Consider the following 72089-nt stretch of genomic DNA (forward strand, 5'->3'; position numbering starts at 1 on the left):
TATTGTTATGTGTTTACCCTATAGTTTTCCTTCTAACCCTCATTTTATGCATTATATTAGAAGATTTTTTAATCCTACTTATAAAGAATGGCCTCGCGCAACCATAAAAAGCGATATTTATAAATATAAACATGAATATGAATAATATTTGTGCTATTTATTTACTCATATAGATTGTCGCATTGCTACTACTGATATTGGTTGAAGTGGTAATGACTGTAATTATCTAACTGTTACAAGTCATTTGATAAATAAGGACTGAGTAATGCAAAAGTGCATTATTGTTTATAGAATAATTAATTCACGCCACACAGGTAAGTTTATTGCTAACACAGTTGCAGATATTTGTAGATATTTTTGCATTAGAGATAAAATTATGTCGGTTTCAATGGATAATGCTTCAAGTAACACTAACGCTATAGGCTTGCTTACAACTACACTAAATCCTGCATTTAGTAATATTCTTCATGTTAGATGTATTTGTCATATTTACCATTTAATCGCCGATGATGGTATGAAAGTTTTAATGTAGAAATTGAAAAGGTTAAAATGGTTCTTAATTGGCTTTTTTATTCAAACCGTAGAAGAGACTTAGAGACTATTTTAAAAAATGTGATGAATTTGGCCTTAAAGAAAGAAAGGTTCCTAAAGCTTGTCCGACTAGATGGAATTACATGTATGAAAGTTTAGTTGTTGCATATGAATATAAGAACTCAATAAGCGCAACGTATAATGCTCGTGTAGGTGATGGTGATGATGATGATGATGAGCATCTTACAAATCAAGATTGGACTAATGTTAAAATGCTTGTAGAATTTTTAGAACAATTTGATGTTGCTACAAATGAATTATCTAGCCAATATTATCCTACTATTTCTAACTGTTTAGTTTATATTGCAGCACTTGCAGATTTGTTTACACAATTTTCAGAGGGTGGGGTAATTTATCAACCTGCTATTGATTATATGAAAGCTAAGTTTAAAAAATATTTTTTTCCTTTCCTCCCTATTTTTGGTGTTGCTGCAATGTTAAATCCTACAATGAAATTAGGAGGTCCTCACTTTTGGTATTCAAAAATTTATAACGCTTTATTACTTTCAGCTGAGAAATTTTCTACACTTGGAGATGCAAAAGCCTCCATTAAAATAAATGCTCAAACAATTTATAATGCTTATCAACTTGCCTTAGATCATGCTAAGCCAAATGTTTCAACTCCTACTTTGTCTAGTTCGCAATCATCTAAAAGAACTGCGGGCCTAAAAGCCCTTAATTCTTGGACGGAGTTCAGGAGTTCTCAAGGTGATAATATTGGTGATAGTTTACAGCTAAATGAGCTTCAAGTTTATTTGTCGCAGGGACTTGAATCAGAGAATCCTGACGGCTCCTTCGATGTTTTGGAATGGTGGAAGGACAAACAAAAACCCCATCCCATTCTTTCAAGGATGGCTCGAGATATTTTAAGTGTTCAAGCTTCAACAGTGGTATCGGAGAGCGCTTTCAGTCAAACGAGACTTCAAATCGGTGATCATAGAGCGTCTATGAGGGAGAGCTAGGAAAAATCAGTACTCTTCAGAGATTGGATCCGTTCGGAAAGAAGAAATTTTGGACTTGCAGAATCACAACCGGAGATAGACGAAGCTTATGAAGAAATGCTAACGGAACTTGCGCAAGATGCTGCTTTGCCCGGAAGTGGTGATGAACAAGCTTCTTTTCCACCACCACCAACAGAAATTCTTCCGGACCTTGAAGGAATTATGAGATTTGTTAGAGATAATACATAGACTAATATGTAACTTGTATTTTGGCATATCTTCCTTAGTTTTTTTCCTTTTAATGGTAGTATTAGTATCTTGTTGTGCTCATTCCATTGGGAGGAGGAAGACTAAGAAAGATATTGTCATTTTTTGTTAATGTCGTAATAATAAAAATTATAAGACATTCCCTTGAATATTTCTTTGCAATTTATTTTGTGTTTAAATTTGATATAATATATATATATATATATATATATATATATATATATATATATATATATATATATATATATATATATATATATATAAGTCAATATACTATTTATATATATATAAGCAATTTATATTAGTATATACATATATAGTTTACAAGAAATTGCTTTGGATAAAAAAAATTAAAATAAAATAGCCCGGAACGAAAAAGCCCGTTTAGGCCCGTGAGCCCCGCCCATTTAGTCCGGGACCATGTGGGCTTAGGACCACAGTGGGCCGGTTCCACCTATGGGACTAACGCCCGGCCCGTTTAGGGCCGGGCCCGGACCACAATAATGCCTTGTAAAAAGGTGGAAGAAGGATATCAAAAATCAAAATCGGAGAAGAAATGAGAGGGGGGAGGAAGAATTTGAAGAGAGCTGTTGAAGAATTTTTCACTCTTCAACAGGGCCAAAATATTATGCAGGTTGTGGATCTTCGAGGTTCCAACCTTATTCAAGTATGAAAAATCCTACTAATTTCTTCCTTTTTTTTTGCGTAGTAGTTTTGGTATTTGTATGAATTGATAACGAATTTTTAGTTTTTCTTTTTTAATTTTGAAGGTGATGGATGCGAAAGGTGAAACATCAATAGCAATATTTCCAGCTAAATTCCAGAAAAGCATGTGGATTAAAAGAGGTTTGCTTTGGTATTTCCTATCCTAATTTTTTTTGGGGATTTATTATGATTGTTGATTTCATGGCTTTATTTTTGGCATTGAAAGAATAATGTGAGTGTTTTCCTTTGCGTTTTGTATCTTTTTTACTCAATGAATAGGCAATTTTGTTGTGGTTGATGAGAGAGGAAGGAGGAAGCTGTTGAGTCAGGTAGAAAAGTGGGATGTGTTGTTACGCAGGTACTCTATTACGAACAAGTCCGTGTGCTTCAAAAGTCACCTGTATGGTGAGACTATAATTCAAGCACCTATTTTTTCGCCCCTTTTTTAGTTTAATGAAAGAGGGAATATATTATTCCTTATAAATCTGTTCTTGACTGGGAAAGGAAAAGAGGGTCTTTCTGCTCGATGAGCCTATCGATGGAAATGGATAAAGTACCTCTAGCTTGTGAATTTGTAGCTCATATATTTACTTAGGTTACGGAGATTGAAGATTGATCTCTGATGTCTGGAAACATGAAGATAATCTCCTTATTATGATTGAAGGAGTATTCTTGTTTCTTTCTTCCATGACATTGACTTAGTGTGTAGGCTGTTTAGAGGTCTTCACCATCTTGAATTTTTCTTCTTTTACGTCCACACTAGTAGTAGATTTTGACCTTTTTCAAGTTAGTCTCTTGGATGTTCGGTTACAATTTACAATATATGTTAATGAGCTTACAAGATTAAGCCTCTCAGTTACTACTCTGCTGAGTGTGTGTTTTACTGGGCATTTCGCATAGTTGGACATTTATATTTGAGTCTGTATGCTCCCCAGGTAATATATGCAAAATAGCTGCTAAATATTTGTGGACGCCGCCCCTAATAGGAACTGTTTCATCATACTGCCTCCCGACACCTCTCCAACCAGAAGATAAACCCTCTCTGTCTAAAAAAAACTCTTGCTCCAATCCTCTACATATGCTGTCTGATTGTTGGTGGGAGGCTGTCACTGGATATCACATCCCCTCTACCTGAATTGTTTCCATTCAGAAATTTTCTTATGATCTGGGTACCCTCTGTGCAGGCCAGAGATCTTCAAATCTACAGCAGTAGAGAGTTCAAAACAAGATACGCAATCAGATAATACCCAGATAGATGAGAATGAAGACTCAAGCGATGATGATGGACTCCCTCCATTAGAAGCCAATACTAACAGATTAAATCCATTTCAACAGGAGTCCGAGACAAAATCTGATTCAGATACTGATTCCTGATCCATGCTTTCGGACATTCATGGCACCATGAATGATACCTTCATTTTTGCAAATGAAGTTGGTTGTAAAGACATTGCTGTCTTTGAATGCTACTGATTGTAAATCTGCTTGCTATTGAATCAATGTCTCTGGTAAACTAGTTAATATGTCAAAGCCATGTCTGAGTGAGTAAACTGATGATATTCCACATTCAAATTTTCTAAAATCTATCTACTGGTATGATTTTACTAATGCTATGTTTGATGGGATATTTTTTCTATATTGAAAAAATATGCATAGCGTACTTAGTTTGGAATTAACTCGTGATTTAAGGCAAATGAGCACATAGCAAGGTCAATTAGCTTTTATGCCTTGTGTTGATAGTAATTTTGTGATGCGAGGGTTTCTAACATGTAGCAATTGCTACTTCAGATTGTAGAAACTTTCTACTATATTTAAGTGATTCACAAAAGTTGGTGAGGAGTATCATAGGCCAACACCCTAACGAACCAACTCTTTATTTTGTCTTATTTTCTTCATGACTGGTGTTTTACGTGCTTTTAGCCTGGATCTTACAGTGTTGTTTTACACTTTACTGTCACATTAGTATATATGGAGGAAAAATGTTTTTAGGAAAGAAAACAAAAAAATAGTAACTATTTTCTTCCATAAATTAGGGCTTTAAGCAGTTCTTTTTAAATTTTTTGAGTAATTACAAGCTGGCTTTTGAGGATTTGGTATTATATGAAGGACTTATTCAACAAATTTTGTTTTAATTTAAAAAAGTTAGGGCTTACGCCTCACTACAAAAACGTGCTTCAAACGCCCAGGCGTATGCCTCGAACGCCCGGGCGTACGCCTCTTGAGGCTTTCGCCCCACCATTGCCTCGGGACGTTTTTGGTGCTCCTCGCCCCGAAAATGCCTTTTAAAACACTGATGGTAAGCGTCATAGCTAGACCAAGAAACATTGGTTATTATAGGAATCATCGTTGATGATGTCCATCTCATTGAAGAAGTATTAGGCATGTGCCTAATAAAAGTTTCTTTGGTTTGGTAATCAACCTTGTTGACTTGTTTTGGTTAGGTAGCCAACCTTGTTGAATTAGTTTGGTTTGCTAGCCAACCTTGTTGAATTTCTTTGGTTTGGTAGCCAACTTTGTTGAATTGTGAAAAGTGTGTGTAAATTGTCAAATATTGTAGGCTTTAGAGGGTGAAACTTTGGCTATAAAAGGAGAGCTTCAACTCTCATTTCTTCACACCAACAAAGAGAGAAAGAAAGAGTGAGGTTTCACAGACAAGGTATAAGAAAATAGTCTGTGAAGAAAATAGAGAGTGTGAGCGATATTGTAGTGAGGTGAAATATCAAAAGAGGGTTATTTCTTTTGAGTATTGTAGTAGTCTTTGTAGTATTTTACTCGGGCCTACAAAGTGTAAATTCCTTACTATAGTGATATCAGTTGCTCCTCTCGGGGTCGTGGTTTTTTCCCTTATTCAGAAGGGTTTTCCACGTAAAAATCTTGGTGTCATTGTTCCTCTTTTATTCTTGTTAATTACCGTATCTTGGTGCTACATTATTATTCCGCTTTATTACCGTGAATATTATTTCTGAAGGGGCTTTATTCCCAACAACTGGTCTCAGAGCACAGGTTCTGCTCGTTCACTGAAATACTATTCACTATCGGTACTACTATACTCGGTGGAAAATAAATGTACGGAGTAAAGTACGAGGTAGAAAAATTCAACGGAGATAACAGTTTCTCAACATGACAAAGAAGAATGAGAGATCTGCTCATCCAACAAGGATTACACAAGGTTCTAGATGTTGATTCCAAAAAGCCTGATACCATGAAAGCTGAGGATTGGGTTGACTTGGATGAAAGAGTTGCTAGTGCAATCAGGTTGCACTTATCAGATGATGTGGTAAATAACATCATTGATGAAGACACTGCACGTGGAATTTGGACAAGGTTGGAAAGCCTATACATGTCCAAAACGCTGACAAATAAATTGTACCTGAAGAAGCAGTTATACGCCCTACACATGAGTGAAGGTACGAATTTTTTGTCACATTTAAATGTGTTTAACGGACTAATCACACAGCTTGCCAACCTCGGAGTGAAAATCGAGGAAGAAGATAAAGCCATCTTGCTATTGAACTCGTTGCCATCTTCGTACGATAATTTGGCAACAACCATCCTGCACGGTAAGACTACTATTGAGTTGAAAGATGTCACATCGGCTCTTCTACTCAATGAGAAGATGAGAAAGAAGCCTGAAAATCAAGGACAGGCTCTCATCACAGAAGGTAGAGGCAGGAGTTATCAAAGGAGTTCGAACAACTATGGTAGATCCGGAGCTCGTGGGAAGTCAAAGAACCGATCCAAATCAAGAGTCAGAAATTGCTACAACTGTAATCAACCAGGTCACTTCAAAAGAGATTGCCCAAATCCAAGGAAGGGCAAAGGTGAAACCAGTGGCCAGAAGAATGACGACAACACAGCCGCCATGGTGCAAAATAATGATAATGTTGTCCTCTTTATAAATGAGGAAGAGGAATGCATGCACCTGTCAGGTCCAGAGTCGGAATGGGTGGTTGACACAGCGGCATCTCACCATGCCACACCGGTAAGAGATCTTTTTTGCAGATATGTAGCAGGTGATTTCGGCACAGTGAAAATGGGTAACACAAGTTACTCAAAGATTGCGGGGATTGGTGACATTTGTATCAAGACAAATGTCGGATGCACATTGGTTCTAAAGGATGTGCGGCATGTACCTGATTTGCGGATGAACTTGATCTCGGGAATTGCTTTAGACCGAGATGGATACGAGAGTTATTTTGCAAATCAAAAGTGGAGACTCACTAAGGGATCATTGGTGATTGCAAAGGGAGTTGCTCGTGGCACGTTGTACAGGACAAATGCAGAAATATGCCAAGGTGAATTGAACGCGGCACAAGATGAGATTTCTGTAGATTTGTGGCACAAAAGAATGGGTCATATGAGCGAGAAGGGATTGCAGATTCTTGCCAAGAAATCACTCATTTCTTATGCCAAAGGTACAACGGTAAAACCTTGTGACTACTGTTTATTTGGTAAGCAGCATAGAGTCTCATTTCAGACATCGTCTGAAAGAAAATTGAATATACTTGATTTAGTATATTCTGATGTTTGCGGCCCAATGGAAATTGAATCAATGGGCGGTAACAAATATTTTGTTACTTTTATTGATGATGCTTCACGAAAATTATGGGTTTATATTTTGAAAACCAAAGATCAGGTGTTTCAAGTTTTCCAGAAGTTTCATGCTCTAGTAGAAAGGGAGACGGGTCGAAAGCTAAAGCGTCTCCGAAGTGACAATGGAGGTGAGTACACTTCAAGGGAATTTTAAGAGTATTGTTCAAGTCATGGGATCAGACATGAAAAGACAGTTCCTGGAACCCCACAGCACAATGGCGTAGCCGAGAGGATGAACCACACCATTGTGGAGAAGGTGAGAAGCATGCTCAGAATGGCTAAACTGCCTAAGTCATTCTGGGGTGAAGCAGTTCAGACAGCCTGTTACCTGATCAATAGGAGTCCATCAGTTCCGTTGGCGTTTGAAATCCCAGAGAGAGTTTGGACCAACAAGGAGGTGTCCTACTCGCATCTGAAGGTGTTCGGTTGCAGAGCTTTTGCACATGTACCAAAAGAGCAGAGAACAAAGCTGGATGATAAATCTGTTCCCTGCATATTTATCGGATATGGAGATGAAGAGTTCGGGTACAGACTGTGGGATCCTGTAAAGAAGAAGGTCATCAGAAGCAGAGATGTAGTCTTCCGAGAAAGTGAAGTTGGAACTGCTGCTGATATGTCAGAAAAGGCGAAGAATGGTATAATTCCTAACTTTGTTACTATTCCTTCTACTTCTAACAATCCCACAAGTGCAGAAAGTACGACCGACGAGGTTGCCGAGCAGGGGGAGCAACCTGGTGAGGTTATTGAGCAGGGGGAGCAACTTGATGAAGGTGTCGAGGAAGTGGAGCACCCCACTCAGGGAGAAGAACAACCTCAACCTCTGAGGAGATCAGAGAGGCCAAGGGTAGAGTCATGCAGGTACCCTTCCACAGAGTATGTCCTCATCAGTGATGAGGGGGAGCCAGAAAGTCTTAAGGAGGTGTTGTCCCATCCAGAAAAGAACCAGTGGATGAAAGCTATGCAAGAAGAGATGGAATCTCTACAGAAAAATGGCACATACAAGCTGGTTGAACTTCCAAAGGGTAAAAGACCACTCAAATGCAAATGGGTCTTTAAACTCAAGAAAGATGGAAATGGCAAGCTGGTCATATACAAAGCTCGATTGGTGGTTAAAGGCTTCGAACAAAGGAAAGGTATTGATTTTGATGAAATTTTCTCACCTGTTGTCAAAATGACTTCTATTCGAACAATTTTGAGCTTAGCAGCTAGCCTAGATCTTGAAGTGGAGCAGTTGGATGTGAAAACTGCATTTCTTCATGGAGATTTGGAAGAGGAGATTTATATGGAGCAGCCAGAAGGATTTGAAGTAGCTGGAAAGAAACACATGGTGTGCAAATTGAATAAGAGTCTTTATGGATTGAAGCAGGCACCAAGGCAGTGGTACATGAAGTTTGACTCATTCATGAAAAGTCAAACATACCTAAAGACCTATTCTGATCCATGTGTATACTTCAAAAGATTTTCTGAGAATAACTTTATTATATTGTTGTTGTATGTGGATGACATGTTAATTGTAGGAAAAGACAAGGGGTTGATAGCAAAGTTGAAAGGAGATCTGTCCAAGTCATTTGATATGAAGGACTTGGGCCCAGCACAACAAATTCTAGGGATGAAGATAGTTCGAGAGAGAACAAGTAGAAAGTTGTGGCTATCTCAGGAGAAGTACATTGAACGTGTACTAGAACGCTTCAACATGAAGAATGCTAAGCCAGTCAGCACACCTCTTGCTGGTCATCTAAAGTTGAGTAAGAAGATGTGTCCTACAACAGTGGAGGAGAAAGGGAACATGGCTAAAGTTCCTTATTCTTCAGCAGTCGGAAGCTTGATGTATGCAATGGTATGTACTAGACCTGATATTGCTCACGCAGTTGGTGTTGTCAGCAGGTTTCTTGAAAATCCTGGAAAGGAACATTGGGAAGCAGTCAAGTGGATACTCAGGTACCTGAGAGGTACCACGGGAGATTGTTTGTGCTTTGGAGGATCTGATCCAATCTTGAAGGGCTATACAGATGCTGATATGGCAGGTGACATTGACAACAGAAAATCTACTACTGGATATTTATTTACATTTTCAGGGGGAGCTATATCATGGCAGTCTAAGTTGCAGAAGTGCGTTGCACTTTCAACAACTGAAGCAGAGTACATTGCCGCTACAGAAACTGGCAAGGAGATGATATGGCTCAAGCGATTCCTTCAAGAGCTTGGATTGCATCAGAAGGAGTATGTCGTCTATTGTGACAGTCAAAGTGCAATAGACCTTAGCAAGAACTCTATGTACCATGCAAGGACCAAACACATTGATGTGAGATATCATTGGATTCGAGAAATGGTAGATAATGAATCTCTAAAAGTCTTGAAGATTTCTACAAGTGAGAATCCCGCAGATATGCTGACCAAGGTGGTACCAAGGAACAAGTTCGAGCTATGCAAAGAACTTGTCGGCATGCACTCAAACTAGAAGACAGTGCTACCTCCTCTAGATGAATGAGACTGGAGGGGGAGATTGATGATGTCCATCTCATTGAAGAAGTATTAGGCATGTGCCTAATAAGAGTTTTCTTTGGTTTGGTAGCCAACCTTGTTGACTTGGTTTGGTTGGTAGCCAACCTTGTTGAATTTCTTTGGTTTGGTAGCCAACTTTGTTGAATTGTGAAAAATGTGTGTAAATTGTCAAATATTGTAGGCTTTAGAGGGTGAAGCTTTGGCTATAAAAGGAGAGCTTCAACTCTCATTTCTTCACACCAACAAAGAGAGAAAGAAAGAGTGAGGTTTCACAGACAAGGTTAAGAAAATAGTCTGTGAAGAAAATAGAGAGTGTGAGCGATATTGTAGTGAGGTGAAATATCAAAAGAGGGTTATTTCTTTTGAGTATTGTAGTAGTCTTTGTAGTATTTTACTCGGGCCTACAAAGTGTAAATTTCTTACTATAGTGATATCAGTTGCTCCTCTCGGGGTCGTGGTTTTTTCCCTTATTCAGAAGAGTTTTCCACGTAAAAATCTTGGTGTCATTATTACTCTTTTATTCTTGTTAATTACCGTATCTCGGTGCTACATTATTATTCCGCTTTATTACCCTGAATATTATTTCTGAAGGGGGTTTATTCCCAACAATCGTCCCAATGTTTTGTGTATTTTTGCTCGTTATTAACAGGCTCAGGATTAGTTCAGGAGGCATTTAGAAGCCATGGGACTTACGAAGCAGGCCACTGCTCCAAAAGTCTACCCTCAATGTAGTACTAAGCGTGTTCTAACAATGGAGAGGCAATATGGAGTTCCTTTGACGGACTTAAGATTCTATTAAGCTATGTTGCACAGACTCTCCCAAATGTAGCCGCACCCGTGTCGGATCCTTAAAAAATGCACTACTTTTGGAGGATCCGACACATATCCGACCACATTTTCGGAGAATCCGAGCAACAAAGCAATTAAGTTACTGGTTTCTAGTCCTGAGACCAGTCTTATTACTGCCCTAAATGTTTGGTAAAGACCATCGTGAGAATCATTGAAAAGAAAGAAAGTGCAAGAGAATAGTTGTCAGATAAAGGCTAGAAGGAAAAGGCACTAGAAATAGAACTTATGACCTAGCAGATATTCTGCTTAGTTAAGTGGATAATTGTTTAAATTGTCATGTAGCAAGACATCCATTTTTGCACAAAGTTCTTACTATATTACTAGTTATTTACGTTATGTTTTATATCTCTATAAATGAAATGCAGTCTTAGGAGCACCGACTTTTGCTGCAAATAGTTTTTCAACTTGTACAGCAAATCAATTTCTGACTCATTTGCTGATTGAGAAACTGCTGACTGGTTGTTGTGTCTTCTTTTTCTTAATTAAGGATTCAGAAAACTTGCGTTGTTTCTCTTTTCTGATCAAACTTTAATAGGTTATTTAGCTCTAGTTTTCCAATGAGAATGTTATTAGCACCTAGTTTGATTTATTAACCACTTGATATTATGCTGACTCTACATTAAGTTTTCCTATGGTCGGGTTGTGGGGATGCTAATTTAAGTTAAATATCGAATGGAAAAGGAACTTCCCTATTAATGGAAATATTAAAAAATTAAGGATTTTCGAGGCGAAATGGCTTCCTGGCCACTTAAACTTGTAGGACTTTTGAAAGCCGATACACAAACTTTCGTCTTTCTCATTTAAACACTCAAACTCGTGAAACCTATAACTAATAAACACCTTTGACCATTGACTATGCTTATGTGGCCGTAACTTATCTTACGTGGATATAGTGCGACAAGTCACATTCAAATGACGCGTATATCTGTTATTATTCATTAAAAAGATTGTAAAATAAAAAAAACAGAAACTATAAGGAAAATCAAAAAAGAAGAAGAAAATGGTGGTTGGGTTTATTGACTCGGCCTTATTCCGCCGGTTCCTCCAAAAAAGAGAAATCAACCATGCAACTAGACTGCCGGAATTTTTATCAATTCCTATGGGAGATAAATTGAGAGAAAAATTGAGGTCTATGAATGTTACTGGAGAAAGGATTAGATTTGAAGGCCTAGCTCCACCGGCTCCGACGACGGAGACGGCGAATTTTCCAGGGGAGACGATGGGGAGAATTACAGTGAATGATGCTAGGAAAATTTTGAGGTTTTCTCAGTTGGAGAAAGTGAGATTGAGACTTAGATATGCCGATGAACTCCATTTCGTACTCTAAATTTGTTGAGATCTGTAGTGAAGTTTGTAGCAACAAAGAACACAGGGTTTGGAGTTTGCAAAGATGTTGGACGATTCAGGCAGCGTCATCATTTTTGGTGACGTCGTTTTGCTCCGTCCCCATCAGGTAAAAGTTGCACAGCTATGGTGAAGAATAAATAAGGGAAATAGAAGAAAAAGTAGAAATTAATAAATTTATTCCAGCACATCTATGGGGTTTGTTTCCCTTGACGTGTAACAATCCCATTGGTCATTTGTTGACTGGATGGACACGTCTGTGAATGTGTAATACACGTGCATAGGGTCAAGGGTCAAATGTGTTTATTAGTTAAGGGTTTCATGAGTTTGAGTGTTCAAATGGGAAAGTCCAAAGTTTGTGTATCGGCTTTCGAAAGCCTTACAAGTTTAAGTGGTCAGCAAGCCATTTCGCCAATTTTCAATGCAGGAATTGTTGGTCGTATATATCCAAAGACATTGGCTGCTATGGAAGTATTTCTGCAATCTATAGCAATTGAAGATCATGAGTCGATGGCATCTGATCTAATTAACATGGGTGCTACTGGAAAGGATGTGGATTCAAAGGCTTTTGCGAGCGACTTGGAGAAAATATTTTTATCAATTCAGGTAAAACATAATCTCCAGTATAAATTCTGTAGATTCTGATGAAAGTTTTAGATACTGCTGTTTGACTTGTCTGCTCTTAAGGTTCCTGTGTATACTTGTCCTCGGGTTCGGATAGGATGAATGTCTTGTTATAGAACTCTCTTTGTTAGAAATCCTAGACAAGTAAAAAGATAAGAGAGAGGAAGCTCTTCTGGGAAATAGAAGTTATTAGATTGGACTGAGTTTAATTTTCTGACCCTTATTGTTATTTCTACACAGGATTTGGATATAGAAATCATTGTTGCTGCTACAAATGCAACCGCTGTCGCTGCCAACGTAGTATTTGATGAGAGGCAGATGAATGCTCTGTTCGGGGACGTGGTAAAACAGTTTTAGCTCTGATATTAAACTATACATATTCTTTTCTATAGATGTGGCGTTGTGCTTCAAAATTATGACGTAACCAAAGTCACTATTCTGTTTGGTCTTAAGTTCACATGATTTATAAAAATCATGGAACTCCCTTATGTCTAGAACTATCAATACCCTCCTATTTTTTCTTCTTTCTCTGGTACTCAAGAATGTCCTTATACTAAGTTGATCGGATGTGAAATGAAAAGTTTATCATTTCTCCCTCACCAAATGTCAAATTAATGCAGCAAAAAAGAGTTTCATTTCTTATTCTGGAAACTTTTTTGCTGTTATTTCTCTCCTAGTCCTTGTAAAGCTTATTTTCTGATCCTTTCTCTTCAATATTTGCAGGTTAGAGTTAGTGAATCTTACGGATTGAAATTTCCTCGTGAGTTTGCACTTCTGTTGAAGCAACTTCTCTATTTTGATCGATACACCATATTGTTAGCTCCAAATATGAATATGTACCAAGATCAAAGGGTCAAGCTTGTCTCTGATAAAGACAAAGGAACATATACCAATGATAATTGTAAGTCGCACCAAGAAATTGTTGCACGTCCTGAGATTTTCTACTATACTGTATATAATACCAAACTTAGACACCAACTTTACACAATAGAGGACAAAATAACTGTATCGGTCATATTTTTTGATGTATGATGTTGGTTGATGTGGATCCCATATTTGTGAGAAGAGAAGGAAGTTTATTTACTGCCAATCTATCTTCATAGGATTGTGTAAACTACTGGTTGACATATACCCTCTATTTGGGTATGGCAGAAGATTGGCCTCCTAGGTTTTGGAACACAACTTGGCCTTCAGGTCATTAACTTGTTCCTCGAAGGCAGACTCACGCTCAGCGGCAGTTAAGTACAACATCTTGAAGTTCGACCCACTTGGCTTTAGCCTCTCTAAGGTCTTGGTGCAGCTGAACAACTTCTTGACTGGGGGCTAACTTATCTTGTTCGCTCTATTGTAATCGTGCCTCGAGCTCGCTTATTTTTTCAGATTTTGCCTCCCGCTTGGAAGCAAGTCTTTGCTCATCAAGGATCAACCTTTGCAGTCCTTCGGAAGCAAGGAAGTTGGCCAATAAAAGAGAATATTAAAGTTAGGATTTCCATTGCAACATGAAAGTAGAAAAAAGGATAGGAGGAAATTAGTATGGTACCTGTGTCGCGCTATGCATGGCATTGTTTATCAGATATTCCCCAAGAAAGGGAGCGCATTTTCTTCCGATCTTTATCCGAACCCTGCGGCTTCAAATAGTTCACAAATTTTGCCGGTTTGGATAAAATATGACACCCTTTCGAAATCAAAAGAGTGGAACTCCTCCTCCCTCGAAGATCCGGGGAAGGGGTTGAATAATCATGGCCCAATTTCCTGTTGTCGGGGGACCGAGAAGGAAAAGCATCTCTTTCTCGGTTACATGTTGCCGGTGGGGGAGATGCTGGTGTCAATGGGTGTGAAGTTGTTGGTGTAGAGGGAAGAGAATATTGAGTTAATCTTTGAAGAAATAGTTTTTCTGAAAACTTTGCACATAAAATGGTTTTATGTACGTGAGCACGCACGAAGTGGGACTTCTAAAGCTGACGTTTTTGGTGCTCCTCGTCCCGAAAATACCTTTTAAAACACTGATGGTAAGCGTCATAGCTGATGTGAGGCCATTAATTATGCTCACTAAAGCTCAACCTATCTGTGGGGCCATCGAGTGGTACAATCAAGATCAACCCATCTGTGGCGCATTAGTGGGGGCTTTGATTATCCTAACTCGAGCTCAATCCATCTGTGGGGAAATAGAGTAGTACAATCAAACTCAACCTATCTATGCGTGTTAGCAACAGCAAGCATGGGGTCGCTAGCCTTGTTCACCGTGGCATTCATGCTTGGGGAGGTTGGCTACTTCTCCTTTTTTGAATCTGAATCTGAATACACTAGGCTAACTCACGCACACAGAACCTTGCATTTTGATAGAAAACTAATTACAAGTCGAGTTATATGCATTTTTTTCTTCTTTCAGACGAACTAGTTACATCAATACCAAATGGCGAAACACGAAACATAATATATAGTTCAGAACTCATTATGATATAACTCCATCAAATTTTCAAAACCATAATAACTCTTCACTAACCCTAATTTGTCAATTTAAATGAAGCTAGAAATTCTTATATCCCAATTTGAAATCTACTCACAATCATCAAATTACACTTGGGTTTTGGCTCAATTAGTTCTCAAAGAATGCACAATTTTAAGCATATTTATATTTAAGAAATGTGGATCATGGAGAGGACTTACATACGTATAATGAATGTAAAGGCTAGTTCAACCATTAAAACTCATACGGTATAACTTCATCAAATTTTTAAAACCATAATAACCCTTCGCTAACCCTAACTTTTGACAATTTCAATGAAGCTAGAAATTCTAATGATCCCAATTTTTTCGCATGATTTTAAGCATATTATATTTAAGAAATGTGGATCAAATTAAGTAGTGATTGATCTTAATTATCTATCTATCTATATCTATATTATTATAAAAGTACAAATAATTTAGGCTAAATGTTGAACGACTAAAAAATATCCTTAAAACATTGATCGACTTTTATAACCTTAAATATTTGTATAATTTAAGGATATAATTGTAAATAACCTAAGGCTAAAATTCTTTTCCTATTTAAATTGCACATACGTCGAGCAACAAGAAAAAAGTGTTAAGGTGTCATACTCCAATCCAAATTAATTTTGGAATTATGTTCCCGCACCAAGCCGCTGCTACCCTCCTCTCCGATATTTTACAACCAAAAGAAAACACCAAGAAAAAATCGCAATGTCATAGTTTATTTCAAATCCTAATTATCAGTTAATCATCATTGCATAAATTTAAATATTTTTTAAAGGGTTAAAGAGTTGATCGATATCTCAATATAATTATACTTGATTTTTAATCATATGAATCACTCATATATAAGAAGCTAAATTAAAAAAATAATCCTCAGATGCTACCATTATAATAAGATAGAGATACACACATAAATACATTGAAGTTGTGCTCTTAGTACCTAAATAAGAGAAGATGAGAGGAATAGTATGAGCAACTAGATCGTTGTTATATAATCATTTAAAATGAGACAAAAAAATTTATGAGACCCCACCTTTGATGAGTATAATAATTTCTTTTCCTTTATAATTTATGTGGAACTTTTGTGGACCAATAAGCTATCACATGTGCCTTTCTCATCAGAGCTTGATTTCTCAAGCCAAAAAATGACTGATATTTTTAAAACTATATTTAGTAAATATTTTCAATACGTTTTATATTTATAATAGCAATAAATAAATTATATGATCGATCAAATCCCTAATGTTAGATTATTTGTCATCACATATTTTTCAAATGGGCAAGAAGAATAAAGGAATATATACCAAGACATCATGTTTAAAGGGGTATTAAGTGGATACGATCTAATAACATTTCTTGAACCTCATAAAATAAATTTAACGCAATTAAAAATAGTATTACATAATATTGATGTTTGTGATAATTGTCTAAGGATAACATGCAAAGCACGTTCATAGAGACTAGTTATTATAAAAGTATGAATAAAATATTGGAATACAAAAATAACCTTTTATTGTTAAGCATAATAACTCACAGTAGAAGGACATAATCGAAATTCTAAATATTAGCCTTATAATCCTATTAGTTTTAGGACATAATACTACATGTTATGAATCCTACATGATTACCTTTAGCTGATTTATATTAAGATTCATTCTCTTTAGACTTTACACATAATGCAAAAATCTCTCCTCTTTTCCCTTCCTCTCGCGCTACAAAGAGAGTTGTTCAATGTAAACTTTTCCATTGGAGCATTACTTAATTAGCTCTAGACCCTGAAGCTACTTTCTTTTTCTGAAGTAAATGCCAGGTATGCGTTTTAGCGGAAAATAATTTTCTGAGTAGTGATCAACATACCAATTACAATCAATCCTGGATCATTTAGGCCTTGACACTGTGTACAAACACTGAGATGCATGTAAAAAGTCTATTTTGAAAGAAAAAATCTAAAGAACAAGATAACTTCATCAACCATTAGTTTGTAATGCCATGAATGGGCGAAAAAGGATAAATTATAAAGCATGAATAAAATGACGGATTACAAAAATAACCTTTTAATATTAAGCATACTAACGCACAGTAAAAGGACATAATCGGAATTCTAGACATTAGCCTTGTAATCCTATTAGTTTAGGACATAATACTACACGTTAGGAATCCTGCATGATTACCTTTAGTAATCCTATTAGTATAATTATTTTCGAGCATATAGATATATAATACTACATGTTAGCATGTAAACCTAATACCATTACGAACATGTTAGATTTTCTATTAGTATAATTACTTTCGGGATATGGGTATATTTTTAGACATGTAATTCTATTGTTTTTAGGATATATTTCTCAAAAATTCCTATTACTAATTTAGTATAAAAACTTATTATACTGTCCAAATCCATTTAGACTATATTTATTATAAAAGCACGAATATAATATTGATAGACTAACATAGCCCTAAAATATTAAACAGAAGAACTTATAAGAAAAGGACATAACTGTAATAACTAATTTTTTTGGACTACAATAACTTCTATGCTAATATTTTTAATATTTAAGATTTTAAAATTAATACAATCTTGTCTATTGAATTCTTATTAAAAATATGCAGGAAGGTTTAATAAAATCAATTTCATAAGAATCCTCCATATTGACTTTACCACTCTATAATATTCAATACAAAAAAAAGTAATACTAAACGGACTGCATAAAACATTAAAATTGAGAAAAAAATCCCCACGATAATATATTAATTATATTATATTTAAACTGCGTTTCTACTCAAATAATTTTTTTTATTATTAGTTTTTCGTGTAATATAGGAAAATATACCCAATTATTAAAGAAAACTAAGAAAAATTTTAAGAACGCAAATGTGGTAGAAAAGAAAGAAAAAAGTTGATAAAAGCCACTACCACTAATGATTCTACAAACATAAAGATCTAAAAGTGGAATATCATATTGATCTTTTTACTCTTTGAAAATAATTTTTTTGGTGGATAAATTTATGATTATGGTTAAATATTCAAACATGAGATAGAACTAATATTAAGAATCTTTTTCAACAGAAAATAAATTATATTTTATATTAAAATCAAATAATCAATCTTTCAATTAATTATTTAGCAAGAGAAACTAATTAAATTATTTTTTAAATTCAAAATTATTTTTCTAGTTAAACAAAATCTTATGGTACATTAATTTATTTCATAAAAAGAGTGTTAGGGATTAAAAAAAATAGATCACAGAGTAAAAAAGATTACTATAATATTAAGAAGGTCATACAAGTGTTTGAAGAAGCACAAATAAAGCTAAATCCTGGACAAGAATAAGCTTTTAAGATTATATTATAAAAAGTTGACTCTGGTATAGAGAATTATCCTTTGTAGATGCCTCCGGCGGAATCGAAATAATATTCATATGTTATGCATTACTTGCAAATGTCAGATCAAGAGACATGATATTGTTAACAATAAGAACAAGTGGTGTACCAGTAATGATTTTATTATGAGGTCGTACAACTCACTTTAGATTTGATATACCTCTTGAAATAATTGAAATAACTATCACAAATATATCAAAGCAGAGCAATAGTGCTAAATTTATAAGGAAACCAGCTAAGCATCAAACAATCGAAATAATCGCCCAGAGTTTTAGAGATATATTGGATATCGATGAACTGTTTGGTGGAAAAGTAATAGTTTGGGAGGTGATTTCTGTCAAGCACGATCAGTAGTTCTAAAATTAACCAAAACAGAAACTGTAAAAGCTAACTTGCCAAAGTTATGCTTATGATGTGAAATGAAAAATATTCAAATGACAAGAAATATAAAAGTAAGAACAGATCCAACATTCAGTAACTTCTTGCTTCGTGTCGGAAACGAAGAAGAGCATCCAATAAAGATGATTTGGTTCTGATACAAAAAAAACACCGTTTATAAAGAAGTGTTCGATAAGATATCATTACATTAGATATATTTAAACTACAATACATAATTATCTACTTAACAGAACTGATCATTTCTGTTAGTTCTGTTGATGTCTTTTTATTTTGAATTCACGTATTATGCTAATGTAACAATATTTTTCGGCATTTAGATGATTGTTGTAGTATTATATATATATATATATATATATATATATATATATATATATATATATATATATATATATATATATAATTTCTCTCATAAATTAAATTTTATTATTCATTCATAAATAAATATTTAAACCATCATATGCTATTATTAACGTGCAATGCACGTTTATAGATACTAATGGACTTAAAAAAATGAAGGGTCGAAATCAAAAAAGTTGTAAGTAAAAACTTTTTATTCATTTACTTTTGTTGACAACCGGTGTGGGAATACCAAAATTATTTTGGTCCCACATCGGTTGTTTTGTACGCTTCACTCCTGTTGCTAGATAAAAAAATATGATAAAAATCAAAAAGAGAATAAAGGAATTGTAGAAACAAACAAAAAATGATAGAGAAAAAAGTAATATTGATGACGGATAATTTGGGAAATATAAAATTTAGGATAAGGATATTTTTATCTAAAAAATTAATTTCTACTTTTATTTTTTTGGAAGAAGCTAAAATTCGCTAAATAATTAAAAAAAAAACTGCTTCTTGCTACGGCTCAAAAAGCATTTCTCTATCTTGACCAAATAACTCAAATTACTAAAAGAAGTGTCAAAAAAAAAAAAGTTTTAACCTCATAGGTCAAAGAGACTCTAAACCAATGGGGAAAATTTGATAGGTTGTTGCAAGTCTCGAACAAACAACACATTTTAACAATCGCCAAAAAGAAAAATCAATGACTTGAAGTAAGAATACCTTTGTTGCTTTTTCTTTTTTTGACACCAACACTTTTTTAACCAAACTTGAGTTGAACATCTCAATCGAATTACTTACAACTTCCAAAAATAGATTTCTTAATTTTCCTTTCCTAAGTACATTAATTGTGTAAAAAAGGAAGGAAAAAAAATGAACCATTTTATCTCTAACAATAGATGTAGACATGCAGTACTCGGAAACTGAAAGAAACCCATATCTCTTGTTTTCATTTCTCTTAAATATGTACAAAAATTGAGAACAAGCGGCTCCAGATACAACATTCCAACTTCTTATGTGCCAAGTAATAAGATTGATGAGAATAAAAGTCATTGCCAACATAGTAAAAACAAGTATTTTTTCCCTACATATATATGCCTATAGGAATAATTACTACTACTACATGTTATTTTGTTTATTTACACAGCAAACCAGTTGTCCATCTATATCCGTGATACCCATTACTGATCAGGGCGGTATCGTGCTAGATTCCGAAGGGCTTTGGCTTGAAGCTTCTTGATTTCACATGCGGTCACACCACAAAATTCCAGGTACAGAGAGCGTAAATTCTTAAGAGGCTTCAGGTACTGCAAGCCATCGTTCGTGATACTAGAGTTTGAGACGTTTAAAGAGACCAACGATGTCAATCCTGCATTTCCAAACGAGATGTTAGCCAACGAAGTAGGAAAAACTGTGATTCAAATCCAGAATACAAAAGACAAACACCGCGTTGTCTCTTCTTCTCTAGCTCAGTGTTTGCCGATAGAGTTACCCAATACACGCATGTACCAGATCGACTAGTCGACATGCACACAAACCAATGCTACAACAACAACTACCCAGTATAATCCCACAAGTGGGGTGTGGAGAGTACAGTACATACGCAGCCTTACTCCTACCTTGTGCAGGTAGAAATGGTGTTCCTGAGTAATGCAATAGTGCAAAAGTCTGAAAAGCAGTAACAGCAAGAAAGTAGAACAACCAAAACACAAGTGACATCAGGTAGCAATAGAATTTTAAGAAACCAACCATGCACTCCTATGTTTCCACTCTAGTGTATCGTACAAGTACTCTATTCCTTTCTTAAGCCCTCCAATAGAGAGGGCACGTGTGGAGGCACGGACCACCGCTAAGTTCACTATTAATCTAATTTTTCAGGAAGAGTTCACCATTGTGGTCAGGGGCGGAGCTAGCATAGGTCTTGCGGGTTCGACCGAACCCAGTAACTTTTATCCAAACCATGTATTTGCCTTAAGATATCCATTGAATATGTATAAATTGTTAATTTAGAACCCAATAACATAAACGAGCTAGAATCCCGAACCCATAAGGGTTAAATACTGGCTTCGCCTCTGATTGTGGTAGCATGGTACAATAGTATGTCAAGAGAAAGTTAACATATTAAGAATTCTATCTTCTTTATTAATTGTATATGAAGTGTTAAATTGTCATTGTTAGCTCCGAATAAATAATCCACAGTAGCAGTTTTGACAAACATTTTGAACTGCTGGAAGTGTTCATGGACCTAATGAAATAGATATTCACAAAAGTACCTGATAGATATTCCAAGGCTGTATTTGTTAGCTTCAGGTTTTGTGACAAGTTCAGAAACATCAGAGAAGACAGATCCTTCATGTTCTTGACGCCAGCATCCGTCAATCGCCCGCCACACAGGTCAAGAGAACGGAGATTCTTGAAATCTGATGACACATGCACACACTTTGAGAATTTGGAAATAAAAGAAAATTTGCAAACACCATTGCGCCCGAATACTAATGCAGCAGAGCTATCAAGATTGTTTTGCTTCACACGTTAATAATGTAAGTAAGCTCATGTTGTAAATAGTAAGTAAAATCAAAAAGCAATTAATAGCTGAATCACTTTTCATCAGATCAACCAAAAGAAGAATTAACAACTTACATGACAGATACTTTGTCCCCGAATCCGTGATCTGGGCACCAAAAAGATCGAGGTGAGTCAATCCAGTTAAACCTGCTTCGATACAACAGAAGAAGTTACACGTTAAAGCTTATAGCCCACACCTGAAAAGAATGACGCGAATTGCTCCTACATAGTATAGAACGATTGATACTTCGATAAGGCGAGAGATATCTCAAAAGCAAACCAACAAATGCACTAGAAGAAGAGACGAAATTAAGCAGGTCAAGTTTCAACAACAATGAAAGTTGCCCCTTAAAGGGGAAAACAATCAAAGAAAAATATAACGCCGAACTGAAGGAATAACACAAAAACCAACGTGAATGGTAATTGTAAGGCTTTATATTTTTGTCATTACTACGAAGCGTCAACATAACTAATCACTGCACTAAATGTTGGCTCTGTTTATGACGAAGATGATTTACAATTGTTAAGACTATAAAGGATGGTCTATTGTGATAATTTGTAAGGCAACTGCATACTTGTCGGTCTGATGGCTTCTTAACATGTACATCTAAAAACGTCTCTTAAGAAAACAGAACAAATAAAAACTGTTCTTTACGTCAAAGAAGTCGTTACCGGAACACGTTCTGGTGCTTCAGTTCTCTACATACAGATGCCAATCATTATTCTCCTTCTTAGTCTTAGTATGTCAACCTTCTATACTAGCAAATTTATCTAATAAGTTCATCAAACACACACGCACGCGCGCACACACGTCTCTAATAAGTAAGAACATAACATCGTAAATATTATAATATTAAAAAAGCAAGGACAAAGTAACACAAATAGATAGACATGCACGAAGTCTATGCCGAACAGGAAGAGGAAAAACCACGGGTTCAAAGATATATTAATGAAGATGGACCAAACATCTTAAGATAATATCAGCGTGAGTAGATTTCTGGAAACCGCAGTTCAGATAAAGCAACTAGAAATTTTAAGGCTTACCGGTGAGAACTGCTAGGCCCGAGTCAGTAATCTGACGAGTATCAAGGTTAAGCGACCTAAGAGATGTCAATCCAGATAACATTTTCAAACTGTTGTCAGTTACCGATGTGAATGAGAGATTGAGATCCTCCAACTTTGTCAACCCTAAAACATATGAATCACTCAAATCAGTACATCATAATTTGTACAGGATATTAAATCAGTGGGCATCAAATTAAAGGCTGCATTGTTTTTCCAAGTCAAAAAGGTGAAGTAGTGTATATCAAAAGCCATTAGCTAATGTGGTGCCAAAAGCTCTATAATATAGTAGAAAAGTTGTTTCTAAGTAGAGATAAACAGTCCGACCAGAGAGTTGCAGATTTCCATCGCTTCCAACTTCAGTATCAGACAGCTCCAAAGATTTCAAGTTTGCGAGTCCTGAAAAAGACAGAGGCTTACACCTATAAGATAAAGAGAATTCTCTTCTCTCCGGGTCGAGGAACGTAACAGAAAGGGAAATGGGCGACACTACAGCATAATGCTGCAAAGACAAGACGGGAGGGGAAATAAACTATGGTTACATTTACCAGCTAAATGAGCAAGACCGTCATTGCTAATCCTACAAGAATCCAAGTAGAGGCCTTCCAATTTTGTCAGCCCTGCAATGTAGGTAAACACTAAATGAAATAAATAACCAGAAATTATTCTAGAAAGATTAAACGGATAGAAGTAACCGAACCACCTGAACCGAAAACTCAAAATTTTCACTCTGAGGGGTCAGGTAAAAGAACATCAGTTCTCCCAATTCTGAAAGCATCTCAAAACTCCAAACAATGCAACCATTCCATGAGTCAAATATACACTCTAAATATACCAGCAGTTCGTTTAACAACGACGACAACAACAACAAACCCAGTGTAATCCCACAAGTGGGGTCTGAAGAGGGTAGTATGTGCGCAGACCTTACCTTTACCAGGGGTTCATTTAACTCGAAAACAATAAAGTTTCAGCGTGAGCATCAAGTAAAGAGGATGGTCATATTATTGCCAAATATTCAAGCTTTGATCCCATATTGGAATAGTCAACACTCAACATGATCAGTTGGATAACAGCAAAACTATCCTTTATTATACTATAGCATGAAAGCAAAGAGGTAGAGATTAAACTAATTAGAGAGAAAAAGCTGAAATGTCATGTACCCTCAAAAGAAGGGAACCAAAGAAGAGATTACTTACCTTTTAAATGTTCCAAACATTTATCCGTGATATTGTTAAATCCCAGATTCAACTCTTTCAAATTGCTGAGTGCTGCAGATGTAAAACAGTTGGTTAAAGATGCAGAATGGTTTTGCTTTAGTCAGTTCTATATGGAAAATAACAAATTTCTTCCACTCACTGGAAAACTTCTCGCATCCAACATCTGTTAGATGACATCTATTAAGATTTAGCGATTGCAGTGAAGTGATAGCTGCATTACGATAGAAGGAACTATCAGAAACTATGAAGAAAAACTCCAAGAATTATCACCCTCGCAAAGTATTTATAGACTATAGTTACTGGTATGCCAGAAACTTCTATGAATGCAATTACTAACCAATCTACATACAAAATTCTCTTGAATTACACAACCTTACAACCAAATATCACGCACCATTCATCACAGGAAATTGGTATTTACCAAAAATATTGGACTACGAGATTCAAGCAAAACCTAAATTAGAAAGTCTAAATGGACAAGCAAAGAATGTATCCTTATAAAATTATTGGCGAAGGCATTCTTTGATTTGAAGTTTGATTAGAATGTCAAATGTACAGAGTTAGTCCAGCAAGCCTTTGTCTGAGCTTTTCCACCTTTGGTTAATTGCCATTCTGTGCCTATATAACGGTAGCAATCCCTCGGACGAAATAAAACATCTACCTGTTTAGGAGTCAATTCTAGGTACACATTTAAGTATTCTGGTCAGGGTCTGTTTTGTCCTAACCAAAGAGTGTTCTCCTATAAGAAGGATGAAAATGTTGGTTTATGTTTAGTCAACAATGGCATGCCAATTGGAAGAGTTGGTGGAAAGAGTTGGTGTGGATGCTAGGAGGAAGCTTCCTCCTTTGATGTCACCCATGACATCAAGAGGAGGTAGTTTGATGTCAGCAATGACATCAAGAGGAGGTCTTTACCTCTATAAATAGATGCACTCCTTCACTTGTAGAAATCATCCCAAAATAATACAATACATTGTAGTGAGTAGAGAGTTAAAGAGAGAAATTCTCTTAAGTGTAATTGGGAAATCTCCCCTTCCTTTGTTAATATTAAAAGGACAATTGTTCTCTGGTGGACGTAGGATTATTTTGATCCGAACCACGTTAAATCTTGTGTTCTTTCTTTTACGTTTCCGCTAACAATTGGTATCAGAGCGACAGGATCCTTTAACGATCCAAGGAGGAAGAACAAGCAAATATGAGTTCCATGAAGTTTGAAATTGATAGATTCAATGGACGCAACAACTTCAATATCTGGAAGATCCAGATGATGGCGTTACTGCGGAGGGAAGGTTCAATCCATGCTATTGACAGAAAGTATCCTACGGATATATCAGCTCCCGACAAGGAGAAGATTGAAGGGGATGCATTGAGTGCAATCCAACTATCCCTTGCACCTAACGTGCTTTGTGAAGTGAGTACGGGTACCGAAGAGACGGCCAAACAGTTGTGGGAAAAGCTAGAAGGGCTATACCAAGACCGATCAGTGACAACAAGAATGTTGTTACAACGGCGTCTTCACACATTTAAGATGGGGCCAGGTACTTCGTTACAAGATCATTTAGATGCGTTTAATAAACTTGTCATGGACTTACAGATTGCAGGAATTAAAAGGGAGGAGGAGACGCTTGCATGTGCTTTGCTATTTTCATTGACTTCAGGATATCGTGATATTGAGAATTCAATGATGTATAGCAAGGAGCCTATCAAGCTTGAGCAAGTGCGGCAGGCACTTAACTCTAGTGATGTGCGGAGGCACATTGAAGGAGATAGAGATGACCAGGCAAGTGGCCTCTTTGTAAGAGGCCGGACTAGCCAACAGGGAAAGACCAAATCAAAGCACAGATCAAAGTCTCGTGTGAACAAGAAGAATACAGAGTGTTGGGGTTGTGGCAAGAAGGGGCACTTTGAACGAGATTGCCCAATGTCAAAGTCCAAGGAAAAGGCGAGTGCATCTACAGTTGAACAGGTACATAATTTTGATAATGATTATGTACTAACAACATCGTGTAATAATAATAGTAGTTATGAAAACAAATGGGTGTTAGACTCTGCTTGTACTCTGCATATGACGTTCCGAAAAGACTGGTTTAGCAGCTACGAGAAAAGTGGAGGAACCGTAGTAATGGGCAATAATGCAACTTGTGCAATAGTTGGCATTGGCTCAGTTCGGGTTCGCTGCCATGATGGAATCGTGAGGACTATTACACAAGTCCGTCATGTTCCTGATCTGAAGAAGAATTTGATCTCCTTGGGTACTCTGGATGAACAAGGCTACAGGTACATGAGCGAAGCAGGAACTATGAAGGTGACTAAAGGTTCTTTAGTCATGCTGAAAGGCAAGCTGGAGAATGGCCTTTACACATTGGCCGGAAGCACCATTGTTGGCTCTGCAAATGCATCTACAGTGCAGTTATCTAATGATGACAAGGCAAGACTATGGCACATGAGACTGGGTCATATGAGCGCACGTGGACTGGAGATGTTGAGCAATCGTAAACTTTTGGAAGGTGAGAAGATCAGCACGCTTGACTTCTGTGAGCACTGCGTTCTAGGGAAGCAGAAGAAGGTCAGCTTCAGCACTGGCAAACACAAGACAAGAGGAGTGCTAGACTACATCCATTCAGATTTATGGGGTCCTTCTAAACTTCCATCGAAGGGCGGAAAGAGGTATCTTCTCATTTTTATTGATGATTTCTCACGAAAGGTTTGGGTGTATTTTTTGAAGGCAAAAAGTGATGCTTTTGAAGCATTTAAAGAGTGGAAGATTTTGATTGAAAATCAAATGGAGCGGAAAATCAAGTATCTTCGCACAGACAATGGCTTGGAGTTTTGCAATGAAGAGTATAATGAATTCTGCAAGGTTCATGGGATCTCAAGACATAGGACTGTCAGGCATACCCCACAGCAGAATGGAGTTGCCGAGAGAATGAACAGAACTCTTCTTGAAAAGGCTCGTTGTATGCTCCTACAAGCCAAAATGTCCAAAGTATTTTGGGCTGAAGCAGTTCACACTGCTGCTCATATTGTCAATCGATCTCCAGCATCGGCAATTGACTTTAAGACTCCGAATGAGGTATGGTCAGGTGAACCCTCTAACTATTCATACTTACGAGTATTTGGGTGTCCAGCTTATTATCACGTTAATGAAGGAAAGCTTGAACCAAGGGCTAAGAAGGCCATATTCGTAGGGTATGTGGATGGAGTAAAAGGGTACAAACTTTGGTGTTTGTCTTTACTCAAATTTATAGTTAGTAGAGATGTCACCTTCGATGAATCCTCTATACTTGATTCCCGTAAAGTTTCCGTGGAGTTTTCAGGAAACAAGAACAACGAGCAGGTGGAGCTTCCGGTGGAGCTTGCCAAGGAAAAGGATCAAGAGACTCAGGTTAAAGATGAGTCAGAAGATGTAGGCGTTGAAGAACTTGCTGTCAATGAACCATACACAATTGCGAAGGGGAGGGAGAAGAGGCAAACACGAGAACCGGAACGCCTTATAAATCAAGCAAACTTGATTGCATATGCGTTCGTAGCTGCACAAGAAGAGATTAAAGATCTGGAGCCCTCCTCGTATATTGAAGCAACTTCTTGCAAGGATGCCGCACAATGGCGGTTAGCCATGACTGAAGAGATGGAGTCTCTTCACAAGAATCAGACATGGGTCTTAGTGAAAAGACAAAAGGGGAAGAGGACAGTTGGATGCAAGTGGGTCTACCGAAAGAAAGAGGGAATTTCTGAAGTGGAAGATGTTAGGTTCAAGGCGAGATTGGTTGCAAAAGGTTTCAGCCAAAAGGAGGGAATTGACTACAATGAGATTTTCTCTCCGGTCGTGAAGCATAGCTCAATTCGCGTGCTACTAGCATTGGTTGCACAATTTGACTTGGAGCTTCAACAGCTTGATGTCAAAACTGCTTTCTTACACGGTGATCTAGAAGAGACAATCTATATGGATCAACCTGAAGGTTTCCTAGCTGAGGGAAAAGAAGATCACGTATGCCAACTAAAGAAGTCTTTGTATGGTTTGAAGCAATCCCCTAGACAGTGGTACAAGAGGTTTGATGCATTCATGACTACACATGAATTCTCAAGGAGTGCATTTGATAGTTGTGTGTATCACAAGAAGATGTCTGGTAACTCAATGATTTATTTACTGTTGTATGTTGATGATATGCTTATTGCTGCTAACAACATTACAGAGATAAATGCTTTGAAGAAACTATTGAGTAAGGAATTTGACATGAAGGATTTAGGAGCTGCAAAGAAAATCCTTGGTATGGAGATTTCAAGAGAAGACGATGTTGTACATCTTTCTCAGAAGAGGTATATTGAAAGGGTTCTCGAGAGATTCAATATGCAAACGTGCAAGCCTGTAAGTACACCATTAGCTCCTCATTTTAAACTTTCAGAGTCACAAATGCCTCAGTCCGAGGATGAGGTGGAGCATATGTCAAAGATTCCTTATGCCAGTGCAGTTGGTAGTATTATGTATGCTATGGTATGCACACGTCCAGATATTGCTCAATCTGTAAGTGTGGTAAGTAGATACATGTCCAACCCAGGAAAGAGGCATTGGGAAGCTGTCAAGTGGATATTGAGATATTTCAAAGGAGCTTCTGGTGTTGGTCTTACCTTTCGAAAAAGTGGTACAGGTATTTCAATTCTCGGTTATGTGGATTCTGACTATGCAGGAGATCTTGACAGAAGAAGGTCCACAACTGGATACATCTTTACCCTCGTTGGCAGTGCCGTCAGTTGGAAGTCGACTTTGCAGTCGATTGTCGCTTTGTCTACGACAGAAGCAGAATACATGGCAGCAGCGGAGGCGGTAAAGGAAGCTATCTGGTTGAAAAGTTTAGTAGCGGAATTGAGTTTAGTTCAGCTGGAATCAACTCTTAGATGTGATAGTCAGAGTGCTATTCATCTAATGAAAAATCAGAGATTTCATGAGCGCACTAAACACATTGATGTCAGATTTCATTTTATTCGAGATGTTATTGATGAGGGAACTATCAAGGTCGTGAAGGTTATCACAGATGATAATGCTGCAGACATGTTGACCAAGATAGTCCCGCTCGCTAAGTTTGCACACTGCAAGGACTTGGCGGGGGTGTGCATCAACTGATGCAACTCCGAAGAGAACAGTTGCTAGGTGGAGGTGGCATGTTCAACAATGGTTTGATTCTTCTTGTTTCTTACAACGGGGTTGCCCAGTAAGCTTAGAAGTTTTGGCCAGAGTTGTTCACACGCTCGAAACGCAAACCAAGGTGGAGATTGAAAATGTTGGTTTATGTTTAGTCAACAATGGCATGCCAATTGGAAGAGTTGGTGGAAAGAGTTGGTGTGGATGCTAGGAGGAAGCTTCCTCCTTTGATGTCACCCATGACATCAAGAGGAGGTAGTTTGATGTCAGCAATGACATCAAGAGGAGGTCTTTACCTCTATAAATAGATGCACTCCTTCACTTGTAGAAATCATCCCAAAATAATACAATACATTGTAGTGAGTAGAGAGTTAAAGAGAGAAATTCTCTTAAGTGTAATTGGGAAATCTCCCCTTCCTTTGTTAATATTAAAAGGACAATTGTTCTCTGGTGGACGTAGGATTATTTTGATCCGAACCACGTTAAATCTTGTGTTCTTTCTTTTACGTTTCCGCTAACAAAGGAATACAGCTGCAGATCCGGATCATACATTTTCATAAACGGCTTCTAAATCATATACAAGCACTAGGCAAATCCCCTTCTTTTTTCCCTTCCATCTCTAATAAGTATATGCGACAATGACTCTTCTATATTGGCAACTTTGTATCTGTCTTGATAAAAGATAAACACTAGTATATGTTTTGCTCATTAAACAAGTCCAAGAAAATGAGTTTATTTGAGAAATCACTTGAATTCAAGCTTGTTTTTCCACTATCCGACTTGTTTACTTTATCTTCAATAAGTTTTCTGAGAAAATTTTCAATCCGCGCATTCACTATCCTGCCTATTTACTTCATCACTAAACTAAGCCTAATAAATGAACGCTGAAACAAGCACAATGAAAACAGACCTGTGAGGTAATCCAAACATAGAGCACTAACATCAGACCCTTCCAAATTTAGCACGACGAGTTTGTTCAAATCTGTAAAACCAGTAGGAATGTAATAATATCAGAAACAGATTAGATCTTAATCACAGAAAAAAAAAAGACTCTATGAAAAGCAGCCAAAGAACTAGGTGGAAAATCCATGAAAGGGATTACAAAGCCAGACTCCTTTCACAGTTCCGGCATTCATTACCTAAAGAAGACCACACAAATGGCAAAACCAAATCTACAATTTATCCAAACCAATTATGCGGCAATGAGGAATAGACGCCTATATCGAGGTGCCTAGATCTCCTTTAGGTTGCCGTTTATGCTTATAACACTCAACCATCCCTTTTTTACTAACCTTAGGAAAGAAAAAAGACAGATTTATTACTTCTATAAACATGCAAAGGGATCCAGTCAAATTAGAATAGAATTAGTACATCAATTTTAAAGAATCAAATTGTGATCGAATGTCTATGGTTGTGCCAATACTGCTACAGATCTCTAACTGCAACTGCTAATATAACATAGATAGCCACAAAATAAGGTGTAGTACTAGTTGGTCTTTACATACTTAGGCATTTGCAGTTTATCAGAGTCCAAAAGGCTAAAACTGCGCAATAAAAGAATTAATAAATAAAGATATCATCTAACAAATGAAAACACATCTTCACATGTTTTGACACAAATATCCGGTGTAGTAAAACTGGCGCAACTAGAAAATGTGGAATAAGCTTGAGACTGGTTTTCATTCAAAACACAAGAAAAGCATCATATGACCAACAAATACCATCATAGGACATTGCGAAAGCTTATAACAATACAAATGCAAGTGATACCTCTCAAATAAGACACTCCACCATTTGTTATGTTGTCACATGAAATCTGAAGTTCCTTCAAACTCACAAGCCCTGAAGTACATTACGTGAAAACAGGCAAAGAGTTAAGTAGCAAACTCTACAAAACAAGCTCGGTAACATTTATGAAGATTTTAAAGCACATTCATCAAGAATACCTGCAAGAGACTTCAAGTCTGAATCTATGATACATTTGCATCCTCTTATACTGAGAGATTCAAGATTTTTTAAACCTGAAAGTTAAAAGACGCAACTATCTTGACATGAAGACCAATTGAAAGCATACATAGTCAAAGAAAACAAGTACATTATTAATTCGTAAATAATGTCTTCTAAAAAAGTTCAGTAGCCCTCTTATATGACCAGTGACAGATCCTCTTTTCCACCAACTCCTCCTTCGAACAAAGAAAATACCAGTATTGGCTACCTCCAGTTTTAAACCATTTACTCTAGCACACAATTATTCTGGCTACACTAATCAACGGTTACTTCTCAGCGTGCATGAAATATATTTTAAAGAAAGGTAGATTTTGTGATATAAAACATGGGATACGTGTTTTAGCTGCTCTATCAAGTTATCCGTGTTTTTGATAGTAAGTTTGAAATGATAACTGCATGTCTGCTTCAAACTTCCAGGTGTGAAATTAAAGTCGATTTAAGAAGAGTAAGAAAAGAAGACCATGAGAAAGCATGATGCAAGAAACGTTTAATTACTAAAAAAGAGAGGCAATAAATATGTGTCGCGAAGCTTGAAGAGAAAAGGTAACGTTGCTTGCGTTCTTGCTCAACTTGTAATTCTAATGAGCTGAAGGTCATTATTCTCCTATCCAATTCTTCCATTCTCATCTGACCTCTCTTTTTGTCCTTTAAATCATTGCTAATTCTAGTCTTTAGAAGAAAATGGAACATTTGACGGTATCCTTATGATATAAGTATAACCCTCTCATCCCGTCCAAGAATTTCTGTGTTGTAGATAGGACCTTCGCATCACAAGCTCGATTATTCAAGTACATCAACTGGTTGGAGCTAGATGGATAAATGGTGGCACACAACCAAATAAAAAAGAACATATGCTATGCATTCTTATCTAAGGACTGGAAAGATAACAATGGCCAAACCTTAAAAGGTGATACAATGCTATAGAGAAATAATGGAAAACGACCGACCTTCAAGATGAACAAAACCTCCATGAATTAGAGGACATCTCTCAATATCCAACTTGGCCAGTTTCATTAAGCCGGATAGACTTTTCATTGCTTCAGCAGTAAGCGCAAAGCATTTTCTAAATCCCAAATATTTCAAATTTGAAAAACCTGAAAGCAAAAATATAAGGGATTGTCATCACCAGAAATTCTAGTAGACAGAGTGGGGAGGATAGAGCGATTGATTGATAGAAGCAGCAGTTAACAAGTAACTACCCCATGTCGATGACAAATAACACTAGAAAGCAAATAGTGATTTCAATTACAAATCCTTCTACATTAATTCTGAGGTCGGCAAAGCTATAACGGACACAAACACAACAATACTAGATACAGAAGGAATAAAAACAATTCTATCCCCTTCACAAAAGGCAATCCTTATATGTCGAATAGCAAAGAACATCATAGATAAGTATGTGATATATCATCAGAGAGAGTAGCAATAAATACCAGTGATGTGCTTTATGCCACCGTCGGAAATTTTGTCACAGTAATCCAAACCTAAAGCTTGGAGGTTTGAGCAATTCCTTAGGAGGCTTAAACCAATATCTGTAACCTCAGTACCAGAGATATATGCGGACAGTAACGATGATCCTTGTGAAGAGATGACATCCATCCAATTATCTTTTACTCGTGTATATTCTCCCATGCACATATCCTATCAACAAAAAATAAACCATTGAACGAAAATAAGCATTGAACAATCCTAGACTAAACCAAAAATTTAACATTTCAAGCTTTCAGTACAAGCCGGGACTTTACGTGCAGAGCGCAATCTCTGAAAGCCTCAATACAGTTATCGGAAAGACTACATGAGTCCACTAGATGGTTAAAAATCAACTGGCTTACGTCACTCGGGAGCATTGAAAATGAATGGTATTTGTCAATGTCCTGTTAATACAAACAACATAAGATTTCATCAACACAAGTACTCAACCATAAAATCCCTCAAAGGGACATGTAACCGAGAGAATGAATAAATCACCTCACATATTTTATGAATGCACAATTCCATGAGGGACGGACAACTGCTTCGAAATTGACAACATCCAGCAGGAAGAAAAAGGTAAGGCTCTATCCATTTTGAGCTCCCAAATTTGAAGTATCTACTAGAGAAACCTCTTCTAGTTGCATTCTCATCAGCATAATGGTCACTTTTACATGAACAAACACTCCCCATAATCAAGGAATTCCCTTGAGAAGAGATGCTCGTTATCATTAAAATTTTCCTAAAGATGGTACTATGACCAGAAGCGGATGCAACCTTACAGCACCGGGTTCATCTGACCTGGTATTTTCGATGCGGTATATAAATTTATGTGTAAGAATTCACTACAAGTTGTAAGTATGAACTAATAACTTTAAAAATATAATAGGTTCAACACTAAAAACCTTAGATTTTGAACTTGTAAAGTTTAAATTTTGGATCCGCCAGTAACTATGACTCGGTTAAGCAAAGAGTAATCCCATATTTCTGGAAGCAATTTTGCATAAGCATTCAAGAGCAGTCCTGGGAAACATGGACATAAAACATCAAAATTCCACATATTGATACTTTAATATAAGGATGAAATTAACATTGTGAAGGAATGCTATTGAAAAAACAAAACTATCAATACAAACTGGCATGCCAATAAGGCAGAAAAAGTTCTATCATTTCAAGACAATGAAAAAAGAAACAAGCATAACAGAAAATCTAGGGAGAAAACCAAAGAGAGAATGAATAATAACTCAAAAGAGAAGAGTACATGTACATAAATATTTATAGGTAACTAAAGGCAATAAAATAATTAAAATATATCATTAATATAGATCCTAAACTTAGCAGGGAAGTAAATATCTTATAAAATATTCCTAAATGAAAATGAAAATAAATATTTCTACCACTAATGTTGATTCTAAAATTCTAAGTTAGAAGGAACACAATTACTATGAAATATCTCTAAACATATTTTAACACTTATCAACCTAAAGAGAATTTCAAAAACACAACCAAAACTAATCCATTATTAGCCATATATAAAAGAAGAGGAAACAATAATCATTCCCCTTAGATTAATTAACAACTATACAATAAAAACATGTAATATATATATATATATATATATATATATATATATATATCTTCTCCTCAATTATTTGCACAAGTTTTCAAGATTTTCTGAACTTCTCCTAACAAATACACTATGCAGAAAACAACCTTAAAATTCCACAAAATATGTTTTTCCTTTGTTTCTACTACTAAAAAAGCAGCCTGATACACAAAACACCTTGCATTCATCGCAGGGTCCGTGAAGAACCTCACTCTAGGAGTGAGATGTAGCCAGCCTACCCAAATGCAAGTATTAGTAATTGTTTCTACGGCTCGAACCCAAGTAGAGTATTTGCTTAATTCTACGGCTCAAACCCAAGTATTAATAGTTGCTTCTAAGGCTCGAGGCTCAAAGCCATGTATTAATAGTTGCTTCTACGACGCGAACCCGTTACTTATTTGTTTCTGCTACTCAAGAACACAAAATACATGTAAAGTTTGAAACTTGAAAGCAAAATAAATGAAGGGCGGAAAAGAAGGAAACTTAAAGAAACATCATAATATAAAAAATGAATAAGAAACATAAATGCATGCGAAGAGAAACAAAATACACACTCAAACAGTTACATTAGCAAATTTTCAGTGTGTATTTTCAACTAAATTTTCATACCTCAAAGAGCAAAATTTTAAGTACTCCAAAAATAAGATAGAGCAAATTTCATATGATTTTGAGAGAGGATAAATACAAAGATGAGAATTTGATGGGAACAATGAGAGTAAAAAGAGGCAGAAAGGAGCCAAAGAAGGTGGCAAGAATAGGGGAACTATGTGTGTATGTGCCACCTGTCCATATTTTTGTTTGGAAATGTGGCATTTTGATGAGTCATTTATATGACGTTGATTAATACTAGATAAGGAGATAAGAAATAACCTTTTTTATTTTGTGTGATAAAAAAATGATGTCATGTCGTTATTATTCCTAGTACTGTGTTGTTTGTGCCTTTTTCATTTTCATATATTTGTTATTGTGGTGTCGTATGATTTATCACCCTATCGTTATACTCAAAGATTAACTTTTATATATATAAATACTTTAAAGTACTTTTATACATGGTAATATTTGAGTTATTGTATCTGCTGGCTTATTTTGTAGGTTATAATTTAGGTTTTCCTATAGGAGACCTGAAATTGATTCTTTTCATCAACAACTTCATCAGTTAGAGTTTGTGGCACCAAACTTATCTAGTGCGGTTTATATCTCATGTGTGATTTACAAGCTACTGCTAGTGAGAAGGTAACGTAGTGCACACCCAAAGCGTAGCGGTTGCAAATTTTCCAAGAAATTTTCCAAAAAATATATATATTAATACATCGTAATTAAGTCAAATTAAGGTAAGAATATGTATTAATTAATTATAATTTAATGGTAAGCGCAATAGTGAAGGCATATGATGTATACATTATATGATTTAAACATCAAATGTTAATAAATTTTAAGTTACGTCTAACAATGTCATTGTCAGTGGATAAAGTGGATAAAGTTAAACTTGTATGTTCAAATTAAAGAAATGTTGGTTTAAAAAGGGAGGAGATGAATACGTCGATACAATAACAACAATAACAAATTCAGTGTAATCTTGCAAAGTAGAGTTTTGGACGCAGATCTTACCTCTTTTTTGTGAAGATAAAATGACTGTTTTCGATAAATCCTTGGCTCGATAAGTAGATAATACAATTTTAAATTAAGTTTTACAGAAAAGATCACAACTCTACTTGACATCACTTGGGTGCAAGAATTATATCTCATCAAAAGTTATCATCTTTGTTGGAGTATATCTTTTTGGCGTATAACTTTGTGGACCCACCTTATCTCAAAAGAATTTTTGAAAAAGATTGAACTATTTTATTATTCAGTAGAAAAAGGAGGGCGCCATAGGATTTGTAACAGGGCTAAATAAAAGTTGATGATTGACATCAGTAACAGAATAAAGATTATTATCATTAAGTAACTTAATTAGCAGAAGGTTGAAGAACTTATCATGGATTTGGATTCTATTTCATGATCTCTTTTGGATAAAGTCCTTTTATTTGGATATATCATTAGATAAATGACTTTTGTACAAGGTAAAATTTATGCGCATTCGATATTTATATAAATTATAATAATTTATTATAGTTAGGTAATAAATTGAAATAACAATATGCATTAATAATTATTTATGTTTTAGTAATTATAACGTATGTGAATTATATGTCATGTATTCAGCGAGTTGGTGTAAATATTTGATCCGAATCAAAAGAGATTTTTCATTTTCCATATCAAAATATTGACTACTGTGAATAACGAATTATGCTTATGCATCATTTTGGCATCTATGATGCTTATAAAAAAAATATAAAAATAAAATTAAAAAACTGATGCTTATAAAAGAAAAAAGTCATTAATTGACAAGTGAGATTAAGTTCACACTCAGATACGGTTATTTGGGTGGTGTTTAAGTGGATTCACCTCCAACTAAAAGTTGTATTCTTCTTTTACTATTTTTTTCCAATTTGGTATTATATAAAAATATAGAGTTGGAATAATTAGATCCTATTTTAGCATCTAATATCGCTTTGAAAATAATTTCTATTGGTTGTAGTATGGATTATGGACTAAGCATTAGCTCCATTATGGAACTTATTCTTCGAATAATTCATGTCCTGTCCTCCTTTTTGCATAGTAATCTCCTTGTCACTTCATATTTCTACATATAAGTCTATCTATTGTAACAAATCTGTGGGCAAAATTCTCCTTTTTGTAAAAAATTATTGGGGGAACAAATTCCCCGTGGAATATCCATTTTACTTTGCGTGAACAAATTTCACGTTCAAAACATTTTTTTCATACATACAACTCTTTAAATTAGCTCCATATAATTGGCATATACTACTTGAACATTCCATCGTTAATACTGTATGGGGTCGATTGACTGGGAAACAAATTATCTAATAATTAGTTATCTCTAAATTAGCTATCCCAGAATCATTATTCCACTCTCCCATAGAGATAAAAATAACACTATAATCCTGGGAATTGGAATAACTAATCCCGAAATTATAGATACCGCGATTTTATCCCAACAAAACGTGGGATATACTCATCTCAAATTTAATTCCGAAATTAATTATCTCATATCTCTCGTACCAAAAAGTCCTAAATGTTACTCCTTCCATTTAGAAAATAATGACATTATTACTATTCGAGAAGTCAATAGTATCATAAATTTTTCACAATGAAAAAAATAAGATCTAACTATATAAATCCTCATTGTCCATATTACTTGGTGTAAACTCATCCTCATTGAAAAGGAAAAAAAAATCATCTTTCGTTCAAGAATTTGTTTTTCGCAAACCAACATTTCAATATTAATTACTAAGAGCTGCAAATTCAGTAGCATTTATGCTTCTGCAAAAGAATTACAACTTTGTACAAAGTACTATCAACTGAAGAGGTTGCATAGCATAATGGAGGATTTACTAGACAGAAGTGAGTTACTTGCACCAAGATGAAAGAGGAAAAAATAGTAAACCAATTGAATAACTCAAGCTGTAAATCACTGTGCTTATAAACAATCAAAAAAAGGTCAAAAAGGAGGGGATTCTAAACCCATGAGCTGTGGCACTAGTTATGAAGATATTGCAGTGCGCGCAGCATTTCTTCCTAAGCCAACACCCAAACCAACCGGTACCGAATCAGTTTTGCTCTTCACATTATGAGAACAATGAGCAGAATGAACATGACCCTGGTGTGAGTTCTGGTTATTGTTCATATTGATAACATGATGACCATTTCCATTTATCTGATTAGAATGGCTGCCACCATTTTGCAGACTTGAACTGCGAGGAATTTGCATCATTCCAATCCCCTCGGACTCAACCGATTCTTCAATGTACTCGACATCATCGTTGTAACCATTTATCAAGAAATCTGAACAGTTCTTCTTACAACCATGATCATATGGATTCCGGAATCGACCACCTGGTCCTCTAAGGTAACTGTAACGCATCATATTGGCCATTTCATTTGTTGTAATGTTGTGTGAAATCTGTTGCATAAGGAAAAAAGAAAGGTCAAGATACATTTAACATGTTTTTACCTTAGCAGGAGAGCAAGAAAGAGTTTTCAACGCACAAACAAGTTTAACAGTTTACATTTGTGCTGTCACGTGTTGCTGACACTCAAAATAAAGCAGACAGACAAACTTATCAGGCTTCCCAGAGACGTCACTCTAAATGATGTGAAGGAACCAGCAACAGTCGGATTGAGGAAATAAAATCAGAAAGGTTGAAAATAAGATGACAATGAGCATCCCTGGTGAAACTATAAGCATGTTCTTGACGTCCGCAATAAGATATTCAAATGAACTTTTTGATCATGCAATGATCATTCATATACATAAATTCTCTCTCTTCCGGAACACGTATCTGGTAAAAAAACAAATTGAAAATCACAGGATGTGTGCTAGTGGCCCTATATTCCAGAACAGCTGACACAAAGTGTGTAAATCTGTGGCAGAACCCAGGAAATGAATGTGTGTTTTGTCTTGTATGTTCCCACAATAATAATTATATCTTTGCCGGCATGTGATACATGTTTGAAACATATAATTTCACGGAGTACGGTAGTAGGATGAGGAGCTTATGATAATTAACAGGAAAACAAAGAAGCATACCTGCGAAGCTTGTACCCCAGTTAAGACTGCCACACCAACGAAGAGGAAAAAGTCCGCAAACAAGAATGCTAAAGCACCAATATGGTGAGTTCCAGCATGATTTAACCAAGCCCCAAAAGAAGACGGAGCTGCTGGATCAGTCAAGACTCCTGATATCTCAAAAGGCATGTATTTAGCAGATTACAAACTGAAGAATGGAACAAATATTTCCTGATGAACAAATATTTTTTGAGGTACAGGAAAGAGTCTTACTTGTAAGAGTAACTGCACCAGTCAATACCATTGCCAATACTTCGAGAACAAGAAAGGTGAAGAAGTCCCACTTGTTTTTCTGGAAAGAAATGTGGAAAGTAATTCTTCAGAAGACAAAAATAAGAGGTAGTAGGCAAACATAAAAGCCAAAGACATACTGAAGTATCAGAGAAACCGTGAATCAAGGCATATAGCATACTATAACCATCACCCAGTGAGGTAACCGCTATATTATACATATACCTAAGCATCACAATTCAGTTGTGATTTATCTCAAATGTACAAGTTGACCAGAGAAAAGGACACAAAAGAAGCCGGAATCTATTACCTTGCCTATGCAATTAGACACCCAAGGACAATGATGGTCAAACTGTTCCACACAGCGATCACAGGTTGAACAGTGCTTTGCACGAAGAGGACGAACAATCTAGCAAAAGGAAAACAATAATGTACATAAGCCCCCGCACAGATGAGACTCTAAAAATAAAAGTATGAACAATAAGATACAGACATACCTTGCAAGTGGAACAAAGCTGAGACCAATTCCCAGCAAGCAAAGCAGGATGATTTATCTCCATTTTCAGCAGAGGTTCCTGAGATGTGACAAGGAAATGATACATAACTCGTGAAATATAGTGTGTGAAAAAAAGGAAAATTGCAATAAAAACAATAATAGGAAGGCCTTGGAACAAGATTATGTAAGCCTCCTAAATAAAAAACACTGAGTATTATTTTGGAAGGCCTCTTTTCACTATTAATTCTGATTTTCTTCCAATTTTTCGGGGGTAGGACTGCAGGGTTGGAACTTACATCATCTTTGGTATTTTGTGAATCATGTTGACTCCTGCTGATGTAACCTGGATCTTTTCTGTGACCAAAAAATCAAGATGGATTCAAATTCAACAAGTACAAGTAAGTTAAACACATTGCAAATTTTGACATCAGCAATGATAGTGGTTCTAAGAAATCCACCTAAAGAAGGCAAAACGAAAGAAAAGCATTTTTTGAAAACCTCATGTACATTCTTATCTTCATATATAACGGAAGAGCATGAATATTACCTGCTGCACCGATAAAACATAACTAGTCCAACTGTAGCAAGGAGGACTCCTGACCATGCAAATAGGGCGCCAGCAGCAGTTAATCTTGGCAGCGTTGAAGCTGAATCAAAGAGAAAATTACAGGACATTCAATCTTTACCATAGTAAAACCAATGAGACAAAGTTGATTGCAAACAAGAGGATCAGATGAAGTACCCGTGATTACTGCATGAATGTAAGTGGTAAGTAGAAGAAATATTGTACAACAAAGAACAGGAGCAAGTCCAAGCTTAGAAAGTTTGCCAAGTCGGGTACTTCCATCACAGCGTTTGTCATACAACCGCCTCGCGTTTCCCTGCAAAAACCATTTAGTATTCTACAAGAACGGAATAATACACAAAATGCTGCATTTTAGAAAAAGATAAAGACACATTGTGATGTAACAAACGCTGATTTCACTGGACTTTGAAGTTGGATACCAACTCATAAACAACCTACTATCAAGTTAAAGACATCGAAATTAAGCAACACCTACAAGGAAAAAAGCAACTTGTCTATGATTCTTATCAGAAGCAAGCTGAGCAGGTGTAAGGCCTGTGTTATCTGTCACTGTCAGGTCTTCCTTCTTCCCAGCCTGCACCAACACCGTACATGCTTCTAGGTTTCCCCTAATAGCAGCCCAATGAAGTGGCGTACAACCTATAGTAGAATGAAATGTAAGAAAACCTCTGAGTTCAAGCAATAGATAAAAACAAAAGAGTAAAGATTTGCTTTACCCTCTTTATCCTGCCGCCCACGATATGCATCAAGAAAGAGTAAAAGACGTATACAGTCAGCAAAACCCTTGTATGCAGCCCTAAATTTCCAGGAAAAGAATTAACAAGTAAATAAGTAAGTTATCAAATAAGCCAAAATAAAAGAGTGCAAGTGTAAACCCACTACTCAGTTCATGAATAAAATAACCAAAAAGATGACCAGCTAAGTAACAGAGAATATTTACCAAAAGGAACAGAGGAGGCTGGTTCAAAAGAAGCATCAAAAGCAAGTATCACCAAAAATATTTCCATCTCTCAATGAATAAGTGACTAAACCCAAAGAAACTTTTCCTATCTAATGGTAATGTGTATATCATTAATTTACAGAAAAAACAGATTAGGAAAGTGAACTTCCAATCCATGTATACCATAAAAAAACATGTAGTATGAAAGGATAAAGATTGTTAAAGAAAGCAATAAAAGAGAATCTCTGTCCAAATTCAATTGCTGACTATTTCATGCTCGTACGTTTAGCTACTCTCCTCTCTATATTCAGTTTTCCACAAAAAAATTGATTATGAAATCCATATTAAATATGGAAAAGGTCCAAAAATATCCTTAAACTATTCGAAATAGCTCAAAAATATCTTCCGTTTGTTTTTTGTGCCAAAAATATCTCTGCCGTCTATGTTTTGGCCCAAAAATGCTCCTAAACTATTAGTTTTGCCATTGAAGCTGACATGGCAGTCCAACTAGGTTAGAATTGCTTACATGGTCGTCCACCTAAGCAATCCATATGTGAAAATTATTTTTTCAGAAATTTTTAATAAAATACAAAATCAACATTTATTCTGAAAAAAGTAAAAAAAATCGAAAAAAAATATTTATTTCGGAATCTTTTAATTAAAATACAAAATCAACACTTATTCCGACAAAAGTAAAAAAATTATGAAAAAATTATTCTTGATTGGGGTTTAAGATTTGATTAAAAAACTCCATTGTTCTCTTTTGTGAATTTATGATTATAGATATCGAGAATTCATATAACCGACCCCAACTTGTTTAGGATTAAGAAACCGACATCTTTGTTGTTGTACAAATAAAGTTTTAATTTTTTTTCTTGTAAACGTTGTGTGTTAATTTTTTTTTGGAGCTAAAGAATGGGGTTGAAATTATACAGGGATAATGTTCCAAGACATAACTACGTTATTGCTGGATTCAAAAGCATTCAAAGACATAACTCCGAAATTCATAAAAGAGAACAATGGAGTTTTTTTAATCAAATCATAAACCCCAATCAAGAATAATTTTTTCGTAAATTTTTTACTTTTTTCGGAATATGTGTTGATTTTGTATTTTAAATTAAAAAGTTCCGAAATAAATATTTTTTCCGAAATTTTTGACTTTTTTCAGAATAAATGTTGATTTTATATTTTATTAAAAAATTCTGGAAAAATAAAATTTTCGAAAAAATAATTTTCACATATTGATTGCTTAGGTGGACGACCATGTAAGCAATTCTAACCGAGTTGGACTGCCATGTCAGTTTTAATGTCAAAACTAACGGTTGAGGGACATTTTTGGGCCAAAACATAGACGGCAGGGATATTTTTGGCACCAAAAACAAACGAGGGATATTTTTGAGTTATTTCGAATAGTTCAAGGATATTTTTGGACCTTTTCCGTATTAAATATTCCTTCGTATATTCCAATACCAGAGCAAGGGTTGGGATTTCTTACTTTTTCTACATTATCAGAGTTTCTCTTTATTCTTTCACTAAGCATCACAGTTTCATATTTTATAGGAATTTCTCCTGAAAGTTATCTCTAAAAACAAAATGACATCAAGAACCGAACAAATATCCAGTTCACAAATTTCCACATGAGGTCAAACAACCATGTAATACACAACAGGATAAATGAGCTCCAAAAGTATAGGCAGCACTTGCTGCTGCTAAGAAAGGCTATTGCATGCTTCTAACACCTCAAGATTGTTATTCAGGAAAAAAGCATACAAACGTTATTCTCAGAACTACCAGTGTAAAGGGCTTCGTCCATCACTATCAGGTACATCAGGATCAGCATTCCACTTTGTAACAATGTAATAGAGGAAAGCTGTCTGACCATATTGTGCGGCCACATGCGTCGCCTGCAGTTGAATTCATTGCATGAGTAATAGGCAAATTTAGATACTAAGATCTTAGTCAATTTGTAGTTATTAAATAAGTACAAGAGCTGTGGGAGGACGACGAGGAATTATAGTGGAAAAAGAATATCAAGAAAAACAGGGTGCCCTTTCAAACACTTCGACAGTAAGATTATCTACTGATGAAGTGCTTCAGAAAAAAAGAGAAAGAAAAAAGGGAATGAGGTGAAATGGTGTAAAAATGTTGCAGTTGATATAACTTGTAAGATGCGGTCCATCTATGTTCATCTTTGAAGCCTGAACCTATCCACGTAAGAAGTGATAGAAGTCCTTAATGAGATTACAAAAATATCATTAATAATTCCTATGTTCCACAACTTTGTCCTACTTTCTTTTTAGGCTGTACCTGATTGTTGTTAACTCTCCTTAAACGGAAATCTCAAACACATTACTCCCAGGACATTGGTTCAGCAGTGACAATGCAGCACATGATGTGTTGGTTAGGCACAGTTCACGGGTTCCAACCCTGTCGTGGACAAAGCCTGTTATTTAAGTTGGAAAATGGTGGAAGACGGGGCAATCTCCCTGAAGTTTCAAACATGTGCGCCAACTGGAGTCTTGCGACTCTTGCCAGAAGCCCAATGAGAATTTCTTCGAGAAAAATCCCACAAAAGTCTTCAAGGCCCCAATTCTGCTCGTCTCTGTTCAGCTTTATCCTTTTTTTACTCTTTCCCAAGACAACTCCATATATGTCTCAGTATGTTCCAAAACAATATTAAATAACTCACAATTGTAACTCGTCTTAATACCCAGGTCAAATCAAAGTGGACCGGCATATGTAGTAGAAAATTTAAGGTTCACATGTATGTCTTATAAAGCCACTGAACTAATATATCCATTGATAGAAATTTTCTGTAAGGACCTTTTGGGCACTGTCTCATTTTTATAACCATCCAACTTCCATTACAAAGAGCTAAAAATTGCAAAAGTGATGGGCTAAGTGCTTGCAATGTACTTTGAGCTACAACTCGTAATGGTGGCTCAGGGACATGGAACAAAAACCTATAGTAAAGGATTGCAGTAGGGATAATATTGTTAAAGACGCGCTTGAGGCACGCTTAATCCTTGAAGTAGGTAAAACAGAAGGGTGTTTTCCCTAACTTGGGAATGCTTCACCAAGGTACTAAGTTGAATGTCTCAACGAAAACATCCATCGAAGCTTTCTTGATCAAACAAAAATAACAACCTAAGTCTTTTTTTAAAAAAGTAAAAAAGGTGAATCTCAAGGTCCATGAGCTCTATAAGGTGGCACTAAACAGCAAAGCAATAAATTATTTGTTAAGAAACCTTAGGGACAAATATGTTGGTGATTAAAGACATAAACAAAATCTTAATATAAGAAAACTAGTTTTTCTAATGAGTAATACAAGAAAGTATATCTCAATAGAGACTTAAAACTTATATCTTTACACATAAATTTAAAATTTAGTATGCCTTCTTATCTTGATTAAAAATGTTTTTGCTTCATTATCTTTCACTTAATGGCAGGCTTCACAAGAAGAGAGCTCAAGTTATCAGCTGCCTTACTTTGGTGTCAGAGCCTCAAACAATGTGGAATAGCCTCTGGACAGTTTAGTGACAATAGTCCAGTTTTATGCAAAACTTTGCAATGGTTCAAAAACTTGAACTTGCAAGCACTCTAGTTCTAATATCTATAACTTACCTATCATGGGAGATTGAGTACCCTTAATGAGATTCAGAATGAGAGATTGTACAAAGATGTTAGAGTAAAAATGCAGCGTAGTATTTACGAAAACTTGATCTTTGGGTTGGCATTTTTTAATTCCATCTGGAGAATGATTAGTGCTCAAATCACACAAGGCATAGCTCTTGGGAAGCTAATGTGTTTGCTGGATAATTAATAAGCTTGCTGCAGTAGCCACGGTCTACTTATTTTGAATGACGGCAACAACACAAAAATTAGCCAACAGCTTCAATATATATATATATATATATGCCCAAAAAATCATTCTATCACGCCACTGGATCTACAAATAGAAAGAACTGGGAGTACTATACTTCTTGCAGCAGGACTTTTCCTGACTTATCAGGACTCTGTTTCTGCTGCAGAATAACCTTTATGTTTGATAGTGGTTTGTGTGGCTATTATCTGATTCTTTCTACTGTGAAACTTGTAAGATATCTTTGATGAATAGAACTTCCTCTATTCGTCAAGATTCCAGCAAAATTACTGCGACTCTGACCTTTTTTTTGACAAGTAAACGCATTCTGATGTTATCAAACCATGTTTCTTCAAGCTTGCACAATCCCTAAATATTGCAAACTGTTTACATTGGAGCTTCCACGATAACCATTCTTTACTCTGCTTATCTTCTTCCAACTACCTTGCCAGCTTCCAATTCTTGTTTCCATTGTTATATTTGTGACGTTCTCAACCTTTGATGACTACCCTCATTGCCATGTCAACTTTTTTTGCACTCTGATTTGATACACGAATTGCGCATAGGTCTAAGTCGCCATAACTTATATGTTTAACCTAGTTAACGATCCACATTAAATGCCACTTTATAAGAGCTCGTAAAACACCTTCCCCAATAAAATGTAGGAGAAAAGGGGATCATAGTCAACCCTGTTCACTTAGAGAGACAGTCGTTACACCAAAGCCAATGCCAGGAAAGCTCTAGTACATATCATGGATTGGGTGGTCTCACTGTGTCCAAGGCTTGATCCAACACCATAATATCAGGTGCACAGATGTACAGGTCTAACCGCCTAACTACTTTCTTTTATAAGTAGTTAGCTGGTTAGACCGTACACCTGATATTATGGCATTGGATCAAGCATTGGTTTAACTGGCTAAACACTAAAGTCTCAAGTCCAGGGAGAACAATATAGTTGACCCAAAGTTCACACACTGCCCTCTTTTTCTAAGAGATGAACTCCTCCTTCAAAACCAATGTGGAATAAGTAGGGTGTCCGTATATCCAGTCTTCCAGCAGGGACATTTAGATTTACCGGAAAGAATTATGCAACTGGCCCTAGCAATTTTACGCAGAGTGGAACCACTTTGGAGTTTAGGGACAATTTCTATATGTATTCTCCGTGATCCATATAGGGCATGGGCCCAAATAGTTATCATTTTTTATTCAGGCAAGATTCCACTTTCCTTGCATCCTTGTCACCACATCTAAATCCTAAATTTATGTTGTCTAGCAAAACCCAGATTACATACGCAGCAACATGAGGATGAGCTCAGCTCATGATGCCCTAGATGGAGTATCAAGAATTAAATGGAGATTGGATGGATTCGACCTCAGAGATTTCAGCAGCAAAAGAAACATAAAACTGGTACAAGTAAAGCAATGATTACTGAGAACATACAAGCAAAAGCATACCTGATAGCCATACATATCAGCTGCATTTACACGAGCACCCTCTTGGAGTAAGAGCTCAGCAACCTGCACAGCACCTCGAACAGAACTCCAGTGCAATGCTGTTTGCCCCGTATGATCTGCCGCATTTACATCTCCTCCATGCTGCCAATTGCAACACCACCACTAGCCATCAGTTCCCAACCAACCAAAACACACACACATATACAGCATAGCAATCATCATACAGTCGACAGTTCCTTGTTATAGCACAATAAATAGACACTAACTAGTCAATACTCCTGCTCACCACCTCTTTCAAGAAAATTGGAGGAAAATTGAAATCCACAAAATTGCTAAACAACATAACATGGTCGGACAAGTGCATGCAAACACCCAATATGGATTATGAACTTTTTTTCAAACTACTTAGGAAAAGTTACTAATATTACCAAATTCCTGTGATAGAATTACATAGACCTGATAGAGCGAAATGGATTCATATAGCTGATACAATTAGTTTGGAATTGAGGGCAGTTGAATGATTGGTTAATACTTTATCAAAATAACGAGTTCTACTGTGTAATAGCTTAATAGGGTAGTTAGTTATCAATGCTAAATTTCTTTCTCTTTTTTTTTTTTTGTCCTTTTGTTTTCTTGTTTAATTCAACTCTTTGCTTAACCACAACGCTCAACTTTCATAAACTAAAGACACAATCCTTTTTCTTAAAACGCGATGTTCAGGCAAGCTTGCACTTCTAAACTAATCTATCAAATACCTACAACTTCCGTACCAGCAAACGAATTCGGTAACTTTGCTAATCAAGACTTGGATAGATGGAACAGTTCACCTAGTAATGCTGACTCGAGGTGTCATTCCATCTGTCGACTAAGCCAGCCCCTCAGTGGCAACTAAAGACACAATATTTATGGCATACTTTTTAAGTAAATCTCAAATTTCAAGAATCAAAATAATACTCCCTCAGTTTCAATTAGCGTGAACCTATTTCCTTTTTAGTCCGTGCCAAAAAGAATCCTTATTTGAAAACAATTTACCTTTATGCAATGATTTATAGCCGCACAATATATATATGCCTTAGTTTACACAAGTTCAAAAGTCTCCTCTCTTTTTTTAAACTTATTGCCTAGTCAAATGGGTTCACACAAATTGAAACGGAGGGAGTAAGTTTTATAGTGTAATAGAGCACTCCTCTGTTCCAATTTTGTGCAATACTCTTTCCTTTTTAGTTTGTTCCAGAAAAAACTATACTTTTTTATATTTAGAAACAATTTTAACTTTAAAGTTCTCATTCTCTCCCCTTAATGAGATGATCTATAGCCAAACAAGTATCGCTGGCTTGTTTTAGATCAAAATTTCAAAAATCTTTGAATCTTTCTTAAATTCTATGCCCAGTCAAACAAATTGGGACAGGAGTGTATTAACTAATTAAGTGCCAATTTTTTTCTTTTTAAACCAATTCAACTTTTTGGTTACCCACAAACTACACAATCTTTATATCTTAATTTAAACAAAACCTCTGATTCAATCTAACGCTCCAAGAATTACAAATGGGCCAAATTTCAAACCTCAATGATATATTGAGCAGCTGCAGTCCGATTATTAAGAGCGGCCCATTGAAGGGCATAGTAACCGAGCCCATCAGGCTCAGATACAGAACAACCCTCACTTTCCACCAATCTCTGAAGCTTTTCCATATCCCCATACGCCGCCGCCGTATACACATCGTTCCTCAAACTCTCATCATCAACGCCTCCACCTCCGCCGCCGTTAACCGCCGCCGTGGATGTTGATTCGACGTTAATTGATTCCGCCTCCTCCACTACCTCGATCTCCGATGCCATTTTTCAATATTACCCAGAAAATGAAAAACTGTTTATTATTTTTTAAATTTAGGAAAGATTCAAATTCAAAAGAGGATGAATCAATTGAGAGTTGTATGAATTTGACTACGAAAATTCAATATTATATGGATATATTGTTGTACGTGGGAATGAATGGGGTGGAATTCTAGGGTTTTTCTGGGAAGGAGGGAGGGTTGGGTTGACTCGGTATTGAGGAAACGGCGAATCACCAGAAGCCAAAAACTCTACACTGGCGATGAAAATGGATATCTAATTTCTTTAACTTTTCAATCTTTCATTTGTAGTAATTTTTAAGGCATTTATATCTATTTGACTTTTTCTTCCAAATTTCTATCTTAGTAAAAATAAGAGAACTGATAATTTCATGAGATCAAAATATATTTTCACTTATTTCTATTTTATTTATTTCTTTTTCTTGAAATTTTCATTTATTTCTGATGGCCTCTAACAAAAAAAAAAAAAAAAAAAGACAGGACTAGTTAACAGTTATGGATCTCATATATATAGAATTAGTATTATTTTCATCGTCGTTTAATTGAAATATATAAGATGATTGATACTTTGATTACTTTTTATTGCAAAAAATATATTTATATTTTTCTATAGTTTGATTATTAAAGCACAAAACTTTTTGAATATGAACCTACTTCTATTTATTTTGATTTCCTTCTTACGAAAATAAATTCAAGACGAAGTTTCGATTAAAACATACTCCTATATGTATTCAATATTCCATACTAGAAGTTTTATGCTTTACTGTGATATATAGGCTGCAACCTATATGTCAATCAGAAATAATTTTACTGTTACTCTAAGATTTTTCTTCACTAAACGAGTATTATGCATCAGAATAGAATAAAAGAAAATTATTCAATTTAATTATATGAATTATGGAGTTTATAATTAAAATATAGCAAAGAGTCTTTGGTGAATATTTTGTTAGACCTATACCAGTTGAGCTGTTAAAATGGGTCAGCCCAAGCCTTGTGAACTTTTAATTTTGGTGGGCTAGGACAGGCCGGTCGGCCATATGAGTGGGCCTTAAAATGGTCAGCCCAACTCAGCCCTAAAAGGGACGCAGGTTCGGACAGGTCGGCCCTTTAATTTTTTTTTTTTAGAAAAAAATTTCTTTAAATCCTTAAATATTTTTCATGATATAGTCGATTAATCATGTAAACAACTTATGTTTGCTTAGAGCGTACAAAAAGCTTGATATTTGACAAGGAATCTCGTAATTGAAATGTAAATTCTCTATATCTCTAGCTTTCTTTTTTAAAGTTACATGAATATTTTCTTAATACTTTTCTTTCATTTTCCTCAGATTCAGGGATTGCTTCGATAAGTTTATATGCTGAGGTTTTTAAATTTAGGATTAACATTATTTGCTGATTTCATCATTATAATCCATAAACTTTTTAAAATTTCTGAAATTTGCTAGTGGTCAATTTTTTTGGTTGTGTATTTAAAATTGATCTTTTTCTATATTGAAGAGCAGTTTAAATATTAATAATACATTATAGTAATCCAAACTGATCATTGGTCACTTAGAGTAATATTTTCTTTTGAAAAAAGATTATTATTGACCACCTAAAACTTCTCGACTTCGTTATTAATTAAGCAAAAGAAAAACTAGTTTTGTCATATTATATGCATGTCAAAGATCTAATTCTAGTTGATATGGAAGACTAAATGAGCAATCTAGGGTTGGGGAATGGAGATTATAGTTAATAATTTTTTTAGTGTTTACTTTTTAAAATATTAAATATTTAATAGTTAATTAATTTTTGGCTCACGGGCAGACCCAGGCCCAACCTTGGTCAAGCCTCAAGGGCCATCGGGCTATCTTGAGCCGGACTTATAAGCCTCAATTTTAAATGGGCTCAAAATTTTTTAGCCCAATCCTACTCAAGTAGCGGACTGGATTGGGCTGGACTCACGGACCGAGCCCATTTTGACGGCTCTACCTACCAGATAAATTTTCTCATTATTTCTCTGTATTCATTCTATTCTCTCGCTATCACTTAATGCGATAGAGCTTCCCAAGTTGCTTATCCTTAAATTCAGGATTATATTCAGTAATATGTTAGTTGAATAGTTTGATATCTATGGTTACCAAAGCTAATCAAACTTAAAAATATCTTGTATTTTTTAATAAATTGATTAGCTCAATTAGCTTCCCTTTTTCTTATCTCATTAAGGAGTCGTTTGGTAGGGTGCATAAGAATAATGTTGAATAGGGTGTATTAATAATGCCGGTATTAGTTATGCTTGCATTAGTTATGCTGGTATTAGTTATGCTGACATATTTTTTATCCATTGTTTGGTTTGATGTATTAAAGCATTGCACAATTTCTAAAAGAATTGTTTGTTTACAAAAATGCCCTCAAAACTAGTTCACACTCTAACTTTTTAAAAGAAATATATGTTGAGAAATATTTTTATATGAAAAAGTTTACAAAAAATTATTTGATTTGTCTACTATTGTAAAATAAAATTAAATATTTATTTATAAAAAAGAAAATATGCTAAGTATTTATTTATTTACTAGGGATATAATTTTATTTCTCACTATTTGGATTATTTTGAACTTGCATTAATATACTAACTAGCATATTTTAATCAAACATAAATTTTGAAGGACAATTTTGTCTTTAACTAAGCTAATGCATGCATTAAAACTTATTGCATTGCTAATATCATTGTTTTCTATGCATTAGTTATGCATAAGATAATACCAAATAGGATGTATAGTTAATGCTTGCATAACTAATGCGTAGGTTCAAAATGTGTACCAAATAATGTATTATTAATACACAAAACTAATGCATGCATTATTTTATCTAATGCATCCTACCAAACGACCCCTAAGTCATTTACTTATTTTTCTCTTTCTCATTCTCACATTTATTATTTGATTACCTAATAATTTTAAAAGTTGGGCACATTGACGTCTGCTTGTCTAAAAATGCTAACACCTTGTCTGGATGGTTGTTATGTATTGTTTCATAATATACTGGTAAAATAATGTATCGTTTTGACATATGTAATATTTGGATAGATAGTATTATTTTATGTCGTTTCATGATGTCATGCACCAATAAAATTAAAAATAAACTTGCAGTATTATAAAGAAAAATAAGGTACAAGATAGAATTATTATATAAAAAGGGTAGGGTAAATGACAAAATAAGATTATATAATAATATGAAAGAGCAAGATGAGAAAAAAAAATAAAGGAACGACCGACCACACCAAATCGATCGTTCCATAAAGTGACACTTCTCGACGTTACATAAGGACAAATTTAATGATACAATATAATAAATTTAAATAATAATCAAAACAAACATTATAGTTAAAGCAATAATACGATACTAATACAATATGTAACAATCATTCAAACAAACTGGTTGAACAATGTATTTTCTCTAGATTTTCTGCCTTTTACCTTATAAAAATAACTTTTGCTTTTGTTTATGTCACTAATAATCTGCCACAATAATTTGCCACATCATTTATAACATATAGAGATGAAGCAAAAGCTAATTTCCTTTTTATAAAACATTCTAAGTGATAGTTTTCGGTCAAACAAAATCTCTAATTGGTTTAAAAGGTTTTTTTTTTCCTTTCAATTGTGTGACCGAAAATGAAGCAATTGCTTGATCAATTTGCAAAAACTATAAAAAATGTTTGACGAAGACACCCTATATTTGCTTGTAACAAGGACTAGGCCTTCACAAATAAGACCACTTGCGTGAAATCATTAATGTTGCTTAAATAAACTACCACTTGCGTGAAATCATTAGTTCACATTATTTAACAAATAGTTACTGCCAAATAGCTCTGCTGACCAGTCTCTCTATAAATATTTGCTCTTCAAGGGATAAGAAATAATTAATTTAGGGATTAAATGTGAGATGGGTTTATCATATGTTTCATTGAGATAAAATCACAGTATAATTAATCCAAAAATTAATTATTTCGGGATTGTAATATTATTTTTATCCATATGGAACAATGGGATAACTAATCCTGTGATAATCTATTTCCTAATGAAGCAACTCCTAATGTGAATCTTCGGCCGGTTATTTTATAAAATTTATATTATACTGATAGAAACTAAGAGTCCACCAAAATGTATAGAGAACCAGGTTCTCTATCAGTTCTCATGATAAGCAACAGATTATAAAACCAAAAAGTATAGGGAACCGGCTTCTCTATCTGTTCCCACAGTAAATAGGTATCAAATAAAGAACACATAAAATTTACGTGGAAAACTCCTTGCTCGAGAGATTAAAAACCACGACCTACCCTAGTAGGTTTTTAACTCCACTAAACTACGCAAACTTCAGATTATAACCTACTGCAATCTAGGAAGTAAACTCGTAATCCCTCACTCCTTACAATAACTCTATTGTAAGCCCCTTGCAATAACTCTATTACAAAGCAACAAACCTTGACTAACTTTAGTTAAGAAACTAAACCAAACTGTGGTTTAAATCTGTCCTACAAAGACACTTCTTGAAAGTAGTGTAGAATTACAAATAAAGAACAAAATAACAAAGAATCATCAAAACTAAGGACTTAAGATATCTTCAATATTTGGATCTGGTCCTTGAAGTTGCAGCAACTTTGTTCTTGAGAGAGGTGGTGGCTCGCACTTGAGAGAATATGATTTTAGAATTTGCAAGTGTTGGAGAGATGAAATCCCTTACCTCATGTTGATAATATTTGTGTGTGATGTTATCAAGGATGATGCAATAAAGTGTCCTTTAGTTTGACCTTAGCAAGCTACAATTGTGTTGTTGTACTGCTGTCAGACAATACAGTGCAGCAGCCTGCCAGACGGTACAGTTCATAAGCTTTTACTACTGTTGAGTTGACTGCGCAACGACCAGGGGAACTGATCCCTATTTGTTCCCTCTGTTGTTCCCTTATCTGATTTCATTGAGAATTGAACCAGACATCTAACTAGTTACTCTGAACGCAAGGGAACTAATTGTATATGGTTCCTTATCTGGTTCGCTCATGAAGTTTGTCAAATCATCAAAATAAAAGACGTTTAGCTTATCAATTTCTCCCTTTTTTATGATGACAAACTTAAAATTGATATTTCCCATGAGAACCAGATCTCCACATTGTTCCACCTGCAAATCAGCCATATTCCCCATTGAGAATCAGACCAAAGGAACTGATCACAACCAGTGGTAGCAAAATGGTTGAAAGAAAACTGTTAACCACCCATATTATCCACTAAAAATGGGTTGGATAATGAACTTTTCAAAAACGGGTCAATTATGGATAAAAACCATATTATCTATTTAGAAAATGGTTAACTAATGAATAACCAATGAGTTTAACTTTTACATTTGTAAAGCCTCAAACTGGGGTTCCTCTAGTTTGAGACACTAGGAATTCTCCCAAAGTGATCATATTCAAGAAGTCATGAATAATATGGTCCATATTATCACCCGGTTAATCCATTTTTTATCTGTATTAAATATGGGTTGGGTAAGATAATCTATCCATTTTTTCATTATTCATTTTCGACCATAACCATATTCGGCCCGACTCACCCGTTTGTCACTCCTAATCACAACTGGTTCCTCGAGACTGATTGGCAAATCATCAAAACAGAAAATAGCATAACTTATTAATTTTTTCCTTTTTGATGATGATAAACCCAAAATTGATGTTTAGATTCCTCACATGTTCCCGTGCGGATCAGACCTATAATCAACATGTTATCAGCAATGTTCCCTCTGCGAAGCAGAGCTATCTTTCATGCACAACACAACATATCAATTTGATTCTATTCTCCCCCCCACCCCCGGTTGACACATATGTAACTTTCCCCTTTTGGCATTATTGAAAAGAATAATAGAAGAAGTACAACCAAAAAAAAGTCCAGCAACATTAACCCATGCCACTTGGGAAACACAACATAAACAATAACAAGAACAACAAGTGGATGTCATTGTGCAGAATAGAGTGATTACCCATATTGAAAGAAGCCTCATAATCGATTCAGTTAGGTTCGGTCGATTTAGTTGGTTTTAAAAGATCCATTGCCACTCCTATCTTTTATTATTACTAGTCTTAGGGCACGTGCATTGCGCGTGTACTCTATCTCAATGAATGTAGAACTTTAAAAAATAAGTAAATATTATATTAAACTTTTTATTTGAGTTATAAAATAAATGTTAACAAAAATGTAATCTTCAAAAAATGATTATTGTTGATCCTATTTAGCAATCTCAATAAAATAAGAATTTCCTTCTTATAAGTTCTTAATCATCTCATTCAAAGACACTGATGAAAGACAGTCTCTTTTTTTCTCACGACCAAAATGAAATTGTTTTATTTCCTAAATCTATAATAAGTACAATAGAAACTATTTTTAATAGATTAGAACTGAATAAATTACTATTGCACACATATTAGATTCAACTGTTATACTTTGATTAATCTATTTTTTCTTCATCTTAAACAAAACTTTCTTTATTTATCCAAATACATAACTATGCATCTGAATAATTCTTTTTTATGAAAATAAGAGCTTAAGATTGTAATGAAATTACTTGTTTTTAGTGGATTCTAAAATGACTATGTTAAGCTATGAGCGAAATTATAGAGTTTATATTTAAATAAAAAAACTAATCTTCACGCGAGTTATTAGTTACACCATAACCTATTCGTAGTATTAGTTACTCACTTAGACTTTGCTATTTGGTAACTGATATCCCGTGGACATTTACATGGCAAAGAACGTGGACACACTCTGCTTTAAGCAAGTGAGAGTGAGAAAAAAAATCTTTTTTTATATAGGATATTTCTCGTTATTGTCACATAGTCATATACGATAGTTTATTTATTAGAATTGTATATTTCGTGTTGCTTCATCTTAATATACAATGCATACCTTATCCCAATTTTTGTATTTTATAATTTTTATTTGGATATTATGGCTGATTGGTGTATTTTTTTCAGAGTTAAATTTGTAAAAAAAAAAAAGCTTAGCTAGAACTCCACCATTTTAGCCAAATCAATTTTTTTTTATAAAAATAATAGAGTACTTGTCACGACCCGGAGTTCCCACCTTCGGAAGTCGTGATGGCGCCTACTCGTAGAAGCTAGGCAAGCCATGAACTTAGAAATCATTAGCTCTTTTGTTTTAATCATTTTTACATCTTATACTCACAAGGAAATAAACAGTTAAATAATAGCGGAATATGAGATTAAGCGGAAGTCTTAACTAAATATAAAAATCAGAATGTTTTGAAAGTCAATACATGCCTCTACCAAGAACCTAGTGTCACAACATCCACGGATTACTAAGAGTGCTAAATACAACCGTTTGAAAGAAATATCACACTGTTTGTCTCGAATACTTGAGATAACAGAATACATAATAAGATAGAGGAGACGTCGGGCCTGCGGACGCCTGCAAGGCTACCTCGGTGTCTCGGTGGACTGAAGGCTGGCTCTCGAGATACTGCTGCTGGTCAAGTGCCAATTCGATATCTGCACAAAGTGCAGAGTGTAGTATCAGCACAACCGACTCCATGTGCTGGTAAGTGTCTGGCCTAACACCGGCGAGGTAGTGACGAGGCTAGGACCAGACTCTAGATAAACCTGTGTAGTTATATAATATACAACAAAAATATAAATAGGTAATAACAGTTTTAAGGGTGGAGGGAGCATGCTTTGGGGAAACATATCAATTCTATCAGAAACTTAATAAAGTATGAAAGAACACTCGATGTCTACAATCAATGCGATAACAATACTGTTGCGGCATGCAACCTGATCCAATATAATATCTGTTGTGGCGTGCAACCCGATCCAATATAATATCTATTGCGGCGTGCAACTCGATACACATATATAAATGTTGTGGCGTGCAACCCGATCCAATATATAACTATTGCGGCGTGCAATCCGATCCACATATATAACTGTTGCGGCATGCAACCCGATCCAATATAATATCTGTTGATGTTGCGTCAAGCAACCCGTTCCAAATATACAGTCAACAATAATTATAATTAACCATCCCGACAAAGGATCAACAGTAGACTACATTATCCCGGTAAGGGAACTCAACAGTACAAGTATACATGTCCCGGCAAGGGAGAAACAACCATAACTGAACTATAACCCAACTAGTTTCAACATCTAACTACCTCAACTATAACTGAACTTGTTACAACACCTAACTACCCAGCTATAACCAAATTTGTTACCACACCTAACATGAAGAATCATCAACCTAAATGTTCGTAATATCAATTTAGAACACAATGCAAGGGAACCTCAACTCAACAATAGCCCTGCAAGGGGTAACATAATGGTCTCTTCTCTTTCCCACTTTTACTTCACAATTCACTTCAAAACTCAAGCCAATGCTCTAGAGTTTCGATTATTACTTATACTTTTACAATTCGTTATACAACCGGAGCCAACGCTCCTCAATGTTCATAGATCACAATTCTTTCCACAAGTTTACACTACAAATAGAAATCTTCACCAAGGCATGAATAATACAACGAGATCATGAAAATCACAAGCTAAAACTCACGGTCATGCTTGACACCAACATATAGATACTCGTCACCATGCCTATACGTCGTACTCGACAAGAAACAAATAGCAAATAAGACACAACTCCTAATCCCTCAAGCTAGGGTTAGACCAAACATTTACCTCGATGCCTCGAACACAACTCAAGCTTCAATTATAGCTTTACCCCTTGATTCCACCGCCAATTCGCTCGTATCTAGTAACAAATTACTTAATTACATCAGTAAACGCTAAATGAATCAACCTTAATGCATGAAAATAAGTTTTCCAAAGTTTTACCCAAAAAGTCAAAATCACCCCGGGCCCACGTGGTCGAAACCCGAGGTTCGGACCAAAACCCGATTACCCATTCCCCCATGAATCCAAATATATAATTTGTTTTGAAATCGGACCTCAAATTGAGGTCCAAATCCCCAATTTTAGAAAAACCTAGGTTCTACCCAAAACACCCAATTTCTCCCATGAAAATCTTTGATTTGAAGTTGAAATCATGTTAAAAGATGTTAAGGAGTGAAGAAAGTGAGTTAGAAATCATTTACCAACGTTTTGGAGAAGAAAGGTTGTTTGAAAAATCGCCTCTTATGTTTTTGGGGTTTTGAAAAGTGAAAAATAACTGAAATTCCCGTTTATTCAGTAAACCGCGGCCGCACAGCCTCCACCGCAGACCGCACAAAGGCGAGCGCGGCCGCGCTGGCCTCCTTGAAGACCTGCAGTTCAGCATCCTGTGCGGACCGCACAAAGGCGACTGAGGCCGCACAGCCTCCATCGCGGACCGCACAAAGGCGACCGCAGCCGCGCTGGCCCCTCCGCGGTCGCACGCGATTTCCCGCAGACCGCACTAGAGAGTTCAGAAACTGCAACTTCCTGAACCTGCAATATCTGACTTTCTAAGCTTAAAGCATCCCGGGACCTACTCGAAACTCACCCGATCCCTCAAAACTCCAACCCAAGTATACACATAGCCTCAAAAATATCCTACGGACATATTCACGTAATCAAATTACCAAAATGACATCACGAGCATCGAATTAAACCTCGAGATCAATAAAATTTCTCAAAACACTTTTAAATATCAAATTTCTCAATTAAGGTCCGGATCACGTCAAACGACGTCCGCTTTTAACCACATTTCATAGGAATGACTCAAGTCATATATAAGACCTATACCGGGCGCTGGAACCAGAATACGGGCCCGATACTATTGTTTTCTAATCAGTTTTCATTTCAAATTTCCTTAAACAATTTCTGAAAATAATTTCACTTAAAAAAATCATTTCTCAGGCTTGGGACCTCGGAATTCAATTCCGGGCATATGCCCAAGTCCTATATTTTACTACGGACCCTCCAGGACCATCAAATCACGGGTCCAGGTCCGTTTATCCAAAATGTTGACCGAAGTCAAATTAGCTCATTCTATAATCAAAACTTATCTTTTTTCACAGATTATCATATTTAAGCTTTCCGGTTACGCGCCCGGACTGCACACACAAATCGAGGTGACTCTAAATTAGGTTTTCAAGAACTCGGAGACACAGAAATAAACTAAAAGCAAGTGATGACCCTTTGGGTCGTCACATTCTCCACCTCTAAAACAACCATTCGTTCTCGAACGGACAGAAGAAGGAAGTACCTGAGTTGGGGAAAAGATAAGGATAATGGCTACGTATATCGGACTCAGACTCCCAGGTCGATGACTCAGGAGGCTGACCTCTGCACTGAACACGAACAGAAGGAAAACTCTTCGACCTCAACTAACGAACCTGCCGGTCTATAATAGCTACCGGCTCCTCCTCATAAGACAAGTCCTTGTCCAACTGGACAGTGCTGAAATATAACACGTGGGATGGATCGCCGTGATATTTCATAAGCATGGACACATGAAACACTGGACGCACAACTGACAGGCTCGGCGACAATGCAAGTCTATAAGCCGCCTCTCCCACTCGATCAAGAATCTCAAACGGACCGATGAATCTAGGGCTAATCTTGCCCTTCTTCCCAAATCTCATCACGCCCTTCATAGGCAACACTCGGAGCAATACCTGCTCTCCAACCATAAAAGCCACATCTCGAACCTTGCGGTCTGCATAACTCTTTTACCTGGACTGAGCTGTATGAAGCCTATCATGAATAATCCTGACCTTGTCCAAAGCCTCCTGAACCAGATCCGTACCCAACAATCGAGCCTCCCCCGACTCAAAACATCCAACCAGAGATCGACACCGCCTGCCATTTAAAGCCTCATAAGGAGCCATCTGGATACTCGACTGGTAACTGTTGTTGTAGGCAAACTCTGCTAAAGGCAAAAACTGATCCTACGTGCCTCCAAAGTCAATGACACAAGCTCAAAGCATATCCTCCAAAATCTGAATAGTCCGCTCGGACTGCCCGTCCGTCTGAGGATAAAATGATGTGCTCAACTCAACCTGCGTACCCAACCCTCACTGAACTGCTCTCCAGAAACGCGAGGTAAACTGCGTACCTCAGTCCGAAATGATAGACACGGGCATACCATGAAGACGAACAATCTCTCGGATATAGATCTCAACTAACCTCTCGGATGAATAGGAGACTGCCACAGGAATGAAATGCGCTGAATTGGTCATCCTATCAACAATGGCCCATACTGCGTCGAACTTCTTCTGAGTCTGCGGGAGTCCAGTAATGAAGTCCATAGTGATCCGCTCCCACTTCTACTCGGGAAGCTCAATCCTCTGAAGTAACCCACCAGGCCTCTAATGCTTGTACTTGACCTGCTGACAATTCAAACAACGATCCACATAAGCTACGATATCCTTCTTCATTCTCCGCCACCAATAATGTTGCCGCAAATCCTGATACATCTTTGCGATGCCCGAATGGATAGAGTACTGGGAGCTATGGGCCTCCTCTAAAAATCAACTCTCGAAGCTCATCCACATTTGGCACTCACACTGGACCCTGCAATCTCAAAACTCCATCATCATCTAGGATAACCTGCTTGGCACCTCCGCGCCGTATCGTGTCTCTAAGGACACACAAATGTGGATCATCATACTGCCGATCACGGATATGCTCCAATAAAGAAGAACGGGTGACCGTGCAAGATAATACCCGACTAGGCTCAGAAATATCCAACCTCACGAACCGATTATCCAAGGCCTGAACATCCAAAGCAAACGGCCTCTCACCGACAGGAATATAAACAAGACTGCCCATACTGGCTGACTTCCTACTCAAGGCATTGGCCACCACATTAGCCTTTCCCGGATGATATAAGATGGTGATATCATAATCTTTTAACAACTTCAACCATCTTATCTGCCTCAAATTCAACTCCTTTTGTTTGAACAAATACTGAAAACTCTTGTGATCTGTGAACACCTCACGTGCCACGCCATACAAATAATGCATCAAAATCTTCAACGCGTGAACAATGGTTGCCAACTCCAAATCATGAACCGGATAGTTCTTCTCATAAATCTTCAATTTCCACGAAGCATAGGCAATGACCTTGCCATCCTGCATCAACACTGCACCAAGTCCAATGCGAGATGCATCGCAATAAATTGTGTAAGGCCCTGAACCTATGGGCAAAACCAACACCAGTGCAGTAGTCAGAGCTATCTTAAGTTTCTGGAAGCTAGCCTCACACTTATCCGACCATCTGAACTGGGCACCCTTCTGGGTCAACCTGGTCATCGGGGCTGAAATGGATGAAAACCCCTCCACGAACCGACGATAGTAGCCTGTCAACCCTAAGAAACTCCGAATCTCTGTAGCTGATGCTAGTCTAGGCTAGTTCTTGACTGCCTCAATCTTCTTCGGATCAACTTGAATACTCTCTTCTGACACAACATGACCCAGAAATGCAACTGAACTCAACCAGAACTCACACTTCGATAACTTAGCATATAATTGACTATCCCTCAGAGTCCGAAGAACCACTCTGAGATGTTGCTCGTGCTCCTCCTAACTGCGGGAATATATCAAAATTTCATTAATGAAGACTATCACGAACGAGTCCAAATAAGGCCTGAACACTCGGTTCATCAAATCCATAAAAGCTGCGGGGGCATTTGTTAGCCCGAATGATATAACCAAGAACTCATAATGCCCGTACCGAGTGCGGAAAGCTGTCTTAAGGACATCGGATGCCCTAATCCTCAGATGATGGTAGCCAGATCTTAAATCAATCTTTGAAAATACCTTGGCACCCTGAAGCTGATTAAACAGATCATCAATCCTCGGCAATGGATACTTATTCTTGATTGTAACCTTGTTCAACTGTCGGTAATCAATACACATTCTCATCGACCCATCCATCTTCTTAACAAACAAAACCGGCGCACCCCAAAGCGAAACATTAGGCCTAATGAAACCCTTCTCAAGCAAGTCTTGCAATTGTTCCTTCAACTCTTTCAACTCAGGCGGGGCCATACGATACGGCGGGATAGAAATGGGCTGAGTACACGAAGCCAAATCAATGCAAAAATCAATATACCTATCAGGTGGCATACCCGTCAAGTCTGAAGGGAATACCTTAGGAAACTCAAGAACAATGGACACAGAATCAATAGAGGGAACCTCATCACTAGAATTATGAACATATGTCAAATAGGCCAAACACCCCTTCTCGACCATGCGTCGAGCCTTCACATAAGAGATAACACTATGGGTAGAATGACTAGGAGTTCCTCTCCACTCTAAACGAGGCATACCCGGTAAAGCTAAGGTCACAATCTTGGCATGACAATCCAAGATAGCATGGTAAGGTGATAACCAGCCCATTCTCAATATAAGATCGAAATCGACCATGTTTAGAAGCAACAAATCCATACGAGTCTCAAGACCCCCAATCACCACAATACAAGAATGATGGACTCGATCAACTACAATAGAATCACCCACTGGTGTAGATACATAAACGGGAACACTCAATAATCACTAGGCATAACCAGATACGGTGCAAAATAAGATAACACATACGAGTAGGTGGACCCTGGATCAAATAACACTGAAGCATCTCTATCACAAACCAGAATAGTACCTGTGATAACCGTATCTGAAGTCTCAGCCTCAGGCCTAGCTGGAAGAGCATAACATCGGGGTTGGGCCCCACCGCCCTGGGCTCCATCTTTGGGATGGCCTGCAGCTGGCTGGCCTCCACCTCTAGCAGCCTGAGCTCCACCTCTAAATCCTCTACCTCCACCTCTAGTACCTCTACCCCCACCTCTAGCTGTCTGGGCGGGCTGTAGAACACCTGGTGCCTAAACCATAGTACGGGGACCCTGCTGCTACGACTGAATGCATACCAACCTCGGACAAGTCCTCCTGATATAACCATACTCACCATACTCAAAACATCCACCTGAGTGTTGTGGTTGAGGAAACTGAGACTGACCCGAATGACCACCCCAAAAACTCTGGAGTGGCGGTGCACTGTAGGACTGCTGATCAGAATACCGCATCTGCAGACCACGACTACCTGAAGTGTTGTGAGAGACCAGAAGAGTTGACTGAAAGGATCTAGGAGGATGGCCTTTACCATATGAATCCCTACCTCCAAACGAGGCACCACTGAATCTACCTGAATGACGGGGCCTCTTATCCGACCCATGACCACCTCCCTACGACAGGACCATCTCCACTATACGGGCCACATTGGTTGCCTCCTGAAAAGTGATCTCACTCCCAGCCTCCCTAGCCATTTGAAGGCGAATCGGTTGAATAAAACCATCAATAAACCTCCTCACCCTCTCTCTCGGTAGGAAGTATGAAAAGAGCATGACAAGCTAAGTCGATGAACCTGGTCTCATACTAGGTAACCGTCATGGAACCTTGTTGGAGGCGCTCAAACTGCCTCCGATAAGCCTCTCGCTGAGTAATAGGGAGAAACCTCTCCAGAAATAGCTCTGTGAACTGCTCCCAAGTCAAGGCTGGCAATCCAGCTGGTCTAGCTAAGAAATAATCCCTCCACCAAGTCTTGGCGGATCCATGATCACTGCCGACTCGACACTACACTATGGTAGGAAGAGCGGGCCACAATAGCTTTTACCCGAATAGAGGTCCGGGATCAAATTTCCACAGGGAGCTAGTAGTAGAGTTGTATTTTCTGTCTAGCCTAGAGTTGCGGTTGTGCTTCTAATGTCACTTCAAACATTTTTTGAGTTTTTGTATTTATAACCACTATTATAAAACTAAGTATTAAAGCTAAATTATGCTAGGAGAATATTGCTAAGTTGTAATCAATGGGAAGAAGAGCACTAGGGTCGTAGCATCACCTAGGTGGCTAATTGACGGGTAGATGTTACTAAGGATAAACTGATATATTTGGGGATTATGCTGAAACCGTTGCACAATTGCATCCACTCTCACACCACTCAGTAGAGAGAGTGATTTTGCCCAATTGACTCTCTCGAGACTAATTGGATAGCCCAATGAGACCAAGCAACTAGGGTTCAAGTAGGGTGATTACTCTCTCGAGATTTAAACCGTTAATTGGGACTACCATTTCCCATGGGTCCATCCCAATTTCTTGTTGAGTCAATTTTGGGGTCATAGACTCTCTTTCTCAAGAAGAGTTAAACCTACTAAACTTGAATCAGCGTTTGCAGCCACCAATTCTTGAATAAAAACATAAAATCAACCCAAATAGCAAACACCCAATATCAATCTAACCCTAGATGGCAACACCCATCAATTACCCACACTAGGGTTGAGCCACAACCCTAGCTAATGGGTTTAGCTACACATAATTAAAGAAGAAATTGAAGAAATAGATGAATAACTAAACATATTAATTAATTACTAAGAAGAAACTACAATAATCTATTGTTAATGGGAAGAAAAATATGCCAAAAATGGCTACAACACCAAGCGCAGCTTTCGTCTCCAGTTCCCAAATAAAAACAGATACCTAATAATAGTAAAATGTTCTATTTATACTAAGCTGGAAAAACTAGACAAAAATACCCCTGCGGGGCCAGTGCGGGCCGCATTGGCTCTTGGACTTCAACTGTTTGATAACTTGAACTAGGGGACGAGGACTGCGTGGAAGTGTACCGTGGCTGCGATGGCAATTGGCGCGGTCCGCACAGTCGTGACCGCGGACCGCGTGATCAAAAGTTCCCTTCTCTGAACCTTATGAACGCGGACCGCACAAAGCAGGAGTGCGACCGCGAAGCTTCACCACGGACCGCGAAAATCTTACCGCGGCCGCGTGACTTTAAGTCTGAATATGTCATGTCTCTGAACCTCCTAGTGCGTCCGCGGTCACTGTTACACGGTTCGCACTAAGCCCTTTTTTCTTTAATTCTCTTGGTCTTTGATACTTGAGCAGGTTTCACTCCTTTTTGAGCTGATCTTTGACATTTCGTCACTTTGTCGATCAAACCTGCAATCAAGCACAACTTGTGAGCATTTTGGGACTATTTTGTATCAATTTATACTCAAAGCATAGGCAAGTAGGGGCATAAACACGTAAAAATCTTAAGTTATCAACTCCCCCAAACTTAAGCCTTTGCTTGTCCTCAAGCAAACAAAATAAAACTCACCCCTTAAAGGAACGTCCAAGTAATTCCAGCTATCCTGAAATAACCTCAACATGCATCAATTGGGACTAACAATTGCCCTCAATACGAGTGCATCATTAACACATTTAAAACTTTGAAAACTATGGATCAAGTGTGACACAAGAGCATCAAGAGTTGACACATTTCATCAAAGAGCTTTTTACTTACTTTGGTCATTGTGGAACCCAAACTCCCACATCCTCAACTCTCCCTAAGTGAACCTAACCTTTTAAGTATTGACACACAAACCGAGGTTAATGGAATTTCGCTTATCTCTCTTAAGAAGAAGGTTACAAGTCTGGCTCTAAGTACCATATGCTTGCCCCTTATGTAAGTATCCACTAATGTAAGCTCCCTTCAACTCGAGATCAAATAGGGCTTTTGTGGAGTCATTGTGAAGGCTTTTTGGTAAGGGTAGGACATATTTTTATTCAAGTGGGTTCAATCTTCCCTTAAGCACTTCTTTTGATTCATTTTGGCACAACTCTCTTGACTCTTTTGAGTATTTCACTTCTTTACAAGGGGTTAGAGAGACACATTGTCACTCTTTTTTATACAATTCAAAACATTTCTCCTTTTCTACTTTTTCCACACACCTTTTTCACTTTTGTTTTCCTTGAGTCCCTTTTTTATTCGTGTTCACATTAGACTTTATTTTTGTTTTTTTCTTTTCTTGCTTTTTCATTGCCTTCCTTTTCTTTTGCTTTTGTACCTTTTTACCACTTTGCTTCCTTTCTTGTCTCTCCCCCAAACTTAGATATTTGCCATTACTCAAGGGAAAATTTGGGTGCCAAGAGAGGGTAATCATTTAGAACGGGTATAGGCTTGTAGCATTGATTCTTGAAATAAAAAGGTTTAAGGCTCAAAAGGGTTAACTAGGGATCATCTCATTGGTAGGCTATGGAATTGTTCAACTTAACATTTGGATCAAGGAGAGCCTATAATCACTTCTCAAGTCAAATTTCACCTAGGATTTCGCCTCAACAAACATTCAGGGCAAGTTCTAGACCATTGGCTCGAGACTTGGACTCGCATTTCAATTACTCACCACACACGCTAGGGGATTGTTAAAGACATCGAGTCGAGGGCCCACCACGACCTTAGTTACTATTCAAGCACACAATGGTCCGAAAAAATCACATGATGATTGTTTGGTCAATGCAAGAGTCTCAAAGCCACAACTTTCACCATCCTGAACACAACATTATGTCTTTGACCATGGGATCAAAGGTAAATGTGCTAGGCCCAAGTGAAGCTTTGCTTGAGGTACCTTTAACTACAACTATCAAAAACAAAAGAAAAATTAAAAAAACGGATTCAAACCCTTAAAAAGGTAGTCACTCCATCTATCATTGGGAAGAGCCACCCGGTTCGCACAATACTCCACCCTTGGAAAGAACCGTGGCATTAAGAAAATCAAGGGCTTATTGGAGGCGTCAAAAACAAAATAAGAGGATACGAGCCTAACTACAAAGCTAAAAATGATTTTTTTTTGCGAAAATAGAAAATAGAATGAATATGTACAATAGGGGAGTAGAATATACAACGGGATGAGTACATACAGAAATGTAAAGTTATATACAACCCGAAATAAAGAAAAAAAATCAACAAAAACATAAACTAAGAATCTATATATACAGTCATCCAGATAAAAGTAGGGCGCACCCCCATGAATAAAAGCTGGCATTGTCCTCAATGCCAACTATCAAATAAGCATCAAAAACAAAGTAAAGGATATAGGAGCTCCCTAGGCTTGGTCCGTCTGCATGGGATCATCAGTGGTCCCCAAGTCCTCTGTATGTACGGGAACCTCAGACTGGTTCCCGATCTCCTGCTGCTCATCTACTAGGATTGGGGCCTGCTCCTGGACCGGCTGGATGATAGGTGCATCACTGGAGGGGGTCTCCTGTGGGTCTGCTAGCTCAATAACTGCACCAACTGAACTGGGGAGCTTCCTCTTCTTCCTTGGAGGCTTGGGTGCCTACTCCTGCTCCTGCTGTGGCTGTGGCACTGGTGCTGCTACTGGGGCTGGATCCCCCAATAGCAAGTCTAAAGGCATCTGGTCTGCCAATAGCTTATCCACATCAGTCCTTAGCACTCTCACCGACTCCTTGGAAGCCCTTGACTTCCTCATTTTCTTGTGCTCCTTGGCAAGCTCCCTCAAAGCCTTGCCATGTGAATCCACCGCCTTAGTCAAGGCGTCTTGAGTCCTCATAATCTTCTCCTGATTGTTCGGGAGCTTCTTTAGTGTATCCTCAATGGACTAAGGAATCTGAGCTGTGGAAGGTGCTGAGTGGGCCTCAACTGTAGCAGACAATGTAGACAACTTGGATGTCGCAGCTGACATCCAGTTGTTCAAACTGGCTAGTGTCCGGCTCAATTGATGGGCCGTGAAAGGATGTGTCCGGGAAGTAGGAACCCCTGGGCCAGCTGAAGTACTGGGGCCAGTAGAAGATGAGGGTCCTGGAGGCAAGTCATCAACAGTGGTGGCAGCAGGCATGGTGGAAGGCTCTGTGGAGGGATCAACAGAAGACTCTACCGCAACTGGCTCCTCAGACTGACCAGCTGGGGTAGAAGCAGGCGGCTTGTAATTTTTGCCCTTGGGATTGTCTGACCCCTTCAAACTGTACTAGGAGAATGGAGCCACAGGTTTGACCTTGACGTTAAACGGTCTCTTCTCCACCTCTAAGTCCCGGAAATACATAGTGAGGGTGCTGGGAAAAGGGTAGTTCCAGTCATACTAAACCCCCACTGCAGAAATGGTGCGGGACATCACATTGCCCATGTTGATAGGATAGCCTGCCATAATAGAAACAATAAGAACCGTCCGAGCAAGTGGAATAGTCTGATCATGGGTGGTCGGGTCGAGCCGATTGCATACAAAGGTCAACCACCCTCTAGCCTCGAAGTTGAAAGTTCTCTGAAGTATTTTGGCCCCTACTTGTAACCACTCTGGAATCGTACCCGGTATTGCCAGGTATGAAGCTAACCACGGACGAACCTCCTCGCCCATTGCTAACTTTTCATTGTAAAGGGACTCATCTTCATCAATAAACCCCAAGTATTCATTTAGTGCCCTCCCGGTGAATACCATATTTTTGTTTCTCACCTTGGTCACTTTAGTGCCCTTCAAGATGTGGGCCACATTGCTGTAAAATTCCTTGAACATATGCTCATTCACCTTCAAACAATTGTCTTTAAAGAACTCCCAACCCACTCGAGCCTGAAACTATCTATGCACATTGGGGTGTAGGGGTAGAAGGTCTTTGTCAATGAAGCTTCTCTCAAGAATCAACTTCCGTGACGGCCACCATTCCCTAAACTTGTGGAACGCCACCTGGCTGACAAATCGATCTTCCCAAACTTCAAGTTTTCTAGTTCGTTCAACACCCCCAACCTGGGGCACACCACTGTCTGGTACCTCATTATTACTATTAGTCCCACCTTCTACACTCTCCCCAAATACTGAAACTGTGGGGGAGGTAGAGTATTCACCGCTGCCTGCTGCTGAGCCATCAGACGACTCAGAAGGTACACGTTGTGGGGCTTGGGTAGTATGTGAAGCTGGGACTACAAGAGCTGGCCCTGAGTCTGAAGAGAGGTTTTGAGAGGGTACATACTCACTCCTCGAATGGTCATCTATAACAACTTGTTTCCTTGTTTTCAGTTTAGGTCGAGGAGTGAGTTTAACTTGTTTCCTTTTTCCTCCCCGGGAGGAGTCACCTCGACCGGGCTGTTTGGCACCTCTTCCTTGTTGTTTTACCATTGTCTGCAAGCAAACGCATCTAACATTGTTAGTTGAAGCACAGGCAGTGAAACAGGTGAATGAATTAAAGTTGCAGACAACAAACAAAATTGTTGCAGACACTGCTGCAGAACCAGTCACCGCGGCCCGCGCACAAAGGAGAGCGGCCGCTTTGGGGGTACCGCAAACCGCGTAAAGGCTACTGCGGTCCGCGTTGATCAAGTACCAACTAAAGTCCTTCTCTGAATCTAAGCACCGCGGTCCACGTAAAATGTGTTACAACCCATATCTACACACGTTAGTTCATGCCATATATTAGTTAACATAAATCCAAGAAGGAATTACCTTTGAGATGATAAGAAGTTAATCCTATTGGTCTTAAGTGATACAAGGGTGTATAAGGGTGATTAACAAGTATTAGAAGTTAAACGAATCAAGGATGTTGTAACTCGTATTTTCAGGTAAACCTAGAGGTTCTTAATACACTCAAGAGGTCATTTATTAAGGTATTTGAATCATATAATATCCGTATCATAAGTCTTGAAGTCAAACGAGTTATGAAACAAAAGTCGACATATGTTGTCGCAACTTAGGTTCATAATTTTACTTAAACATTAGGTCAAATGTTTCTAAGCTTTTCTCCTAATTTAAAAGGAATTATGGGGTGATCTACCCACCAAATTAAATATTTGTGAGTCTAGTTTCCAACGCATTAAACCGTTTGTCAATACGATCTCAGAGTATAGAGATATTCATATTTTTGCAAGCCTATGCAGATTGGTAGATGACAAGTAGGTGCATCACCTACTTGCCAAAATGATAGGACAAAATTAAAAGACCTAAGTCAGCCAAGAGAGGACTTTTAAGGGGTTATGAACTCAGTTATTTCATCCATATTTCAGACCCTCAAAACCAAAGTTAAACCCTGCAACTCCTCCCCAAAAATCCCACACAAACCCTAATCGATTTTCCCTCTCTTTCAAGTTCTATTTAAAGGTAAAACCTAGAGTTTGAAGAACCAAGGGAAGGGATAAGTTATCCAACAAGTAAGGTAAGTTACTGCCATCTTTCATACATTTTTCTCTACTGTGAATTCATGGTAATTCGTTCTATACATGTAAGAACTCACGGGACGGTGATCGGAAGCCGTGAGTTCGGGTTATTCACTTGTAGCGGACTGTTTTGTGGACTGTTTTGTGTTGCTATTGGGCTGCGTGTTTTACTACTATTTTGTGGAGTTTTGGAGGTGGAAGGGTGTGGATAAACACAATGTATATTTAGGGTTGTGGGCTGATAGTTATTCGTAACATTTCCAGGTCGTTTGACATGACTACGGTGGCCATCATATGTATGATGTAATTAGGTTGTGCGTGGACTATTTTGGGAGGCTCAATATGTTTATTATTGATGTTATTTGGGCTGTTTGGTGATTGTTTTGAATGGTGTGAAGTCATATATATAGGGGAGGTGCTGTCCGTTTCAGCGTAAAATAGGTTGTGGTCGATACATAATAGTTATGACGCTTAAATGATAACGATAGTATCGTTTCTCTTATTGTAGACTAAGGAGTTGTGACAATTGCATAGCTTGTGATTGGGGCAGTATATACAAGGTATGTGAGGCTATCCCTTTTCTTCTTTTGCACGACTCCGATTGTACATAATGTAATGAACGAGCTTCCAAAGATACTCTACTCTTAGAAGCTAGCAGTACTTACATTGCTTTCCCTCTTATGGAACGATTGATGTTAATGTTGCTTCTCTTATTCTTATGTTATCAATGTTGTTGGTACTTCCTGATTCTTATAAGGTTCATAGTGAAGAGTTAGTCCTAATAACGTGTACAGAGGATACCGACCTTACGTCACTCCGAAAGGTTTAGAATGTGATTCCATGAGTCGAGCATGCATTATATATATGTATCTATTTTACTCTACCGAGCCACACTATAGTTGGCCGGGTACGGCACCTATTGTGCAACCACTGATCAGTTGGGTTTTACCGAGCTCCACGTGGCCGGGTACGAATTCTACCGAGCCTTATGATGGCCGGGTACATTTTTTTACCGAGCCTATTACAGTTGGGTACGAAATGATGATGATGATGCCCACAGAGGCGTATGTTTTAAAAGTTTATGTATACATACATATGTATCATGCATTGCATGTCAGTAGCCCTCAGAGGTACTCAGATGTTCCAGGTTGTATATTCTCTATCCCTGCTTACATTACTGTTCGTATTTATGGTTCCTTGCCTTACATACTCAGTACTTTATTCGTACTGACGTCCTTTTATTTGTGGACGCTGCATGTCATGCTGCAGGCCCTGATAGACAGGCAGGTGCAACTCCCTCACCACAGTAGGTTGTCCAGTTCAACAGTGATTGGCGAGATCCCTTCTTCGGACTTGCCGTGGTCTTGGTATGCATTTTGTTATAGACATTATGGGTATGTCGGGGCCCTGTTCCGGCTATGTTGCAGCACTTATGTTCATTTAGAGGCTCATAGACAGGTGTCGACTCATGTATAGTTTGGTATGCCTTGTCGGCTGGTTTTTGTTGTATAGTCTTTCATGGTAGCGTGGTAGCTCGTACCTTATATGTAGTTTCTTGATTGTCTGGTCATCCCATGTTATGTATGTTCATGCCATCATATTTTATTGTTAGTTGTCCATGATCCATGCCTACCATTTATATTGATCTCATCAACCCTAAAAGATAATAAAAAAGGTTAGATAAAATGTACGTTGGTGCTCGGCAAGTATGGTCGGGTGCTAGTCATGGCCCTCCAGTTTAGGTCGTGACAAACTGGATACGCGGCCGCGTTGGGCCAGCGCGGACCGCACAAAAGTTACCGCGGCCGCGCTGGACACAAGTTATTCCTGAGTCAATCAAGCATCGCGGACCGTGTGGAAGTATAACGCAGACCACGTTAGGGCACCGTAGACCGCGCTAAGGTGATCGCGGACCGCACTGGGTCAATTTCAGGGACTAAGCTAGGGTTGCATGTTTTCTTCTATTTTTGTTCAAATTTTTACCCCTATTTGTCCCTACTCAGGTACCCAATCCTTAGTTACTTTAAACTAACATGAAAGCTACCCTAGACTGACAAATTCGAAAAAAATCATGAAGAAAAAGAAGTTACAGACTACTGGCAAGCAAATAAAATAAAAATAAGAAATTAATTAATCATGAATGCATGAAATGTTACCAGGATTAGGAAGAATGAATGCAATCTATCCAAATAAGCAATAATTTCAGTCTTGGCAGAGGATGAACAGTAGAATTAGGGTTCTGGGTTTTCAAATTGCGAAAAGGGTAAAATGAGACCCTTGGTCTCTATTTATAGATACCCAGTGGGACCCGTACTCACCTACTAGTGCGGCCACACAAAAGCGACCGGGGACCGCGCTGGGTTTATTTGTGTGACCCTTCAGTAATCACCCTACGCGGTCTGCACACAAGTGGAATGCGGCCGCATAAGTCCTCCGCGAACCGCACTAACTTGACCGCGGTGAAAAACTTCAGAGAGTCCCCTTCTAAACTCATACCGGTGCGGACCGTGCAAAGTGCACCGCGGTCGCACTGGCAACTTTAGAGACTATGCAATTTTCATACTTTGTTTTGCACTGCTTCAACACAATCCCTGCAACATCTCACAAACAATTAGCTTAAAAATTCCTAAGCTATAAAGGAAATCAAAGAGAAAGAAAAAAAAGACATGGGTTGCCTCCCAAGAAGTGCCTAATTTAACGTCGCGGCACGACGTATGTTACCACCACATCACTTTAGATGAAGAAGCGCCACTATGTGGCTGCCATCGAACTTTCCAAGATAATGCTTGACCCGGTGGCCGTTAACTCTGAAGACTTCACCACTTTTGTTTTTTAGATCAAGAGCACCAAACGGGGTCACGAACACAACTTCAAATGGCCCACTCCATTTTGACTTGAGCTTACCCGAAAACAAACGTAGCCGGGAATTAAACAAGAGAACCATATC

The 72089-nt window shown here is 37.3% G+C and overlaps 2 protein-coding genes and 1 pseudogene across 4 annotated transcripts; 1 reads left to right on the forward strand and 2 right to left on the reverse strand.

The window, feature by feature from the left end:
• The first annotated feature begins 2264 nt into the window (after positions 1 to 2264).
• On the forward strand, positions 2265 to 4083 carry LOC104210712 (uncharacterized; annotated as a pseudogene).
• A 15863-nt stretch (positions 4084 to 19946) lies between these two features.
• LOC104214881 (uncharacterized) lies at positions 19947 to 34871 on the reverse strand. Of its 3 annotated transcripts, none has more exons than XM_070162530.1 (17): positions 34696 to 34871; positions 33386 to 33503; positions 32984 to 33281; positions 32756 to 32884; positions 32444 to 32651; positions 31958 to 32104; positions 30950 to 31024; positions 30774 to 30845; positions 29914 to 29985; positions 24006 to 24077; positions 23846 to 23917; positions 23198 to 23269; positions 22977 to 23048; positions 22632 to 22775; positions 21663 to 21737; positions 21296 to 21442; positions 19947 to 20391 (listed from the first exon to the last, which is right to left on the reverse strand). In XM_070162530.1, exons 4-17 carry the CDS (start codon positions 32855 to 32857, stop codon positions 20204 to 20206), a joined length of 1518 nt encoding a protein of 505 aa, XP_070018631.1. In that variant the 5' UTR covers positions 32858 to 32884; positions 32984 to 33281; positions 33386 to 33503; positions 34696 to 34871; the 3' UTR covers positions 19947 to 20203. The 3 variants fall into 3 exon arrangements, with proteins under 3 accessions (XP_070018631.1, XP_009762904.1, XP_009762905.1); XM_009764602.2 differs by having other exon boundaries at positions 32979 to 33281; XM_009764603.2 differs by having other exon boundaries at positions 21663 to 21734; positions 32979 to 33281; positions 34696 to 34870.
• A 2560-nt stretch (positions 34872 to 37431) lies between these two features.
• On the reverse strand, positions 37432 to 48460 carry LOC104214879 (protein S-acyltransferase 24). Its single transcript, XM_009764601.2, has 13 exons — positions 47913 to 48460; positions 46350 to 46490; positions 42824 to 42936; positions 40809 to 40888; positions 40568 to 40731; positions 40249 to 40387; positions 40054 to 40153; positions 39803 to 39860; positions 39508 to 39585; positions 39321 to 39419; positions 38993 to 39071; positions 38741 to 38889; positions 37432 to 38113 (listed from the first exon to the last, which is right to left on the reverse strand). Exons 1-13 carry the CDS (start codon positions 48186 to 48188, stop codon positions 37694 to 37696), a joined length of 1896 nt encoding a protein of 631 aa, XP_009762903.1. The 5' UTR covers positions 48189 to 48460; the 3' UTR covers positions 37432 to 37693.
• Between the last annotated feature and the right edge of the window lie 23629 nt (positions 48461 to 72089).

This window comes from Nicotiana sylvestris, chromosome 11 (genome assembly GCF_000393655.2).
Source record: "Nicotiana sylvestris chromosome 11, ASM39365v2, whole genome shotgun sequence".
Lineage (NCBI taxonomy): Eukaryota > Viridiplantae > Streptophyta > Magnoliopsida > Solanales > Solanaceae > Nicotiana > Nicotiana sylvestris.

Excerpts from the sequence above, each read along its gene's own strand:
- LOC104214881 (XM_009764602.2), bottom strand. The coding sequence starts at position 33,212 with ATGATAACGAGCATCTCTTCTCAAGGGAATTCCTTGATTATGGGGAGT. Across the intron at positions 21,738-22,631 it reads GGGCCTAGCAGTTCTCACCG|CAGGTTTAACTGGATTGACT; the intron begins GTAAGCCTTAAA and ends GTTGTATCGAAG. Across the intron at positions 21,443-21,662 it reads GGGGACAAAGTATCTGTCAT|ATTTCAAGAATCTCCGTTCT; the intron begins GTAAGTTGTTAA and ends ATGTGTCATCAG.
- LOC104214879 (XM_009764601.2), bottom strand. The coding sequence starts at position 48,188 with ATGGCATCGGAGATCGAGGTAGTGGAGGAGGCGGAATCAATTAACGTC. Across the intron at positions 40,889-42,823 it reads GGACGAAGCCCTTTACACTG|GGCTGCATACAAGGGTTTTG; the intron begins GTAGTTCTGAGA and ends CTGGAAATTTAG. Across the intron at positions 38,890-38,992 it reads TGGTGCAGTTACTCTTACAA|GAGTCTTGACTGATCCAGCA; the intron begins GTAAGACTCTTT and ends TTGAGATATCAG.